Source organism: Calliphora vicina, chromosome 2 (genome assembly GCF_958450345.1).
Source record: "Calliphora vicina chromosome 2, idCalVici1.1, whole genome shotgun sequence".
Classification (NCBI taxonomy): Eukaryota; Metazoa; Arthropoda; class Insecta; order Diptera; family Calliphoridae; genus Calliphora; species Calliphora vicina.
Window position 1 is genome coordinate 103336010 of NC_088781.1, and position 72089 is coordinate 103408098.

General features: G+C 29.8%; 1 protein-coding gene across 1 annotated transcript; it reads right to left on the bottom strand.

Moving 5' to 3' along the window:
- Window positions 1-10417: 10417 nt before the first annotated feature.
- Window positions 10418-44217, bottom strand: LOC135950761 (beta-1,3-glucosyltransferase). The gene is made up of 8 exons (XM_065500292.1): window positions 44148-44217; window positions 21945-22312; window positions 21666-21802; window positions 15217-15742; window positions 14496-14628; window positions 12155-12359; window positions 10795-11059; window positions 10418-10705 (listed from the first exon to the last, which is right to left on the bottom strand). The coding sequence occupies exons 1-8, from the start codon at window positions 44215-44217 to the stop codon at window positions 10418-10420; spliced, it is 1992 nt and encodes a 663-aa protein (XP_065356364.1).
- Between the last annotated feature and the right edge of the window lie 27872 nt (window positions 44218-72089).

A 72089-nucleotide genomic window follows, 5' to 3' on the forward strand; every position in this document is an offset into this window, starting at 1 on the left:
GCTCACTCGGGTCCATATAATCTTTATTTCATGTTTTTAAATTCATTGGTGAAGAAATTACTAAAAGTACCATTCGAATAAAGAAATAGTACCAAAAAGTCTACCCCTAGAATCCCAACTCACTTAGGACCATATATGTTTAATTTCATGTTTCTAAGTCCATTGTTATAGAAATTTCAAAAAAGTACCATTAGATTAATGAAAAAGTATCATGAAGTATCCCCTTGAATTTTCACTCACTTAGGACCATAAATACTTGCAGTTTCCCACTCACTTGGTTCCATATAAGCTTTATTTCATGTCTCTAGGTTCATTGGTGAAGAAATTACAAAAAGTACTATTAGAATAAAGAAAAAGTACCAAAAAGTCATCCCCTAGAATTATCAATCACTTAGGACCATATATGCTTAATTTCATGTTTCTAAGTCCATTGTTATAGAAAATTCAAAAAAGTAACATTAGAATATAGAAAAAGTACCAGAAAGTCCACACTTGTGGTTTCCCACTCACTCGGTTCCATATAAGCTTTATTTCAGGTTTCTATGTTCACTGGTGAATAAATTACAAAAAGTACCATTAGAATAAATAAAAACTACCAAAAAATCTCCCCCATGTATGCTTAATTTCATGTTTCTAAGTCCATTGTAATAGAAAATTCAAAAAGTACCATTAGAAGAATGAAAAAGTACCTATAGTTCAGTTCTCACATTTTGGTAGTTAATTTTTGTATGAATCCAGGAACCAATGTTAAAAAAATTATAAAAATTGGCTTAATAATTTCAAATATAATGTATTTTCTCGATTTTATCCACTTTTTGGTACCTTTTTTATTCCCATTGCGGTGGTAAAATATTATTAAAATAATTTTCTGTATCGTGGTGGGAGCTCATAGTATAATATTCGAATGTCTATGTCATATTATAGAAAAACATATTTTATGAAAAAGTACCAAAAATAAACACCATTTTTATCCCTTAATGGTTCGAATTTCCAAAAAGTACCAAACTTATATTTTTTATTTTTTGATAAGTAAAGAATACGATTTAAATTTTGTTTCTACGTTTATTGGTTTAAAAGATACATTATAAGACAAAAAACAGTTTTTACCCGTTTTCTCCCCTAAAAGGTTCGAATTTCGAAAAAGTACGAAACAAAATGGTATTTTTTACAATTTTGCCTATAGGGTCCACATTTCCTTCGGGGCTAGGAAAATACTTTAAGGATAAATAGGGTCCACATCAGGGTTTCCAAAGCTGCTTTCCGTTTTCTGATCCCAGCTTTGGGATTTGAAATTTTGATAAAAAAATAGGTCAATTTCCAAAAAATAGGACATGTTTTTTATACCAAAATGTTCTCCGTAAAGAAACTTTATAGAAAAACATAAAATTGTTATATTTTCTTAAAGAAAGTTGTTTTTTAATAAAAAAAAGAGTTAAGTCACCTTTTTGCCCAAAAAACAGCAAAAATATAAAATTTTTGGAATTTTTAAATTGAAAATCGGTTATTTTTGGATTCGTAATTGATATTGCTCTGAAATCTTTTGTATGTAGTTGGTAATTTAGTTGTTAAACTAACAAAAAAAATTCGAGTCCATTCGGTCCAAAAGTGCGCCCTATATTTTTAAAAAAGCGGACCAAGGTATGGCAAAATTTTAAAATTTCAATTTTGAAATGCCTATAACTAGGAAATTATAAGAGATCTAGCAAGCAAGATCTAGCCGAGCGCTTTCCAAAAATATAAAATTCTTTAAAATCGAAAGGGAAACAATAAAATGTCATGTCTTTAAAAATTGTACATGTCGAAGGTACCCTACTTTGAGCCCTCATAGCGCCCCCTGGAGAATTTGTAGAGCCCATTTTAATATCTTTAACTCGAATACTCCTTGGCTAAGCCCAACTCAAATTTTATCCCGATCGGACCAGCCGTTTAGAAATTCCAGATTTATATCCAAAAACTTTCGATTCTGCCCCACTGTGAATTGGTAGAAGCACACATTTCTGTTTTTCAGACAATAAAATCCTGTGGTAGGTAAAATTGGTTCGAGAGTTTTACCCATTTATATATGAGTATAAAATTTAGGCACTAAATCAAATTGGAGCTCTTTCGAAATCTTACCATTTAACTTGGGTCTGAAACCCTATAACTATATTCCAAAAAAAAGAACTAAAGTTTTATTAAGACAATAGAAATGAAATAGGTATTGTTAAATTAAATTATTGCTACCAAAAAAAAATACTTCGAGTCTGACAATATTACAATTTATATGTTTAAATTTTCTTTAAAAATAATTGATTTTAGTGTAAAACTTTTACCTGTTTAATATTGAATCATTAGATCACACTTTAATGTTTCCATCATCATCAACATATTGACACTCTAACACCTCCAATAAAATCCATCATTAATCAGCAGTGAAAAGGAAACGAAAACAAGTCAAGCGTTTATTTAAAGCCAAAAGTTATACCAAATAAAAAATCAAACACATTTTAATTTTTCTCATTTCTTTTCAACAATTGTAAAATCCTCTAACGAATATAAAAATAAGAATCTATATTTCAAATGTCTTACACAGACCACATTGCGTTTCTCTGTGTAAGAATTAAACAAACTAGTTTCTAAAAGTTTTTTTCAAAAGTTTGCATCATTTGCATTTTATACTAACGTTTCTTTTTCTAGAATATAAAAATTAAATGTTGAAATGAAAACACGTACTCCCCAAGGATTTATTTAGTGTTTTTGTGTAACGAATACCGAAGGTTTTAAGCACTAAATGTTTTTGAAGTTAAAAAAAATATATTAAAAGCGTTTACATTTTTTGCGGTCTGAAAAATGCAAATTTTTTTAATTTTTTAAAGAAAGTTTTTTATCTTTTTTTACAGAAAATGTACACAGATTACACTAGTTTACAAATCAAACATTTTTGTTTGCTCATGGAATGAAACTTATATTTTTGAGAAGAGCTAGGCCCGCTAGTTAATTGACCATTTTTTGTTTCCCACCTATACGTCAAAATTTTGAGATATATGGGTTTTTATTTTTCACCTGCCCTGAGTATTATTAATGCATACTGTAGTGTACCGAATTGTAGGAATTAAGTATTTACATCGTTTTTGGGTACTCAACACTCTGGCGAAGCTACTAGATACTTTCAGAGTTGTATTCTTTTGACAAATTCCAAAAAAAAAAATTAACTGGACAAAATAAATACAGTTTAAAAGTACATATTTCCTGTAGATAAACGTTAATAAATCGGTATTATATATAAAACTCTAAAGCAAAAACTATTTTAAAATGTCTTCTAGATAGCGTAAAATAAACTCAGACCATTTTTGTTTTATTTGCACAAACACTGCAAAATGCTTATTTACATTAAAAAATTTCGTTAAAGATTTAGATAAGACAAAACCAGCATTTCAATATTTATGCAGCGTGTTCTCGAGTCTTTCTGAGGCTAAACTAAAAGAAGGGATATTTGAGGGTCCTCAAATAAGAAAAATTTTGGTTGATACCAAATTTGAGTGTCTATTAACCGATGTTTAAAATGCAGCATGGAATTATTTTAAACTTGTTGTTCAAGAATTTTTTGGGGAATAAGAAAAGTCAAAATTACAGAGATATTGTTGCGTATTTATTATATAATTTTGAACTGATGGGTGTAAGTATATCCCTCAAAATTCACTTTTTACATTCTCATGTGGATTTTTTCTCGGAAAACCTCGGACACATGAGTGACGAATATGGAGAGAGTTTCCATCAAGATTTGAAGTTTTTCGAGAGGAATTATCAAGGTTTTTGGGATCAGAATATGCTATCAGACTACTGTAGGAATGTCGTGAGGGAGACAAATGAAAATAATTATAAAAAGAGGACCAAACACTTCACTTTTATTTTTTTTTTGTCCTAATTTAATGTACATTTTTATATGTTTCGTTTTAAATAAATATATCAAAAGTTTGACGTCCAGGATTTTTTTTAATATTTTTTCTGAAGTTAAAAGACCTAAATACACAAATCCCCATATGTTTCAATTCATGAGCAAAAACCTTGTAAACTAGTGTTATCAGTGCTAGTTATTTGATATCATAAAATCAAAAGAAGTAACTAGAATACTAAAGTTGGCCGACATAAAACTGTCATTTTCTTAACTGAATGTGTTAAAGTAGAAATGACTCTATCTTTCCTCATTTGTTTCATTTTAAAGACAGACTTTCATGCCAAAATTATCAACATTATTTGTTTTATTTCTTAGTTAATAAAGTATAGTTTGTACGTTTTTTATTCAAATAATTTATAAGACAAGAAAAGGTAAGAAACAAAAAATGAGTTGAAACCTCCGTTAAACCTTATAATGCATTTGCACTACTCATCAATAACTCGCAATTTTGCAGAGTCTAGTTTGGACACCTCTTAGTGACATGAAAATCTTCCTTATACTTCTTATTAGGATTCATCCACACTTAATAAACGGAAAGCAGCTTTGGAAACCCTGATGTGTTCCCTATTTATCTCTAAAGTATTTTCCCAGCGCCGAAGGAAATGTGGACCATATGGGCAAAATTGTAAAAATAGCATTTTTGGGATTTTTGCTCCAATTTTTCGGAATTGCGGGATTTTCTTTGACCTTTTGACAAGTTTTTTTACATTTTGTTATTTAGAATGACAAACTTAAAAACCGTTGAAAATTTCATTGAGTTTCGTTAATAAATAATGTTTTTATTACATATTACATATTTATTGAGTTTCTAAAACTAAAATTTGTATCAAAATTTGAATAGGATTGCAAATATTTATAGATCAGTTAATTTTTGTCCCTCAAAAATATTGCACATTTTCAGATTTTTATACCCTTCAGCTTCGTGAGAAGGGTATATATAAGTTTGTCATTCCGTTTGTAATTTCTACATTTTTCATTTCCGACCCTATAAAGTATATATATTCTGGATCCTTATAGATAGCGGAGTCGATTAAGCCATGTCCGTCTGTCTGTCTGTCTGTCTGTCTGTCTGTCTGTCTGTCTGTCTGTCTGTCTGTCTGTCTGTCTGTCTGTCTGTCTGTCTGTCTGTCTGTCTGTCTGTCTGTCTGTCTGTCTGTCTGTCTGTCTGTCTGTCTGTCTGTCTGTCTGTCTGTCTGTCTGTCTGTCTGTCTGTCTGTCTGTCTGTCTGTCTGTCTGTCTGTCTGTCTGTCTGTCTGTCTGTCTGTCCGTCTGTCTGTCTGTCTGTTGAAATCAATTTTCTGAAGGCTCCAGATATCTCCGGGATCCAAATCTTCAACAATTCTGTCAGACATACTTTCGAGAATTTTGCTATTTAAAATCAGCAAAATCCGTCCATAAATAACGGAGATATGAGCAAAAATCCGAGACAACCTCTGAAAATTTCATCAAAAAACACAATGTATTGCATGCTTTGACAAAAAAACAACAAAACGTATGGTTGGATGTGCAAGCTTTGCGTATTTTGTTTTTTTTTTTGTGTTTTGTTTCTTTTGGCGTTGTTGTTGTTTTTTATACAACTAAACTTTTGTTTGGTTGTGTGTTGGTTTTTTTGACAAAAAATCAACAAATCGTATGTTTGAATGTACATGCTTTGCGTATTTTGTTTTTCTTTTGTGTTTTGTTTCTTTTGGCGTTGTTGTTGTTTTTTATACAATTAAACGTATGTTTGGATGTGTGTTGGTTTCATTGCCTTGCGTATTTTGTTTTTGTTTTTTCTTTTGGTGTTCTGTTTCGTTTGGCGTTGTTGTTGTTTTTTGTGTTCTTGATAAATTTAGGATGCTGTAAGCTGAAAGTGGGCAATGTACATACATACCTATATACTAATTATAAAAAATAATAATGCATCCACAACAAAGGTGAAGGGTATATAAGATTCGGCATAGCCGAATATAGCACTCTTACTTGTTTTTTTATAAATTTTTTTAATATTTTATTCAATGGTTCTGACTTAGTCATATTTTATACTAAAATATGAAAAGGTGAAATTTTTTTTGAAGGACTGAGTTTTAAAAGTGGCATATTTTTGAATCTAATTGAGATATTGACTTGAAATTTTTTTTAAGAACAAAAATTATCTTATCTATTTTTCGGAATGAATGTGGATCAAATTGTTCCTAATATTTGCAATCCTATTCAAATTTTAATACAAATTTTAGTTTTAGAAACTCAATAAATATGTAACATGTAATAAAATCATTATTTATTAACGAAACTCAATGAAATTTTTAAAGTTATTTATGTTTGCCATTCTAAACAACAAGGTGTAAAAAACTTGTCAAAAGGTCAAAGGCAATTCCTAAAAATTGGAGCGAAATTCCCAATAATGGTATTTTTTACAATTTTGCCTATATGGTCCACATTTGCTTTGGGGCTGGGAAAATACTTTGGCGATGAATAGGGAACACATCAAGGTTTCCAAAGCTGCTTTTTTCTGATCCCAGCTTTGGGATTTTATAACATGTGGCCCAAAGTTGAAATTTTGATAAAAAAAAACAAGGAAGAAAGTATGATCGGTCAAGCCCGACCATATACCCTACACTAAGTAAAAGAGCAAAAACATTTTTCTTTTAAAATTTCAATAATTTATATTTTTGAGTGCTTTTCGGAAGTGGGCCTTATATGGGGGCTATGACCAATTATGGACCGATCACCATGAAATTAGGTCATGTGATTTATGTCTATATTAAAGTTAACTATGTTGAATTTTGTGTGTATACCAACATTTTTAAGCGATTTATGCACGTTAAAGTGATTTTCGGAAGCGGGTTTATATGGGAGCTATGACTAATTATGGACCGATCGTAACAAAATTTGGTGACATGAATTTTGTGTTTATAAAACTTATTTGGAGCGGAATTTGTGGAGATATATATATAAATTAAACATTTATGACCGATAAAGTCCAATTTCAGGAGGACATTTGTATGGGGGCTAGGTGAAATAATGGAACGATTTCAACCAGTTTCAATAGGCTTGGTCCTTGAGAAAACTAATATGAACCAAACTTCATCGAAATATCTTCAAAATTGCGACCTGTACTCTGCGCACAAGGTTTACATGGACAGCCATGGTCAGTTTACATGGACAGCCAGCCGACCAGACGGACGGACGGACATCGTTTAATCGACTCAGAAAGTGATTCTAAGTCGATCGGTATACTTTAAGGTGGGTGCTAGACTAATATTTTTGGGCGTTACAAACATCTGCACAAACGCATTATACCCTCCCTACTATTGTGGTGTAGGGTATAAATAGGTCAATTTCCGAAGGGCGTAGGGCCGACAATAGGACGTGTTTTTTAAACAAAAATTTTCTACGTAAAGAAAGTCTGTAGAAGAACATAAAATTGTTATATGTTCTTAAAGAAAGTTGTTTTTTAATAAAAAAAAAAAAAGTTATGTCACCTTTTTGTCCAAAAAACAGCAAAAATCTACTATTTCAAAAATCGGTTATTTTTGGATTCGTAATTGATATTGCTCTGGAATTGTACGTTATTGGTAATTTAGTTGCCTAACTAACAAAAAAGTTGTTTAACTAACGAGTCCATTCGGTCCAAAAGTGCGACCTATATTTTTAAAAAAAGCAGACCAAGGTATAGTAAACTTTTGTAAATTTCAATTTTGAAATGTCTATAACTCGGAAATTATAAGAGATAAATAGCACACTTAAGCATGTTTTTTCAAGACCTAGACGAGCGCTAGGTTTTTTTGGAAACAAAAAAATGGCACGTGTTTAAATATTTTATTTGTCAAAGGTACCCTATTTTTAGCCCCCATAGCGCCGCCCCTTGGTATATTTGTAGGACCCATTTTAATAACTTAAATTCGAATTCTCCATGGCTACGCCCACGTCAAATTTTATCCCGATCGGACCAGCCGATTGCCAGATTTATTTCCAAAAAATTCGATTGTGCAATCTCGGAGACCAGTTCACATCACCTCCACGTTAGATTAACCCTCCGGAGGGTGAGAAGGTCCCTTGGGACCTTTTTCATTTTCAAACTGAAATTACTCTTTGATAGTCCATGGGAAGTATACCCGCCCCCAATATGTATTCCAAGGAAATTCTATCTAGAATCGTTTAAAAAAAATCAAAGCGATCCGAACAATAGTTTAGTTTCTATTGAGATTTAAATGTGTGTTAGTACGGGAACGTGTATAAAGGTACTTGTACTGAAATTTCAACAATAGTTTTTTAGGCCTTTTTTATATAAAACTCATAAAAACTTAATAATGTTATATATAAAAGAAAATTTTTTTTCTAACATTCATTAAACATGTATAATTAATAAATAATAATAAATCAAAACAAACAAAATGTTTAGAATTCCCTAAAGGTCCCAGTGGACCTTGTGCTTCGTATAAGAGCAACTTCTCCTCAACCGTCGGAGGGTTAACATGCCCTAATCGCCCATGCTGAATATCAAATGTGGCATGTAGCGGCTTCCTGTTGAAACCACTTGTTGTTGATGTCCATATCAGCAACTTCTCCTCAACCGTCGGAGGGTTAACATGCCCTAATCGCCCATGCTGAATATCAAATGTGGCATGTAGCGGCTTCCTGTTGAAACCACTTGTTGTTGATGTCCATATCATCTAATTCAGAAATGTGGGCCGATATGGACCACAAGAAACAGACAAATTTTCAGGATGCATTGAATGCTCCACAGTCTTATAAAAACTCTTAGTCCGATTTAAATGAAATTTGACATGAGCAAAGAGAAGTTTAATTTTTTAGTTTAGACGTCACGGGCCCACCAGGAGCGCGGCCAGGGGTCACCAAAGTAGGACACGTCTGGTATGTTACATTTTTAAAACCATTCTGTATCTTCGTTTGGGTTCAAATTTCCAAAAGTTACATATAAAGACTCCACTCATCGAGCACTATAAAAAACCTCGCGTAGCTATGAATTATCTTATAGCTTAGAAAATATTCGCATATTAAAATTAAATCTTACCCACCCTACTCCAGTTTTTTGATAATAGCGGGTCCAAATATTTCCCGATTTTCTCCATTTTATTTAATTGGACTGACAATAGGTATATAAGTTAAACAGGAAAAGAATTGTTTCATGATCATGACCGACTTTAAAGATATATGCATTTGAATTTTCGCAATTTTTTTAAAAAAAGTACTTTTATTCTTTTTAAGTTATCTAAAAAAGTTTATATTTAAATTTATATTTTCTAAAAAGTTAACTTTACACTTAATATTTTAAATGAAAACAAATTTGAAAATTTGTTATACCAAGGGGACCAGGTCCATCCAAAAAACATGTATTTTTTATATAAAATTCAACTTTTGGGCAAAAATTCTCAAATCGTCTAGTCGATATCACAATATAGTAACCCGCTTTAGATGAATAAATTTGTAGTGATTTACTAGTGACATTGTCAGTAGTACCACTACCATATGTACCCTAGCCAATGAAATCTTCTATTGATATTTAACATTAGGTTGTCATTGAAAATCCACCAGTAGACTGTATCACTATTAACTAGGTAGTTACTTTCTATACCTATTGACTACACAGCATAATAAAAAACCAAACTATTGACTCGATCGTTGACAACGTCACCAAAAATGCACTAGAACTGTTGTCTCTAATATATTTCTACTGACGCTTAAAGGAATGTGCAATTGTCTGTAGAAAAATAGTATTGACATAGAGACATATGGTCCTAGGCTGGCTACAGGGATGTTCTTAAATATTTTGTAATGGGTTAAGAAAGACCCTGGTATGGATATTATAGCCAAAAAAAAACTAAAAAATTCCATTTTTGGAATTTTTCAACACTTTATTGTATTTTTTATATTTTTTAATTTTCTATAGAAAAACCTATATAACTGTAAAATTTCATTAAAAAATATACATTAATAAAAATTTAATTTCAATTTGATAAATTTTTATCATTGAAAAAACTCAATAAAAAAATTTTTTGTCATATTTCTCAAAAAAGCATTCCATGAATATATTAATTGTCAAAAGTTATATATATTTTTGAAAAATAAACAAGATCCCCTATCCATTGATATATAACATGTCTACCTTATGTTTTTAACGTGGCAAATTAATTAGGGAATACTTAACAACTCGCAGAGAATATACCTAATATAGAAATCACTATAAAACCTCGTCGTAGCTATCAATTATCCCTTATAGCTGAGGAGATATTAGCATTTGAAAATTAAATTTTCAATATTTTTACCCAAACTACTTCAGTTTTTGTATATCATATGGATCGGTATCGTCCCAAATTCGACAATTTTGTTTGTTGACCCATTCATCCAGAAATGGGCGTCATCATAAAACTTGATCAGTGTTTATCAATGTATGTATTTAAATAAAACACTTTGAAACAATAATTTAATTTGCAAAAATATATCACTTTTTTTATTCAGATAAACAATAAAAATCATTGATTAAAGATCAACATGACGCTCCTTTGAATGATGCAGCGATGCCACCAGGGAGACAGGAATCTCATTTAAATTCAATGATTCCGTATTAGCTAAAAGTTTACGGGTCTTGGAACTAAAATCTAAATCGATGAGATTTTCGAGAACAAGATTTTCCTCAGCCACGAGTTGACGGTCTTGAGCAGCAAACAATTGATTATAAACATCAACAGGATCCAGTTGCCAAAATTTGTGAAATGAAACAGGTGGCTCTTGTTTCCATAACTCAAAGGGATAATCGTTGGGACGAGCCTTTAAATTTTGTAAATGATATTAATGGTTACAATATAAAATAAAGAAAATTCCAATTAAAACAAAAATAAATAAATACTGGTACTTACTTGATGGAACCGCGATGAATGAATAGCTTGCAATTGAATTGAGTGCAAACAGGAGCCCAAAATCATATCATCCGGCGCTGAAGGTGAAGGACATGAGCATTGCTGCAAAATAAGTCTAACCACTGGCAGAGAGAATGCAATGCCACCACCACCTGTTATATAGTTGAATCCATCCTGGGCATGCAAACGATACCCGTAACGTTCACCCAGATAAATATCATCCATTGAATTGTAACATCCAAGTACTTGGCAAACACCTGAAACGCTAACAAAAATAAAGTAAATAGGAAGAAAATTAAAAAGGAAATTACTTTTGATGAATACTAATGGGGAGATGATAGCAAATTCTCTAGAGAAGTAGTAATAAGAGGAGCTGGTAAATTTTATTTCATTGAATATTGTGATGAAAATAGTTTGACGGCTGAATTGTTTGGTATGGATATTTGGTTGATGAGGAAACTTGTTGCCTGCATAACCACAAACATTGCAATAAAAAAATACACAATTTAACAAATAAATCATGAATCTATGGCCTATAAAATTTAAATGAAAATGTTTTCCATTGCCAGTAAATTAAATGTTCAACTCAATACGGCCAATACAATTAATCCCCCTGTGAAACAAATTAAAATTTTAATTGATAATATATTTAACTTTTTTCAAAGCACAATACAAATTTAAAGATGTCTATCTTTCAGTTTTTGTGAAAAAATTAATTTGTTCGTTTAACATCCTTTTTTATACCATTCACCAAGAGTGTTAAGGCTACATATAAGTTTGTCATTCCTTTTGTAATTTGTATATGGTGCTTTTGCGATCCAGTAAATTATGTACTTATATTCTGGATCGTATAGATAGCGGAACCGACATATCCTGTCTGTGTGTATGTCTCGAGAAAATCGATCCACAAATGGACAACCTCGATTTTTAACCTATTTTTGACCTATATCTGGATTACTAAGTCATTAATATAGACAATATTGATATCTAATGTTAAATATTTCAAAGACCTTTGCAACGACGTATATAAGACCATAGTAAGTTAGACCTACAATGGGTCAAAATCGGGAAAAAGTATTTTTTAACTCGAATTTTTTTTTTACCAAAAGTTTTTTTTTCGAAAATTTTTTAATATTTCAAAAAAAGATTTTAAATATAAAAAAAAAATAAAAAAACAATTCGAACAATTTTTTTTTCCAAAAAATGTAAAAACAACTCCTGAAAAAAATTTTTGTTTACCTAAAAATATTTAAAATTTTTATTTTGAAATATAATTTGGGGAAGGGTATATAAGATTCGACACAACTGAATTAGCTCTCTTACTTGTTTTATATTAATTTCCTCTCCAATCAACACTCACCTTAATAAAGTATCATCGTCACTGAGAAATAACCATTGTATTTGATGATTCTCATGTTTTTTTGGATTAAAGTGATGGACACTTTGCTGTCTGGTGTTGTAGTTTTCAATATCCCTCAGAGCTAATTTCAAAATTTGTAATGTTTTGGCACAATGTCCCATCTCAACATTTGGTACACCAGTATTTATTGTTGGTATTGTGTCATCTTAAAATATCAAATAAAGTTTAATTTACAAACACACATATTATTTGTATACACATTAGAACACTTAACTAGACATGCACAATCATGTTTTTAGTACAAAATAAGATTATTTGATACAAATCCTATAATTATTTATTGATGGACTTAGACAATTGAATTGGAAGATACTAATACGAAGAGTTGTACATTGAAATGTGTCTAAAGTGGTCAAAGACTTCGTTATTCTCAATTAAAGATTTGCATGCATCAGAATATTTGAAAACAAAAATAGATTCATATCAGTTATTGTTTTAGTATCACAGGTGCAATGAAGATGACAAATTAGCCTGTTACAGTTATACTAATTAGCCTGCAAATTAAAAAAAAGCACAAAATATTTTTATCACACTTCATAAAAACATAACTTTCAAAACTGTAACAATTTGTTGAACCTACATCTGTCGAATTGTCTGTCATTTATTCAGTTTTGTTTGGCAAATTACCAAGGACGAATACAGCGTTCAAAAACACACGCAAATAATAAAATTATGGAATTGAAATGAAGTGGAAACTGAAACTTATTTTCATCAAAAAATCATATTCATCGATGAGGGCCATTTCTGGATGAATGAGTACGTCTACAAACAAAATTGTCGAATTTAGCACGATACCAATCTACATGAGAACCAAGAGCTTTCAATGCATACCGAAAAATTCACTGTTTGTTGCGGATTTTGGGCTGGTGACGTCAGCACCGTCAACGGCGAGCGCTATGGGTCGATGATTACCAACTTATTTTGGTCTGAACTGGATGATATGGACATCAACGACATGTAGTTTCAACAGGACGGCGCTCATGCCACATTGGGCATTCTGCACAAGTGATTTGAGAGCATGGTCATCTCACGTGTAGGTAATGTAAACTGGCCACTGCGATCCAGTGGGGTTTTTTTAAGTCGCAGGTCTATGCGAATAAGCCACAAACCACAAAAATGGACTTTTCCACTACGACATATCAAAAAAACATGTCAGAAAATGTCAAACTTACTTATAACTCATGCCAAACGCTTTTGAAAAATCGATGGCACAATATCGATTGCTAAATCGACCCACAATATTGAATAGGTTTTATTTAAATTTGCACAGTATTTTATGTAAATTTTGTCAAAAAATTATTTTTTTCAATGATTTTCCAACTTTAGTGCTACATATTAATTGAAAAATTGTGTAATTTCTGAAGTACCAAAAAATAAATTAATATGACTGAAAAATGCGGAATTTTTTAAAATTTTTAGCTTTTATTTTGGAACATTTGTACAATATAAATTTATTCAACCATCTTTCTGGCAACATATAGATTCCGAGAAAAAAGAACTGCTCATATTTTTAGGCCAAGAACAATTCAAGACAATTTCTGATAATCTGTTCCAAAGTGAAGCGTATCCAAGAACGAGCGATCTGTATCGATCGCTACAAATAGTAGTCGGACAGGGCAAGGTCTAGACTATAAGGCGGTTAAGGCAAAACTTCCCAACAATTTCTTTCTAAATAGTTTCTAACAGGTATTGGAACATGTGGCCGAGCGTTGTGATGATGGAATATTACCGTTTTTCGGTTCCCTGTTAAGGTAGGACACTTTTGGTCCCACCAAATACGGAGGATTATATTAGCACCATGGATATAGTTCCGGCTTTAATTTGGTCTCTCGGCTTCAATTCGTATGGTACCCAATTTCCCTGCTCCCAAACGTTCTTAAATATTAAACTAAAAAACTCTCAACCTCTGTAGATTTGAAAACCATAAACAGTTTTTTACTTTTTCAAATAGATTTCATGTTCCTGATAGAAAACTGTTAAAAAAACACGGCTTTTGTGAATTAATAAATGTGAAAGTGTCTCAAAAACTGCAAAATTGTATAAATAATGCTTTGCACGAGGATCCCTTTTTAGATAACGAGTAGTTGTAATCATTAAGGCCTTATATTTTGAGAAAAATTATCTATAGTTAACTTATAGCATTTAACAAATAAAACATGAATCATTTTAATTCAATTTGTGAAAAAAAATATTTGTTCATTTCCAGTTCAGTTCTAACCATATACTTAAGTATTTATGTGCCTTTAATGTCCTTCACTGTTCTATTAAATACATATCTTACCTTGAAAATCACTAAAATATTTGACATGTTTGGCGTAAGATGCCCATGTGTTTTGTATTATTGGCAAACGTTCATGGTGATATTTTGAACACGTTTTAACGGCAAAATATATTTCTTCTCGATTGACGGGAGCCTGCAAAAGAAGGATTTTAAATTTAACAAATTATTGAAATGTGTTCGTTTTGATTTACGAAATCGAAAGTATTTATTAAAACAAACTAACAGACAAAGATTTTAGATAATATTAGGTGACAAAAAAATTAAAGAATTGGTAAAATATTTTGCTTAAAATTCTGTTGAAAAGAAACAATATTATTTTTTTTAAATGTTCTTTGAAAATTTTTGCTCCGACACACCTTTGCGAAAGCTTTTGGCATATTTTTATTTTTTTGTATTTTACATTAGTGTGAAAGTCATATTTATTACTTCCTTTTTGGTGCGCTATAGATAAATTATTGGTAGTGTTAATACACGAAATAATTTGATAGGCAGTACTAAAAAATTAGGAGCTTTTGAAAGAAGTTTAGTTTTAATAATTTGGGGAGGATGACCGAAATTCCAAATTTAATTTTTATGGAGCATTTAAAATTTCGTTAGTTTATAATAAAATTTAATTTTGAAGACTCGAATCTGACGTGTTTTTGAAAACAATGTGTATCGGTTAAGCCGCATCAAATTTTTTGTTCATCTTTTTTTTGGAATTCCCTTCAGGAATACTTACACATGTCATAGATGATGCAGCATTTGCAGTTTGATCTGCATACATGGCACATGCGTCATCCTCATTGTTATTGTTGCTTGTTCGGATATAGTCACTTTTTATGTTGTTCATGCCTTGGGACTCCCATGTGGCCGTAGGGCAAATGTATGAAGCTTTCTTTAACATTACTTTCTGTTTTTTTGAGTTGATGTTACTCCTAGTCGTAGAAGAAAAATCAGAGTGCGACAAGTCAGAAACATTAGTAGTAGTAACTTCAGCATTGGAAGTGTCACCATGAGTCGGAGTTGTAGTATGTGTTGGTTTATTTGTGGTTGCAGTTTTCTCTTGATGACCAACAAATGTCTTTGTATTTTTTATATTAGTATTTTTATTATTTTTTAAAAATATTGTTGTTTTAGTCACTGTTGGAAGCTGTACATTATCATAAATAAAACGAGCCAGCTCATGAGCAGCATCAATACTAAATTCCGAACGATGTAATATTGTTGATTTCTTATTATTGTGGTTGGCATAAATGTCGGCAATACTATTTGAATATTTGGTGGAAGTTCAAATTGTAGTTGTTGTTTGAAATTAAAAATGAAAGAACAATGTGTTAGAGTTAAAGCAAAAATGTATTAACAATGAAAAATAAATACAAATAAGGAGTGAGATCGAAAAATTCTTAACACACGTTTTTCATTACATTTTTTAACCCAAGTATTATTTGAATTTTTTTTTGATCAAGTTACCTTTGAAAAACATGTCAGTTATTATGTGTAATGTCAATTATATTAATTTTTTTGTTAATCTGATTAAAATGAGTGACCAGAAAAAGTGCGTACTGAAATTATTAAATATTTTCAACAAAACCCAACTTGGTCTTACAAAAAGTTGGCCAAGCATACAAAGGTCTGCCGTCAAACTGTTTCCAATGTTATTAAACAGTACCGGGAGAACTTGTCAGTTGATAGAAAACCTGGTTCAGGTAGAAGGAATGGTCCACATGATGTTTCTAAAGCCAAAAAAATAGAACGCATTTTCAAAAGAGCTCCCAACACATCCGGTAGGAAAGCAGCCCGGTTAGCTCAGTGCTCGGACTATTTGGTACGAAAAGTTAAAGCTAATGCAGGTTTAAAAACATACAAGGCTCAAAAAGTTCCTGACAGGAACGCTACTAAAAATTTAGAGGCCAAAAACAGAGCACGGAAATTGAAGTCAAGTTTTATAAAAAAATATTCTTGCTGCATAATGGATGACGAAACGTATGTTCTGGCAGATTTTTCGCAACTTCCAGGTCAAAAATTTTATGTTGCTGATGCTCGAGGGAATGTTGAAGAAAAGTTTAGGACCCAAAAGCAGACAAAATTTCCCAGAAAGTTCTTGGTATGGCAAGCAATATGCAGTTGCGGCAAAAGAAGCCACTCATTTGTTACAACGGGCTCTATAAATACCGAAATTTACATCAAGGAATGTTTACAAAAAAGGCTGCTTCCATTCATAAGACTTCATAATGTGTCCACTTATTTTTGGCCTGACTTGGCATCCTGTCACTATGGCAAACAAGCCCTTGAGTGGTACAAGAACAATAATGTGGTATTTGTACCAAGAGAGGCAAATCCTCCAAACTGCCCGGAGCTAAGGCCAGTGGAGAGATATTGGGCTCTTGTTAAAAGAGAATTGAAGAGTACAAAAAAGGTGTCCAAAAGTGTGGTAGATTTTAAACGGAGATGGACTACATGTTCGAGCAAAGTGACAGAAAGCACTATAAAAACGTTAATGGAAGGGTTTCCGAAAAAGGTTCAAAATTTCATCACTAGTGATTAAAACTATAAAAATAATTTTTTTTGTAAATTGTAATAATAATTTCAATCAAATAAAAAAAAAATTAAAGCTGTAAGTTTAGTGGTTTCTTTTTTATAAACATATATGTATGTTAAGAATTTTTCGATCTCACTCCTTAAATCACTGCAGCTTTAAACAAGGCTATACTCCTAAAATATACAACTGCAGTATATATGGCCTTTCTGTTTTACAAATGCATACACTATCATCTACACATTCCTACTGTTATTCAAATTTCTACATATATCAAATAAATTGCAATGACTTACATTCTTTAAGTTGGCCTGTATCTATAACTTTAATGTTTTAAGCAGAAATTTGATTGAAATATATTGAATTGATTTCAAAATTCATTCAAAAAATATGTAAACAAATACTTATAAAGGGTGTTTTTTTAGAGGCGAACTTTAAATTAACAGACTGTTTTATTCTTGACAGTACTCGGTTGCTTTGAGATTAGTTTGGTTTGGCGATTTTTTATATATAGACTCTCGCCAGATCAATTTTAGCAAATTCCTCAAATTTAGTTTAAAAATCATGGTTTAATTCGACAAACTGATAGGGCATTACTACCCTACTCTATTCCAGGAAGACAAGTGCTGAACCTCGATCCAGTGGGATAGGAATCTTATTATACGCACCAACAGAAGCAGCCGAATTCTCTACAAAAAATCGTTTTATGACCTTCACAGCAGAGTATTAATATCACAACACTGAGGTGATATTGTGATAATGATGTGTGATTTAATACCATTGTAGAGAGCACAATGGGAAGGCATGGATTAGGGCTGCACATTACTATTAGCAGAAAATGGCGAGGTTTACTTCAAAATGTACAAGTGATCATCACTTCGTAATCGAAACAATTCACTCAAAAATATAACGTTGATAAACTCAAAGATTCAACAGTTGCAAATTCCTTCACGTTAGCATTGAGAACATCGCATCAGAATAATAATAATAATAGAGATCGTTGCTGGGAGGAAACAAAAAAAATATGAACACAAGCTGCAGACAATCACCTAGGATATAGGAACAACTCCCGTAAATAGTGAATTTGTGATGAAACCTGGAGACTGGTGTTGGAGAGAAAGAATGCTAAAGCCTCAATTAATAATAGCCATACGCCTAAACCAAAAGGTTAAGCGCAGTGACCGATGTGACAAACGAATCTGGGTTAAAACAACTAAAAAAGTATTGTCGGTCAAGCCCGACCATATAATACCCTACACTAAGTAAAAGAGCCAAAACATTTTTCTTTTAAAATTTCAATAATTTATATTTTTGAGTGATTTTCGGAAGTGGGCCTTATATGGGAGCTATGACCAATTATGGACCGATCACCATGAAATTGGGTCGTGTGATTTATGTCTATATGAGAGTTAACTATGTTGAATTTTGTGTGTACACCAACATTTTTAAGCGATTTATCGCGACAAAATTTGGTGACATGAATTTTGTATATATAAAACTTATTTGGAGCGGAATTTGTGGAGATACATATATAAATTAAACATTTATGACCGATAAAGTCCAATTTCGGAAGAACATTTGTATGGGAGCTAGGTGAAATAATAGACCGATTTTAGCCAGTTTCAATAGGCTTGGTCCTTGAGCCGAAAAAATACTATGTACTAAATTTCATCGAAATATCTTCAAAATTGCGACCTGTACTCTGCGCACAAGGTTTATATGGGCAGCCAGCCAGCCGACCAGACGGACGGACGGACATCGTTTAATCGACTCAGAAAGTGATTCTAAGTCTTTAAGGTGGGTGTTAGACTAATATTTTTGGGCGTTACAAACATCTGCACAAACCCATTATACCCTCCCCATTATGGTGGTGTAGGGTATAAATATCGCTAAAGAGAATAAAATAAAATAACTACATAATGGTTCAAAACCATTGAAAAGCGATGCTGGAGAACTCGTTACATCCAAACCACCGAAAGAAGAAGAATTCTATACAGTATATTGTCGTCATCCCTACGACAACATTACTGTCGTTTGTCGAATCACATTCGGCTAACGTAAATATCTCCATCGATTGTCCCAATATTACTGAAATTTGCGAAGCAATATCACTGAAAAACAAAAGAGCTATTAAAAATTTACGCAATAACGTTTTATTGTGGTTGGCATTTACTCACTCCAATTATAAACAAATTCTGGAGTACGGAACTTTTGCCAGAGAAAATTTCTGAAATAGAGATGTACGAGTATGATCAACAAGGTGATTGCACACATAATGAATAAAATAATTTCAACTTCTCTTCTTCCTGAGCTTAGAAAGGAATAAGCCGATTTTCATATTAACAGCCTAAGAGTGATCATAGAGCAGATTGTAAAATGGAGATCATCTTTGTACCTGACGTTTATAGAATTTGAGAAGGCTTTTGACACCCTTAATCACGCAGCTATATGGAAGGCATCAGAATGTAATGTTGTGTCTGTAGTAATGGATAAGGCAGAATCTTATAGAAGGGGAATCACTTGGGGAAGACTGGAGTCTACAAGGAAGACTGGAAGACCTGAATGAGTAAACATTAACCGTAGTGGATAAAAGTGGAGGTTCCAAAGCTGACATCTCCAGCCGCATGAACAAAGCCCGGCAAGAATTTGGCCAACTTTAATCAGTGAGGAACTCGTCATATATACAAAGAAGTTTTTTTTCAGTGATGAAGCACACTTTTGGTTAAATGGTGATAACGTTACAGTCAAAGGTGAGCAGTACAGAGATATGCTGTAACTTTTTCGTACTTCAATTGGCATTGCAGACATGTGGTTTCAGCAGGATGGTGCTACGGTACCGTGAAATAACTCCCTATGAAAAAATGAAATAACACCCAACAAATTTTTCATACAACTTGGGACTTATCATAGGGAGTTATTTCATAATTTTTTGTTGGGAGTTATTTCATAATGCAATAACTCCCATTGAAACAACTCCCAATCAAATTTTTGTTGGGTTTTATTTCATTTTATTTAGGGAATTAGGAATTATTTCATTGTATTGGGATTCATTTAATTTTTGTTGGGATCTACTTTGCAAAAGCATAGCCCATAAATATCAAAAACTGGCTTCGCCCACAAAATTTGTTTTGCATTGCCGGCCTTCTGCCGGGCGCTAAGATTTTCTCCTCTGGGGTATATGAAAAACCGGCTTCGCTCAGAAAAGATTCTTTTTACATGTTTCGTCAAATGTTTCCTCAGTAATTTGATAGTATCGCGCGCTGTGTGACATGTAACATCAGGTACCGTAAAATAGCTCCCAAATGAAATAACTCCCAATGAAATAATTCCCATCAAAAATGAAATAATTCCCAAACTTGAAAAATGAAATAACTACCAAAGGATAAAATGAAATTACTCCCAATAATCGGCGTTTTCATTATTTTAAAAATATTAGTCCCATAAAAGCGAAGTAACTCCCAATGAAATAAATCCCAATAGAAATGAAATAATTCCCAATCCGAAGCAATTTATTTATGTATGTAATCTAACACCCAATGAAATGAAGAACTACAAAAGTGAAATTATTCTTCGCTTATCAAACATTTTTTGGATTGCGGGCCTATGGCGTATCGCAGAGTTTTCGTCCTCTGGGGTGTATCAAAAACTGGCTTCGCTCAGAATTTTTTTTTGCATTTCCGGCCTTTGTCAGGTCGCAATGATTTCTTAATCAGGTGCGAAATGAAAATTGGCTTTCTGAAATATTATAAAAACCTTTCTGCAATGAAAGAAATCTTTTCTGAGCGAAACCAGATTTTGATACCCCCAGAGGAGAAAACCTTAGCGCACGGCCGAATACCGTCTATGCAAAAAACTTTTCTGAGAGAAGCCAGTTTTTGATACACCCCAGAGGAGAAACCATAGCGCCCGGCCATAGGCCGGAAATGCAAAAAAAAATTCTGAGCGAAGCCAGTTTTTGATACACCCCAGAGGACGAAAACTCTGCGATACGCCATAGGCCCGCAATCCAAAAAATGTTTGATAAGCGAAGAATAATTTCACTTTTGTAGTTCTTCATTTCATTGGGTGTTAGATTACATACATAAATAAATTGCTTCGGATTGGGAATTATTTCATTTCTATTGGGATTTATTTCATTGGGAGTTACTTCGCTTTTATGGGACTAATATTTTTAAAATAATGAAAACGCCGATTATTGGGAGTAATTTCATTTTATCCTTTGGTAGTTATTTCATTTTTCAAGTTTGGGAATTATTTCATTTTTGATGGGAATTATTTCATTGGGAGTTATTTCATTTGGGAGCTATTTTACGGTACCTGATGTTACATGTCACACAGCGCGCGATACTATCAAATTACTGAGGAAACATTTGACGAAAGAATAATTTAAAGAAATGGACAAGTTAACTGACCACCTTATTCATGTAATATGACGCCGTTTATTTTCTCTGAGGATATGTCAAATCCCAAGTCTATGCAGTTAAACCAGAAACTATCGAATACTTGGAAGCGAATATTCTTCAGGTTACACCATGTATGCACTAGGCCATAAAATAACCTAATTACAAAGTTTTGCTCTGATTTATTTCAAATGAAAGTTCTCCACCTCTATACAAAACACCATTTACATAAATATTACAAGAAAAACTTACCTTTTGAATAATCTCATACTAAATACGACACCAGCACTCAGCATTGGATATGGAAACCATTTGGGATTTTCAAAAAATGCAAAATGATGTATGATTGTAGGTTCACGATCATATAAAGGTTTTCCCAGATACAAATGCTGATAAAAGAAATGTATACACAATTTAATAATGATTTTTTTCTTTTTGCTCTAAATCATTATCCATAGTTATCAGCAAAAAATAACAAACAAAAAACAACAAATCAACAAGGTATCTACTTTTATGAAAACAAAAAAATACCTGTGTATGATTCTCATGCTTTAATTTATCCATTAGTAGTTTCACTTTAACTCTTGTCCTCTCCTCACAAAATACAATCCATCTTGTGTTATCATTGATTACTTCCATATATTTTTGTTCATTTGTGTTTTTCTCCATGGTGTTCACGTGACTTTTGCTTTGCAGCAGCATTAGTTGTGGTATTAAATTGTGTATTGTCCAGCCTCCTGGGTAATTTAATATTTCATGCAGTACATGTACTTGGATTCTGTACTTCGGTTGTAATTCCACTGATTGTTTGATAATATTCTCTTTTAGATTTCTACTTAATTCACTGTGATATTTTGTGCCTTGACTTTGTATGATAAAAACAACTTCGATTGCTGGTGCTGAAATTGTATTTGGGGAAAATTAGGAAAGAAATATTGGAAATTGTTTAATACAAAAGTAAGAGTACAAAGAAGTTATTTTTTTAAATGTAAAAGTCGGAAAATATAAAGAGTTTGTCATATGACCATGTGATACCAAAATTGCTATTGGTTCCGGAAAATGACGAAGCACTGTGTGGTCAATCGCAAAAAATTATGCATGAAGCAACTTAGTAAACTAAACTGGAATTTTTTATTACAAATTCCCTCTCGTTGAAATCTGTCCATATTTGCAGAATTTACAAAATGTACAAAGATTTTCTAATCCTAGATGGTCAACAATGACACCCTGTATCTGATCTTGTATTTAAGTAGGTGGTGCATTTTCTGTTAATGCCTATGTTCTCCTCTACAATTCACGATAGACCACACTGTACGATGTAAATCGAATTTCAAATTTATTTCAAATCGGATAACGAGAATACATGCCGGAAAAAAACAATATAAATTTGTCTGACTTCTTCAAAAATGTATTTAAATACCTACACACAAATACATAAAACAATAAAATCAATTTGGAACGGGGAATCCCTAGTTTTTGTTTATAAATAACAGAGGCGAAGGAAATCGGAGGACGACGGAAATCGAATTTAAACGGAACAAAATTTTTGACGATGTAAGTCGAGGGACTGCATTATTATTCTTGTAGACTTGATTGAATCAACTTAAATACGAGTGCGGCTCAACAAGTTCCAGAGTTATTGATTGCAGCACATGTTTTTTGATAAAAAAATCATTTTATTTTTAAATTGAGCTCAATAAAATTTGTCCAACGCTTCTCCAATTTTTTTTCATCCCTTTCAAAAGATAAGATTTGTAGAGGTCATTTCTTCAGGCTTGGAAACAAGAAATTGTTACTATGGTTTAAACCAAAGAATAGGTCTGTTAAGGGAACAATTCGTAGGCTAATTCATGGACTTTTGCTATGGAAACTGCAAATATATTCACCCTTGCATTATCCTGGTGAAAAAGAACTTTCTTCTTGACCAAATTAGGCCTTTTTTAAATTCTCATTAAATCGACACAATAAGTTGGCACAATATTCGCCATTGCACAGTGGTTTAGAAACTTTTTTTTGGAAATAATTCGGTATCTTGGGAACTATTGGAGATATTGTTACGAAATTTCACATGGTTTGGTGTTTTCGAGTTGATTTACTTTTGTTCAGCTTCCTAGCGGTAATGGGGGCAAGTACGTAGCCCCTTAAAGATGGTTACCTCGGGTCTCAAGTTTTTTAAAAAAATCGCTAAAAATCTAATTATAATCCGAATGAGCTGTAATTTTTAATATAAATAGTCCTTGAGAAGATCTACAAAAACTACGCTTAGTGTAGATTATCTCTTTTAGTTGAAGAGATAATCAGATTTATTGATTTATTCATTTTAATTTTGCTCGATCTTTTTATGGTGTTTTAGATATGGCGGGCCTACGGAGGGTCGAAATTTATTTTTAAATTATGAGATATATTGGCGATAAAATTCTTAATTTATTTGTTATGTTATTTCTCAAAAAAGCCCACATATTTTTTCTTTTGTAGAAAAAAATTTCTTGGGGACTATATAGAATTTTTATATGATCCGGAAAGATAACTTAATGCAAAGGTGTGTAAAACAAATTTGGCTCACTTAAGAGGACATACCACCCCCCAAGTCCTATCCAAAAAATTCTAAAAAGGCAAAGCACCGATCCACGAAAAAGCTCCATATGTTTCTTAAATACCTACTAAGTATTTTTACTATCACACGGTAAATAACATCACAGTAGGCACTTTTCTGAAAAAAAATCAGTTTTTGGAACACATTTTCCCCGTTTTAGGAATTTCGGTATTTGAAAATAAAAAATGTAAAAATTCTAATGCCATTGATTTAAGGACATTTGAGTCTATATTGGTTCCAAATTTTGTTATGATTTCTTTAACTTTTAAAATTTTACATTAATTCAAATTTTATATTTTTATTCGTGAAATATCACCATATGAAAATTTTTTTAGTTTTTAAGGTAAATGAAGTCCCAAAATTTTATAAATCAATCCTCAAGTCATAATGTTTTCAACAATATCAAAGACTTATATAAAAAGCCTTTATTTACTCCTCAGAAGTTAAACAAACCTTGCCTCATTTGATAAGTTTGTATGTTTTTTCATATAATGCGTGCAAAATCTGTTACACCACAAATTCTGTAAAAATTTACATTTGATATGTTAATAATATTTGCATGAAATATATGAAAAAACGTACAAATTTTTCAAAGGGGGTTTGTGGAACTTCTGAGGAGTAAATAAACGCTTTTTATATATGTAAGTATTTGATATTAATGAAAACCTTATGACTTGAGGATTGATATTGTAGTAAAATTAAATAATTTTATAAAATTTTTGGACTTCATTTACATTAAAAACTAAAAGAATTTTCATATGGTGATTTTCCACGAATAAAAATATAAAATTTTAATTAAAGTAAAATTTTAACAATTAAAGATATCATAACAAAATTTGTCCTTAAACCAATAGCTTAAACCAATAGCGTTCGAATTTTTGAAATTTTTTATTTTTAAATACCGAAATTCCATTCAGATTATAATTGGATTTTTAGCGATTTTTTCAAAAAAATTGAGACTCGAGGTGACCAACTTTGAGGGGCTACGTACTTTCCCCCATTAGGGAAAGGCAGCTGAGCAAAGGGAAGTCTACTCGAGAGCACCTCAGCTCAAACCATGTGAAATTTCGTAACAATATCTCCAATAGTTTCCAAGATACCGAATTATTTCCTAATGTTGTTGTGGAGCCACGTTTCATCACGGTTACGAAACTGAACAAAAACTTGGACATATTTCGGTTGAACAACCCCAAACTCTCCATCGAAGTTGTCAAACGGTTGCGTTTGTGGTCGATTGCGAGAAAACGCGGCAATCATCATGGGGTAAGCTTTCTCATACCCAAGTGATCATTCAAAATTGAAAGCACTGAGCCGTATCGTAAATTTGTTCAATTGTTTCGGATGTAGACAACCACTGGGCATCCAGAACGCTCGGTATCTTCCGTGCTTGTATTACCACTACGAAATTCAGTAATCCACTTTTTTATCATTAAAATATATGGTATGAAGTTCCTATAGTATTTATCAAGCTTGCCTTGGTTTGAATGTTGGTTTTTTCCGCAAAAAAACACATCCCGTGATCACACGAAATTAATTTTTTTCCATTTTTTCCTCAAGTCGCTCGGTATTCTGCTATCAATGGCTCTCAAACAGAAACTAAATGACACAGCTTTTAAAAATTGTGACAGAAGTCAGCTGATAGCTGTCTGTTGACAGAAGTAGTCTTAGTCCTTCAGTTGGGAGGCTGGAAATTCTAAATGTTACGGACTTATTGACCCGCCCTCATATGACTTTAATCAGAATGATATTTTAAAATCAACTGTTTACGCGTAATTTAACATACATTTTAAGTGTGTATATTTAAATGTCCCTTAGTGTAAACATCTACATTCGCCGTAAAGTTGTTTTGTACTCTCTCCCTGATCTCTTTGCTATAAACCTTCTTAATTGTAATTATAAAGAAAAGAATTGTAACACTTTACTTGCTGATCAAACCCCGAAAGAAAAGGTGTATATACCGCAAACTAAATCAAAATTAAACAACCCCCATTTTAATACCCATTTTTATTTTCTTATAAAAATATTTCGAAAAATCTTACGATTACTACCCCAACATAACCAAAACTTATTTTTAGCGGTAAACTGTTTTTATATGGTCAAATATTATTAACTTCTACATATAAATTTCTATAATTATAAAAATATGCAAATAGTGACAGTGGTTTCAATGTATTTGACTTACTTGTTCCCATTGTAAATGTTGTTAAAATTAACACAATTATGAAATTTATTAAAATCATTTTGTTTTCTTTGTTGCTGCTGTACTTGTTGTTGTTGTTGCTGATGATGGTATTGTTGTAGTTATTATTATTGTCAATTAGTTTAAAATGTCAACAAATTATCTCTCTTAAATTTAATTTAATTTTATTATAAAAATATTTTTTATATTGTATTAAGAACTATATTTGTGTATTTTATATCCTTTATTATTTTAGATAAATTACATAAAATATTCACAAGACATCACATTTGCATATTTACAATACATAATAATGTATAAATGAATGTTTATCTTTGTTAGTTTTCATATCTGAATGTGTGAAGAAAACAATGAAGTTAATCAAGAATGGATACACAATAACAATTGATCAATGCAATTGTGTATTTTAGAGAAATTTAATTGGGTCTATTGATAATTAACTATAACCTTACATATACATGGTCGACGTACTGAAAATATTCACATGAAATGCTTCCTATGTCAGCAAAAGACTCAATAACAGATATTCATTCGATTTCTCGTCTCTTATTACACCCATATAGGTATCGATACTTTACTAAATATACAGTAAATCGTTTCATCCCTCATTGTGGCGACCCTTTAGAGTAACATGGTGCAAACAAAATGGAAACGATTCACCGATATTAGAATCTACTTAGTTTTATCTTTATTATCTACATAAATCAATTTAAATCTTACGTTTTCTGAGGAGTTTTACAATTTCTTTCTAATGCACATTTCTTCCATTTCAACTGTGCTTTCTCATATTGCTTGCAAATTTATATTTTTGTTTACTTATCAATTACGCTCCTGATTTATTTTAGATGTGTACAATGAATACTGAAATGCATTGTAAGCAACAAATTACACATGAAACATACAAGAACACTTTTCATAGATAGCAAATTCAAAATAATGCTTCAGCTTCCTTGGCTTTTATGCAATTCAATTATCAATACAATAAATCGTCACAATACAAATAAATCAAGAAAATTAAACTAAATAAAATAAGAAATAAACAAACTTAATTGAAGATGAATAAAATATAAATATGCTGGATGGTAGATTTATTTAAAGATCAAGAACACCATACAAACAAACAAAATAATAATTTTATAGGGTTTCAAAATAAGAAAAATATCCCAGGAATATTTTTTTCAGAAATTTCTGGGAAATTTCGGGAATTCCTTTATAAATATTCTCTTTAAAGTTACTGTTATATATATTTAGATAAAACATTTTCGTTGTGATTTTTTTGCCAATCGAATGCTTCGATTATATCCATAGATTTTTTTTAATTCTCAAAATAGTAAATCAGTTGACAAATAAGAACTACGATTTATTGAATGTATGATTTAAAACTACGGGATTTAAAATATTTGGTGTATCTTTTGAAAGCGGTTTTTGTTTTTAATAACTTATATGTTGTTTTGAAGGGTACATATCTCTCATTTATTCTCAGTTATTTTTGAACATTATAGAGTAAACAACAAAGTTTTTTTTTTTGCTTCGAAACTCTCGAATTTTTTGCCAACAAAACTCAACAACTTCATATGCGGGAAATTTTGCCTTACTTCTTTAAACAAATAAAAGAGCTATATTGGGCTGTGCCGAATCTTATATATCCTTCACCAAATTATACTTTAAAATGCAAATTATAAATATTTTTAGGTAAACAATTTTTTTTTCCAAATTCTTTATGAAATTTATTTTAAAAAAGAAAAATTTTTTTTCGAAATTTTTTTCAAAATTTTTTTTAACTATTTTAAAAAAAAAATTTTATTTATTAGTAAAAAAAAATTTCTTTGATAAAAAAAAAATTCGGGTTAAAAAATATTTTTCCCGATTTTCACCCATTGTAGGTCCAAATTACTATAGCTTTATATAGATCGTTGCAATGGACTTTAAAATATGTATCATTAGATATCCATATTGTCTATATTAGTGACTTAATAATCCAGATATAAATAAAAAATAGGACAAAAATCGAGGTTGTCCCGGTTTTTTCCTTATACAGTATTGGCCATAACTAAAGTACCCCCTCAATGAATTTTTTTCATATGGTATTTTTTTGTATAAAATCAAAGTTTTAAATATCTATTATGTATTATTTTCATTTGTTAATATGTTTAGTATTGATAAACAAATACTTTCAAAGTTAACCTTTCTATAAGAGGTAACTTGAAATTAAAAAATATTTTAAGGTTGAAAATGAAATGGGCAAAACTAAAGCACCCCTTCAAGGATATACTATAAAAACAAATTATAATTAATTTTTTGTTGCAAATCCTTTGATTTGGATGGCACAAGAACATCTTTTGGCATAGAAGATATTATGTTTTTATTGCGTTTTTCGATATTCCTTCGCAGTCTATTTTAACGGCATGAAATAAATCGTGAAAATTTCCGATCCTTATTTCAGCAATTTTAACGATTTATTTTCAGATTAACAATGTGCCACAAGTTCTCAATAGGACTGAGAACGGGAGATTGACCAGGCCAATGAAGAACTTGAATCTTATTGCTCTGTAGCCAAGTCTTACAAACTTTGGAGGGGTGCTTAGGATCGTTATCCTGTTGGAAGCTCACTATAATTGGCATCTCTTCACTGGCATAAGGCAACATTACAGCTTTCAATATATCACGGTACATGACCGATCCATAATCCCATAAATTTTATGATTTGGCCCAAATCCTTGACCAGAAAAGCAACCCCAGACCATTACATTGCCACCTCCATGTTTAATTGTTCCTTTGCAATACTTAGGATTCAGTCTTTCTCCTTTTGGTCTGCGTACACGCCTTATTCCAGCGGAACTTTTTAAGTTGTATTTGGATTCGTCAGGAAACAGTACTGTCTTTAATTTTTGGACACTCCAGTCGATGTGGGCTTTTGCAAATTTCAGTCTAGCTTTCTTGTTCTTAACTGATAGCAATGTTTTTTTGTTGGTCGTCAGCTGAATAATCGGGCTTCTACTACTCTTCTACGGATTGTTCTTTCGCTAACGCATAATCTAAATATTGTTCGTACTTGAATAGCTGATGCTGTGGGATCTTTTTGTATTGCTCTTTTGATCAAGGAATCATAATATCGTGTCTTTTTTCGAAAAACGAAAGCTCCGGTGATATGCGACCAGTCTTAAAAAAATTTGAAACGAGCCTGGAAATAACTGATCTGTTAATTGAATATTTTTTACTCAATTCATGTAGTGATAACCCCATCTTCCAGTCTTCAATAACTTTAATTTTAAATTCACTGGAGTACTTGTTCCTTGTCATTGTTTTTTTTCACAATAAACTGTATAAAACTTAAATTTTGTACGTTACGTCTTCCTTTATTTTTATCTTTTGGAATTTTTAAGTCCATTCATTGTGATTCCCGATAACTCACATTGTAAATATACACTACCGAGTCAAATTTTTAAACATCTTATAAGAGGGTGCTTTTGTTTTGTCCGTTGCGTTTTGAGTTTTTATATGATTTATCATTTTAAATTAATTTTTAATAAAATTATCTTATACTAAATGAAAATTAAATGAACATTAACAATATTAGTTAATAAAATATATACAAAATACATCCCAAAAAAGCCGTTTTTATCAAAAAAATTATGATTTGAAAAAATGGGGTGCTTTAGTTGTGGCCAATACTGTATCTCAGCCATTTGTGGGATGATTTTCTCGATATACTGATGTATCAATCATGTTTGTAAATTATTTCGGGTCTACGGAAAGCTGATTTCAACATACAGACGGATAGACAGACAGACGGACAAGGCTATATCGACCTCGCTATCTATAACGATCCAGAATATACATACTTTGTGGGGTCGCAAATAAAAAATATATAAATTACAAGCGGAATGACAAACTCTTGCTTTTGCCGCTCATGGTGAAGGTTGAACAATATCCAGAATATGCGGCAATATATGAAACAGAAATATTCCATCATCACCCGCTTTATAGTGCAGATCATGCGCTGTCTAACTACTATTTGTGGGAATGCTCTCTGTGGGATACGCTTCATATTGGAATAGTGTATCCAATATTGGCTTGATTCTTTATTGTCCTCAAAAGATGAGGAATTCAAAATTACATAATTTTTGACTCCTCAACTACAATTTGTCAACCATAACGAAAAAATTTGTGTCATTTAGACTGAATAATTTGATTAAAAAAAAATTCGGTTATCACAACTAAAACAAATATTATTTAAAATAGAAAAATTAACATTTCAGGTAGGTTGACTTAACACAAATTGAAATTTTAAGTTCTTAAAAGAATTATTGAGTTGTTTAACATCAAACTGCCTGTTTCACGATGTCGAAAGAAAAATTTGTATGAAAAACACTCAGTTTTTAAAATTATTTCGAATAATTTTCATACAAGTTTGTTCGAATCATTTTTCTTTCGACATCGTGAAACAGGCCTTAAAACTTCTAAGAATATTCATAGTTAGAGAAAATAATTAGATTTTTAATTTTAGATTTGTTTAATCTAAATCTTTATATCTTTCGAAACGAATAACTCTTTTTATACAGATTTGACTAATCTTTTAATAAATTTGTATTAGGGTTAAACTAGGGGTGGATTTATATGAAAATGCATGTTTTTCTCGAATGTCCAAATACAATGTAGAATAATTATATGAATAACACACTTTTCTGTAAAATGGCATCGATTTGTTACGGCATATTTTGTTATATTATACCTTAAAACGCATATTTATATGCATATTATTCCAATTTTTAATAAACATATGTCGTCAATGGGCAATCATTGCCTCAACAAAAAGTGTCTTGTAGAATTTTTTTATAAAAACAGCATCAAATATTGTCGACTAAGTTATTTCGACATCGAGAAACTGGCAATAACTCTTCGACAATTCTCTATCAGCACAAAATGTTGCTTCGAAAAAGTTTAGAGATATTTTTGAAATATTATTGTAAAAAGTTAATTAATGGTATCTAAACCGTACATATTATTTTCATTGTATTTTCGATTTATAAGAAATTTACAACTTTTCTGCACGATCAACATTTTCACTTGGCGCATGATTCAGTCGTTAAACAAACAATTATTAATCTCCAGATATTAGAATTAATATATCCAATAATAAGTGCATCAAAATCCGCCCCTAGCTATAACTATTTAAATTTTTTGTAAATATGCTACCTCCAGTTTCAAATCGCGATTTCACTTTATCGCGATCGTAAAAAAAGTTGGTTCTTTGAAATTGGATACTGTCGGAAAAAAAATAATAATCCTAATTTATATACATTATTGAATTTAGACCGATTATTTGAAAAATTTTATTGGTTTTTGGCTTAATTTAGTTTTTAAAAATTCCCGGAAACTCCTGGGAATGAACAGATTATTTTTTAATATTTTCCGGGAATTAAAAATGTACGGGAAATTAGGAACCCTACTAAGTACAAGCACTTGTTGTTCTATATTTAGCACAATTATTTTTAATTTTTATTTAATTTTTTATTTTTTTGTAAATTATCACTGTGACAAGTTGCACACTCTTGTAAACATACGCTTTACTATCACATTACGGTTGCAATTGAAGTTGATAAATTTATTTATTACTAGATGATAATTCTGTACATCACAATAGATATTCTATAGCCAACAATTAACATTGAAATTGTACATCCAGTGTCATTGTAAAATATGTTTTTTTTTTGAATTATGATTTTTTATTTCGTACAATTTTTCGCATTTATATTGTCTAACCACGTGCTATTCGTATGATAATTTTGTTTGCTACAGAGCCACACGAACCGTTTTAATTGATGCACCGCTATCAACTGTTTGTAAATATTTCGTTTATTCGTTGACTAAACTCAGTATTTCACAAAGATTTTTATTTATTATGTATTTTTATCTCAAATTGTATATGATTTCACTCAGTGCTAGTTGAGATCTGTGTCCACTGCGCCGATGCAAACAATTTGTGTTTTTATGAATGAAAATGTAACTTTAGTTCGAGTGACTATTTCGAAGTGATGTTTTTCGTAGCAAGTGTTTGGTAGAAGAAGATTAATGCTAAAACATGCAAGATGTCACCATTAGTGTGTCCCAAAAATTTTTTTTTTCTTATTTTCATGGGTGCATAATTTGAAAGCTTATAGAGTAGAGTATTTTTGAGATTTTTTTCAGATTTTTCGGAAGTGGTTTAGAGGTCGCTCAAGTCGAGTTTTTGCTAAAAATCGGTTTTGTCGGCTTTTTTCATAACTTTGTCAAGACCCTCGATTTTCATTACTTTTGAGGACATTGTTTAAAAAAAAAATGTACATGCTTTATTTTTGTGTGCAAACATTTTTAGTTTTTACTAGCATAACCCGGTGCACTTCGCTACCCCTACCCAAGTAAAATTAAAAAAATATGAATGGAAATACGAAAATAACACATACAAAATTTGAAAATCTCTCAATTACAGTTCACCTGATATTCTAAAATAACTAACTAATTTTGTATGGGAGATACCACTCCACTACACTGCTCTGATCCCACCCATGTTTAAACCTTTTATGTAAATATCAAGCTTTACTTTAACTTTCCTTTATAAAGGAGGTGTCATGCTTAGCCAAACTTCGAACAGGAATAAATTCGTTTTTAGCTAACCTGCGTAGAATGGTAATAAATTGCTTGATACAGAGTTTAAATTCTTTTAGAACTTGCCTTTAAGTTCGTAATAGTAAAAGCTAACTTTAAGTAATAGAAAAAGGTACCCTTAAAGTTAACTTTTACTATTACGAACTTAAAGGCAAGTTGTAACAATGGCCCTTAGAATTATAGTTCTCCAGATATTCAAAATTAATTATTTACTTTGTGCCACAACCACTAATGCAATCCCGACCATTTTTAGCCAATCTGTGTAAAATGGTAAGAGAGCTCTGCGGACAAAGTTTGAAGAACCTTGCAATTGCTACTTTGTATGGGAGGTGACTCACCTCCTTATCCGACCCCTCACATTTTGGGTGCTATGCCCTCTAATCTAATTCCGTCTATATTCAGCTAAACTCCGCACAGTAATAATATAAAAGTTAGCTTTTTAGTAATAAGCTAAAAGTTTAAACACTTTTACAATTATGGTTCTGCAGAACTACAGAACTGCCACGCCCACTATTTCAATCCCTAACAATTTCAGTGAAACTATGCAAAAGAGCCATTTAGACTAAGTTTGAAGAATCTTGCAATTATAGTTCACAAAATATATAGAAATAACTATTTACTTTGTATGAGATACGACTCACCATTTTTAGGCTTTATAACTTTTAAAATTTGTATGAAAATGAAAAAACTAACAATGCAGTTTGAAAGATCAATTAATTCTTTATAATTTAAAGACAACAATTTTTGAATTTGCTTTTACCGTTCCTGAGTTATATAAAGCAAACGAAAGCTTTTATGTACACAAATGACACCATAGTGTAATCAAACTACAAGTCGCAATTTCGAAGATAAAATTTGGTACAAGCTTTTCTATTGCCACATAGAAGAAGCATATTGAATTTGGTTGGAATTGATCCATTATTTCTACTAGCCCCCATACGATTGCCATATCTAAAAATAGATAAGCCCTCATAAATATCTTAGTTATAAAGATATCTAAACCAAATTGGGCACAAATAAGTTTTATATAAGCTAAACTCGCGCCTACCAATAATTAGTCATAGCTCCCATATAAGGTCCACTTCCGAAAATCACTTTAACTAGCATAAATCTCTTAAAAATATTCGTATTCAAATAAAATTCTATCCAAATATGTTATATATATGGGGCATTTCATGTCAAGTGAACCAACTTTTGAAATCGATGTCTTCCGATCGGGATGAAATTTTTGCAAAAAAAAAGTCAAAAATTGTAAGTCTTGAGTTAAAAAATATTTATTTTGATAGATATCCCACTCGCATCCCACTAAGGGACTAAAATATCTTAAAGGAATGGACCTAAGCTTTCTTTTGACTACAAAAAAAATTTTAAAAAAAGGGCCCATTTGGAAAAAAAATCGTATTTGCAAAAAAAAAGTCAAAAATTGTAAGTCTTGAGTTAAAAAATATTTATTTTGATAGATATCCCACTCGCATCCCACTAAGCGACCAAAAGGGTCTTCAAGGATAATATCTAAGCTTTTGTTTGACCTAAAAAAAAAAGATTAAAAAAGGGTCCATTTTGAAAAAAAAAAGTCAACAAAGTTTTTGATTTTGCAAAAAAAGTCAAAAATTTTATGTTTTGAGTTACAAAATATTTATTTTGATAGATATCCCACTCGCATCCCACTAAGCGACCAAGTAGGTGTTCAAGGAAAATATCTAAACTTTATTTTAAGAAAAAAAAAAAAAAAAAAAAAAAAAGGACGTATTTTAAAAAAAATTCAAAAAAGTTTTTGATTTCGGAAAAAAATATTAAAAATTTTTTATTTTTTTTTTAAATATTTTTTTTCGAAAGATCGAAGAAATAGCTATCTATACTATTTGGGACACATTTTGCTAAGAACAATAGGTAATAAGTTACATGGATAAGAAAAAACCCCTGTTTGACCAAATTGTCAAAATTTTACCCCCTATAACTCAGAGAGTTCTCGACCGATGTTGTTGAAAAATTGTGTCTGAGTTACTATCCAATAGAGCTAACCTTGGTGCAAATTTCATCCCGATCGGAAGACATCGATTTCAAAAGTTGGTTCACTTGACATGAAATGCCCCATATACAAAAGTCATGACACCAAATTGTATAACGATCGGTCCATAATTAGTCATAGCACCCATACAAAGCCCACTTCCGAAAATCATTTTAACGAGCACAAATCTCTTAAAAATGTTGGTACATTTTAATAGAAAACTGTTAAAAGAAAATTGTTGTCAATAAATTATTAAGAATTAATTGATCTTTCAAACTGCATGAATGTTTTTGTGTTTTTCTTTCTTTCTCCTTGGTGTTGATTCGTTGAATCAAACATTCATAGCTGAATTGTTAACCAAAGGTTGACTACAGCAACACTAATAAAATTATAAATTTGTAATAATAAGAATACACATATATAATAAAAATATTTGAAATTTCGTCTAATTTACAAATAATATAAATATGAATTAGGCATCCCATATTCTAATTCCTGATAATAGTAAGTTAAATAGATGATATTTACAAATATACCTTGACAATGAAGATTGTTGATGACGCCCTTGGCAGGGTAGAAAATGCATTCCAATTTGCCAATTGTCTAAAATTTTAGTATTCAGTGATATTCTTTGAATTATTACAAATAAATTGTAATAAAAATAAACTTAAGCCTAATTAAAAATTTACTTTCAAATTATATATATAAAAAGTTCGAATAATTACCAAAAAATCTATAAATAAAATACTAAATTATAAATTACACATTTTTGTAAAAAATTTCTCTAAAATAAAAATCATTTTTAGGAATGATGAAAAAAAAAATTGATTGAAACTACCTTCTATATTTTTATCATGACTTAAACTCTAATACTCCTTGGTTACGCTCACGTCAAATTTTATCGCGATCGTACCAGCCGTTTAGAAATGCCAGATTTATTTCCAAAAAATGTTGATTCTGCCCCACAGTTTAATATAAATTTATTCTTAGTATTGGCCATTGTTAGCTATCAACTCTTCCTATCTTTCTGGCAACATATGCATTCGAGCCAAAGGTAAGTAATGATTCGATGCAAAAATGATTTTCTTTTATAGCGTTCAAGCATCATTTCGGACATGCAAAATCATATTTCAAGTTCTCTCGATGTATTGAAATTGCTGCTTGAGTAGCACCTAATGATTTTACAAGCTCTTGTTGAGTTTGGTAATAATATTCATGGAGTACTGCCTCCAATTCTTGGTCTTGAAACTCTTTTGGCTAGCCTAGGCGATTTTTGTCTTCCGTGTCAAAAACACCTCATCTGAACTACACAAACCATCTCTAGTACGTTGAAACCGATGAAACATATTCACTATAAGCTTCTGTGAGCAAGAAGTAAAGTACAAAATTCGACATTTCGAAGCAAAAAAATACATTATTGTTTGCAGTATAATGTTCAATAACTAAGTGAGAATAAATGAAAGATAAGTAACTTTCAAAATGAAATACAAGTTGTCGAAAGCAAAAACTGAGTGCAAAGAATATGCCGTCTATTGTAAATCCCATATTTGAAAAAAAATATCAAAAAATATAAAAGAAATATATTAATGAAAAAAATTGCGGAATTTTACTTCTAAATCATTCCAATACTACCAACAACTCTATGATTTTGTCGTAGTGAATCTTTTACAAAGTTGTGTTGGCTTTGAGTTGTGTTTTTTTCTTCAACAGTCGATATTTCGATATATAAAAAACCAAAATATTGTACTCTTCAGGATTTCAACTTATGAAAGATTTACATTTTAAATACTCTTTCACAATCATAGAACAGCAGCAACAAAAAACAAAACCAACAGAAGTGAAAAAATTAAAAAATAATTTGGATGTGTGTTATTTGTTTCACCCTTTTTTTAACAACCTTAAAAGTATTGCGTCCACTCTAGTTGTATTGAGAAAACTAATTTTTAAAATATTAGAAAATGAATACAATTTTAATAAACTTCATTTACACTTTATTAAAAAACACAAATATACTTCTTGCATTTAATTTAGGATATATTATATTAATTAATGGGATATATTGCCACAATTTTATAAAACGATTGTATTAGCTTAGATTTATTTAAACAAAATTATTTCTCCATTAGTTATTTAAGTAAAAACCGCATTGTTTTTCGATCTTATCTTGTTTTTGTTCGAACGCTTGTTATTTTTAAGTTGTATTATTAACGGTGATTAATGATTATTTCAATCGTAGAACTAATATCAACTTGTTCAATAACATGTATTAGAAATACACAAACAACTTATTTTACTTACGGAAAACCTTCATACAATATACTGTTAAAAGAAAATGTCCTTTTTGAAAATAAGGAAACTAATTCAAAGGGCACTTAACCTTATCAAATAGTAACATTTATTTTTATTGGAACAGAATCTGATAAGAATTACAAACAAGAGATATATGTAGACATAGTAATCTAAATGTAATTTGGACAATCTCACTAAAATTTTCTAAATGATACTTAAATCTAAAGCTTTTAAAGGTATTTTATGAAGAAAAGTTGGCCATATAAAAGCAATTGGGGTATTCACACGGCCTGCTATTAGTAATATTGTCCTAATATATTATAATATTTTTTGTTGTGTTTTAAACAAAAAAATGTATAATTTTATGACAAAACAATAAACATAGTTCAAATAGTCCTATTAGTTTAGAACTTTTTTGTGTGAAACACAACAAAAATTTGATTAAACTATCATAATATACTGAATACCCCAAATATGAAAAAAATTAAAAAACAAAAATTTTTTTTTTAAATTTAAAAAAAAAAGAATTAAAATAACAATTCGAAAAAAAATTTTCCCAAAAATTTCTCATTTTTTGGACAAAAAAAAATAAATTTTGTTTACCTAAAAATATTTAAAATTTGTATTTTGAAGTATAATTTGGTGAAGGGTATATAAGATTCGGCATAGCCGAATATAGCGGAAATCTACCCTCAAATGTCTAGGACGTGTAATAAATATATACGACAAACTTTAATAGTTATTGTAAATTTAAATAATACGAAATAATCTTTTAAAATAGAAGCAAAAATACAAAATAAACTAGACGCAAAAAGGCAACATTTCATTACAATATAATTCAACTAAATCATTGTGCACATGAAATCAGTGGGAATTAGGTGGACTTCTACACCAAAACCAAAGGCATATCAGTTTTTTATTAATACTGCCAGGAAGCTAAAACGTATCAAAAATTTGATAAAGAGTTGCTACGAATAATTAGAACAGTATTTTTTTAAATATGGTAATATACTAAAAGCCGAAATCACGTCATTTGATGTCTAATGTTTCCAACATAACGGAGTATTATTTAAAAAGCTGCACATTATGAACTGCAATATTAAGCGTATACGTAACGTATAATTATTGTTTAACACTTATACGATATGTGGTCATATGAAAGTAGTAAATTAAAAACAAGTTTAAAATAACACTGTCCGACCGCATTTTTGGAACTGAATAGAGACCCTATAATTCTGACACATCATTTTTGTAGAATAAACTTATAGTCCAGGTGGTCTCTTTTTACATCGAGGGAGCATTATACTAAATGAAAAAACAAGTAAGAGTACTATATTCGGCCGTGCCGAATCTTAAATACCCTCCACCTAAATATGATGGTATAACAACTGAAATAATATAACAATTGTTAGTAAGACTAGTTTACGCAGATCTAATTCAGCAATTTATAATTGAAATTCCTATTAGAACGTATGAAATTTAACAATTTATATACTTAATAATAAGTTAATACGTTTGGATCAAAATTTTTCTTTTTAACCTCAAGTGAAGATTCTTCACTGAAGAAACAGATTATAAAAAAGGCTATACATACAAATATATTTAGACAAATTTCAAGATATTGGGTTCTGGGACTTATATGGGAGATATGACCTATTATGAGTCGATTGTCATAAAATATTTTAACGTGATTTTTATGTATTTATATGGGAGCTATTGTCAAATATGGACCGATATTCACAAAATTCAGTAGTATGATTTTAAAAATTACTGATCTGTGTACTATTTTGGTTCAATATATGGAACCTATAACCTATTATGGGCCTAAGTATTTGAGTGCTATTTTTGTACAATTTCATATAAACAACGCTATTAACAAGAGTGGACCTTATGTGAGAGCTATGCCGAATTATGGACCAATATTTAAAAAATCGTGTAGTACGATTCTTGGATACAAATTACTGATCGGTGTAAAATTTTGGTTCAGTATAGATTTTTTTGGATATTTGTGCATGTTAATGTGTTTTCCTGAAGTGGTTCTTATATGGAGGCTATGACCAATTATGGGTCTATCATCATAAAATTTGGTACATCGATTTTTGTACATATTGAATAAATTTGTTTCGAATTTCAACCTGATAACTATATTTGTAAAAAATTTATGAGGATTTTAGTGATTTTCGGGAGTGGACCTTATATGGGAGCTATTGTCAAATATGGACCGATATTCACAAAATCCAGAAGTATGATTACTGGATACAAATTACTGATCTGTACGTAATTTCATTTTGATATCGATATGTTTTAAATATTTTTTAAGGTGAATATCTTTTTCGGATATGGGCCTTATGCTTCAAATTTGGTACAGTGATATATATGTATTATTTTTGTCGAATTTTGGCATGATAAAGGTATTTATAAGAGATTTATGAGTACTTAACTGATTTTTGGAAGTGGACCTTATATGGGAGCTATGGTCAAATATGGACCGGTATTCACAAAATCCTGTAGTATGATTTCTAAATATAAATTACGGATCTGTGTGAAATATTGTTTTGATATTGATATTTTTTAGATATTTATGTAGGTTATTGTGTTTTTCGGAAGTGGTTCTTATATGGGAACTATAACCAATTATCGGCCGATCTTCATAGAATTGAGTACAGCGATTTTGGTATACATGGGGATTATTTGTGTCGAATTTCAACTTAATAGCGACATTTATAAGACATTTATGCTTATTTAAGAGATTTTCGGAAGTGTACTTTATATGGGGGCTATGTTCAAATATGGGCCGATCCACGAAAAATTTTGTAATATAATTTTTTTTACCACGAAACTTATTTTTGCTGCATTTTTTTTGGATATTCCTATTCTGTAGGCATAGAATAGACCATATAACCATATTTCGGGAATAAATTTTTATGGGGGCTAGGAGAAAACATGGACCGATTCTTATAATTTTCACCAGAGTTAATCCTTTCATCATAAAAGCAACGAGTGCAAAATTTTATGATATTAGCTGCAATATATTTACAAAAATATTGAGGTTGTCCCACATTTTAATTCATAACTTTGGTTCCACTGTACCGATTTCGCTGATTTTCAATACCAAACTGCTTAGGACAATAATAAACATTTTTCTTGCAACTCTACTAAGTTTGTTTGCGTATTTTGCACGTGAACGTGTTTTACAGAGACGGACAGACAGACAGAATTTCATAAGGATCAATAATATATATATTTGTTAGTTCTCAAATGAATATTTCACAATGTTACACACGGAATGACAAACTTATATATACCCTCATACACCACTTATGGTGGTGGAGGGTATAACAAGTTTAAAATAACACTGTCCAACCGCATTTTTGGAACTGAATAGCGACCCTATAATTCTGTTGAGTAGATCATTTTTGTAGAATAAACTTATAGTACAGGTGGTCTCTTTTTACATCGAGGGAGCATTATACTAAATGAATCTTATTTGTGGAAGATCTTAACCCTCTAACTTCTCTCTTTAGGGTTCAATTTGACCCCTTTTTCGAGAAAATCAAAAAAAAAATTTCAAAAAGGACATTTAAGGATTAAAATATTCTACGAAAATTGTTTCCAAAAAATTTTTTACGCTTAATTAAGAAAATTACACGCCACCTTGGGTCTCACATTTTTTAAATATCATCTATAATTATGATAGAATTCCGATTAAACTTAAAATAAACTTCTATAAAAAGTAATATGTATCCAAAGTTGGAACATCTAAAAAAAATCGATCATATGTCCGCCATAAGTATAAAAAAAAACCTAAATATTTCTTGAACTATGTAGACCTTCCCAAGGATTATTCACATTTTAAATTTTAGCTCAATGGCGATTTTTTTAAAAAATGTGAGACCCAAGGTGGCTTGTAATTTTGGTAATTAAGAGAAATTACAATGAAATTTTCCGACAACAATTTTCTTGGTACATATATTTTAATCCTTAAATGTCCTTTTTGAAAGGATTTTGTTTGATTTTGTCGAAAGAGTCCACAAAAATGATCCCCATAAACTTCCACAATATAACTCCGACAATAAGAATTCCCTCAGACATTCACTTACAAAATTTTTTTCATTTAGTATAATTTAAACTTTGGCCCACTGTAAAAAAAACTCAGACCAGCTGGACTATATGTTTATTGTATAAAAATGTAATATAGCGGATGACTTATGATTTATCGATTCCGCTGTCTATAACTATTATGAAATATATTCCCACTTTATGAAAAATGTAGAAATTACAAACTTATATATGCCCTTGTCGCTCATGGTAAAGGCTACAAAAAACATAAATATTTAAACCAACAAAACGAAAAGTTTTTTTTTGTTATTAAACTATTGTTGTAGTTGCAACAACTGTTGTTTGGCCCAACAAAAAAACATTAAACAAATCTGTTTTATTGTGGTTAAACTCACAACAACTTGTTAATTGCAGCAACAGTAACAGCATCAACATTAAAAACCCTATTTTTCAAATGTTGACAAATTAAATGGAAAATAAAGTTTTTTGCTGTTAGTGATTGCTATTATAAGTTTTTGCGATTAAAATAAATAATAAATCAATATGTTTAGACACAGAAGTGCATTTAAAATTATAACTTCTGTTAAATATGTTTAAGAACCATAGCTGTAAATTGTGAATATTTTTATTCAAAATATTTCCAAAAACTTAATTATTTTTGAATTTTAGTTATATATGAAAAAATAAATTTATATTGAAATCATTCTATATTATTCAAAATAGGATACTAATTAAAATATATCTATTTAGAATATAAATCATTAAATATTATTTGATTTCATTAGAATACGATATTAAATTAATTATACTTAAAAGTTTTGAATAAAAATTTATAAAATTATAATAATATTATTAGTATTTTAGTAACAATAAGTTGTATTTTATTTGTTATGTAATGAATAGATTTTAAAATATTCTAATCAATATGATATCATATAATTATTTTCAAATTGTATTTTTATAGTAAAAATTAAATATTAATTTAGTTTATTCAACTAGATATGAATAAAATATTATTTTACTTATTCGAAAATTTGTTGATAGATTTTATTCAAAGCAATTTTCTTTGAATAAATTTATTTCTCCAAAAAAAGAAAAATATTTAAATAATCAACCAAAAATGTTGGAATACTTTTTTATTCATAGAAATTTTCTTTGAATAATTTTATTTGTGAAAATAAAGTCAAATATTTTAACAACAAATTTTTTAAAAATTTTATAAAAAAATATTTTTGTTTGTGAAAATGAGCTCGGACGATAAAGATTTTTCTTCCGAGGATTATGAAAAAGATCCTTAGTTTGCTATAAATAAACAAAAGCAATGCTCAAAAATAATTCAACGATATTTTGAACGTCTAATTTCGCTTGCAGGGTTATTAAATAGCCCTAGGAGGAATGCCATGTAAGACGATCATTTTGAACAACTAGTTACTTTAAAAGCAGTTTTTAAAAATAATTCATGAATTTTGTTCTTCACAATTGAAATTAATAATAAACCTCCAATTGAAACCATTAATCTGTGTCCATATTCTAGAGATAATCAATGATTTTTTTAAGTAGAAATTTATAACCGATTATGGCCAATAGGCTAGGTTGTTGAAAATAAATAATAATAATAAAAAAAAACTAGGGTTCCAATTTCCCGGAATTTTTCCATTCCCAAACTAAGAAAAAACAAGTTAAATCTGAAAAAAATTTGTAATTCGTTTCGAAAATAACTTTTTCAACTCAGAATGCAATCAGAAGACATTTTACATCAGTATTATTGTGAAATAAAAATATCCTTTAACATTTATTAGAATTATTTCTATTCAGTAATTTTTGGAAAAATTAATTTATTTGTTTCAAATTTGTGAGAAATAAAAATATTTCTAAAGTTTTATTAGAATTATTTCTATTCAATCATTTTTTGTTTGAATAATTTTATTTTTTTGTGTTTTGTTTGAATAAATATTCCAAAGAAATTAGTTGATTTTATTTGTATCTAAATGAAATAAATTTAAATTTTATTCAACTTTGTTTTATTTGAATATATAAAATTTTACTATTTTCTAAAAAAATATCAATATAATTTAATTAAACTACTATAAAATGATTTTATTTATAATTTATTTGGTTTTAAAAGATATAAATATGCATAAATTTAATTGTAAATATTATTAATAAATTAGACAAATACTATATTTAACTAATAAATAATTTGGAAAATAAATATTTGTAATTGGAAACAAAAACTAAAATAATATAAAAAATATTTATATTTTGTATTTTATTCACAAGTAACAGCTATGTTAAGAACCCTATGAAATTTATATTTTACTGAAAAAAACATTTTATTATCTGAGTTTTTATATTATATAATTTATGTGACTTGGCTTAAAAAAAATCGAAATTGCATTACTAATTTGAATATAACGACTGCTTTAAATGATAGACTTCCGAAAGTTGATGTACCCACAACCAGTAAGATTGCTATTTTTCTGCTGCATTACGGATATGGAGAGTTTTTTACAACTTTGGTATCTTTGGTGATCTCCACTAAAATTTTCCGGCAAACTTTTCGTAGAATATTTTAATCCTTAAATGTTCTTTTTTAAAGTACTTTTATTGATTTTCTCGAAAAATTTTTTCAAATTGACCCCTAAAGTGGTGATAGAGGATTAAGATCTTCAACAAAAATTATCCCAATAAAATTTCACGATATAACTCTGACAATAAGAACTCTCTCAGGCATTAACTTACAAAATTTTTTCATTCAAAAAATCAAAACCTTTCACCCACTGTAAAAAGTTGGACAGTAAAATTTCTTAAACGTGCATTTTGAAGTCTCTCAGTGGGAGATAGATTTTGATATTAAACCCATAGTTTCTTGGGGAAATTTTCTTAGAATTTTTCGTAGATAACGTTTTTGTTATACGCCTGTTGACCAAAAAAATTTACCCTCAATATTATACACATTAATTTCTAGATCATGCTGTATTTTATCGGCACCCTTCTCTAAATCTGACATCTTCTTGTCAATAGCATCCACTTGTGGCCCTAGAATATTATTGAAATTTCGATTCCATTTCAGCTAGGAGTTTATCGTTGTTGAACTGAAACAACAATTTTTCATTGTTTACTCTAGAAGTTTCTTGAAATAAAATTTCCATTCTTTTAGTTTCTTCTTTAACTTCAGCAAGGAGATGTTTCTTGAGCTTGTCTAATATGTTCATGAACTTTAGCTTTAACTACAGCTAACAGCTTCTCGTTGTTGGCTCTAGAAGTTTCGTTGACTTCTTTAAATTTTTCCATCATGCTTCATACTTCTTATTTATGCTCAAATTCGTAAGTTCCGATCATTTATATGTCAGCCTCTTTTTCAATTTAAATTTACACAACAATTTAAATAGTCACTCTCTTTTAATACACACACTTTCTTGATGTTAACTCTAACAGCGCTTAAAAAAGAATGACTTCTCTGCAGCTTGTTGTTACTATTTATATACACATTGTCATATGCTAGTAGTTTCATGAATTATCTAACGGACAAAACTGGAATGTTGTATTTCTACAATGATCACATAGAGCTTTTGGCAGCTTTATTGTTAATAGCTTAAACATGTTTATTAACATGATGAATGTTGCAATCCGCCGTTACAAATTTTTAAATTCAAATTTATAATGATCAAATATGTAATTCAATGAACAGTGGTCAATAAATTTTGGTTAAGATATTCTAAGTTTAGACTTTAAACTTTTATATTTAATATTATTGGTAGATCTAGATCTCTCGGCAAACGTTCATCAGAAATGGAACTATATTAGATCAACTCCATGTCATGTTTTTAATCTCTAGATTTTTATTGAAAATATATTCGGTTTCGAGTTGCTCTAACACCGTTGTAAAACCAGCATACGCACAATTTTTTAATTATTCAGGCAAATTGTGAGAAAGTGAAAAGTAATTAAGAAAACTCTTAAAAAATATTCTATAAGATTTTCAGGATCATATTCACCCCTATCGGCAATAACATGTGAAATTTTGATTCCCGGGAATCGGGAAATTTTTTTATACATTTGGGCTATTCCCAAAATATATAATGATACTGTAAATTAGGAATATTATAGCCAAATTTCATATAAAAACTTAGTGTTATAAATACTAAATATCAGAGCTTCAAATTAATTAATACAATTTCAGCTTAATCCACTAAAATCTTAATCCGGAATTAAAAAATGTCAGCCTTTCATTCCATAAATCCATTCGTAATATTTAATTTTTTAGTTTCATTCCAATGCCATTGTTTAAACTGAATTAATTTTAAAGTTGATTAATAACAGAATTTATTCCAACTTTGAATGATTAAATTCTTGTTAAATCAAAGCATTTACAAAATTAATTGAAAAAATTGTCTTAAGCCTTTTTGTACTAGATTTGAATTGAAGAAAAATTTAATCATTTAATACATTTTTGAAGCTACATATTTGGTTATAAATTTGAAGAAGAAATTTAAAGAAATTAGAATGATTCAATAAGAAATAAATTCTATAAATATTAAACTCTCTTTTTAAATTTTCATATGAAAAACCCCAAATAAATAATAATAATAAGCGGGATTTGCCGAGATATAGGCAAAAAAACTGTAAAAAACATTTCACTGTTTTTTGGTGAACAAAATATAGCTATAACTTGTTTTCTATGTCAGTTTTTAATTCCCGGGATTCCCGTCTAAAAATCCCGGGAATCGGGTAGTGAAAAATTGGCAAAATTCCCCGGGAAATTTGTACCGGGAATTCCCGGGATAAAAACCCAACTTGCAATTGTTAACTTAATAGAAAGAAAGCAAGCCATTTCTAAATATAAATCATAAATAAATCACGTACGGAAGTGTTTTTTGTCAGATAAGAGACTTATATTATATTTTCTTTAGGTGGATGTACGAACATGGCCTGAAACTATTTACTACAGATTATCGTTTTTATGTTTTTCGTTCTACAACCTTTGCTTTTAAATGTATTTATAACATTTTAAATGTAAACCTGAAGTCACAGATGACAACTAGATAGGTAACCGAGTGACAAAAACCAAAGTCTGTTGTCAAAAACCTAAGTAATGAGAAGGTATTGCCGCGTATTTTGTTGTAGTATCAAACCCGCTATATTATGAAACATAAATTTTATTTAATTTTTTTCACTGAAATTTCTCTCTCCTTCCATTCTATGTATTTATTCTATGCCTGAAGTTTTAAAATCCTTTATTTCTACTGTTTTTATATTTCTGGGAAAATTTATGTGGCCAAAACTATACTTGTTCGAGTGCGTGTATGAATGTACTTTAGAAAGAGATTTCGCATTTTGTGTGGAAGATAACTTCATTTGAACACAGTAACTATCTATTTAGTATGCGCTTACAGTTATCGAATGTTCTAAATCTCAAACTTCTCTGTTATTTTAAGCCATTTTAAACGTATTAAAATAAAATAAAAAGTCAACAGTTGGTTGTTTTTTTTTGTAATATTGCAGTTGTAACTTTTGCTTTGCAGAAGTAGTTGTTATGCAGATCTGGACAAACTAAATTGTTTGGCAAAATATTGTAGAATGTTGCTCAGGCTGAATTATAACGTTTTAATTTCCATAAATTTTATAAGAGCATTTCTATATTACTGCGTACAAAAGTGTTTTTCCAGTAATCTAGGATTTTTAGAAGATTCGTAAATGTATATGTAAAAGATAATGAGTTAGTTCGATTGGAATCGAAGCTTAGTCAATGTTAATCTTTGAAAATTAAACTCTTAATAAATAGAAATATTGAATGTTCCAACCACTCTAAACTAAATTGCGATAATGTGGCAATATTTGTTACTAAATGATTGATAGAGAACGAAGTGCAGTTGTATCAACTGCCTAAAGGTAGGATCACACGATTGCCGCAATGCACCAATTATTGGTCTATTTTATACGTCAATCGTGTGATTTCACAACTCATTGGCTCATATGTCAAACCACAACAATATTGTGCTTATTTGGCCCAATCAAATGCAACACTGGTGCGGCAATCATGTGAATGCTTGATAGGCAACATGCACCAATAAAAAAGTTAAAAATACAACAATATTTATTGTGTTCTAGTGCGGCAATCAAAGAGGACAATTAGCGCCAATATTCATTTTTGTAAAAGAAATATTCTTTTTGTGAGCCACTCTTTGACCCACATACATCTTTTAACATTTCTTTATTAATTTTTTTATACGATAATTAAGGCCGACGCAATTTTCTTTTTTTATTTAACAAATAATTTTTTCACAATTAGATTTTTTTACATTTATGTAAACAAAACAAAATTTAACATCTAGACAACAGCTGTTTCTCTGAGTTGCCGCAAACTAGAACAATCGTGTGACTGGAATGCGACAATTATTGCCACTATATCGCTTTGCGCCAATTAACGACAATCAAATTTATATAAAATGAGGCAATCATGTGACTGCAGAGAATTTGATTGGGACAATTTCTTTATTGGGCCCCAATTCAGCACAATAAAAATTGTATTAAATTGGTGCATTGCGGCAATCGTGTGATCCTACCTTAAGAGTGGGCCATTGTATTCATTGTATGTATTTTCACTCTTGTTGGTTTTTGCTAGTTATGGGTACAAACACTGTTATCGGATGAAGGAAAACAAACTAAACAAAACGGAAATAAAGACAAAAAATGCCAGTATCCTGCAACCTTAATAGTTCGCAGTGCATTGCACGTGATATTGCAAATATGTTTGCTATTCCTGTTTTTCGGTTTTGTATTTATTTCAGCTTTTTTTTTTGTTTTCTTTACTTGCTTCTGAACTCCTTTTGTTCCCTTTTAGACGATCTTCTTATGATTTTCAAAAAACCAAAACTTTCCCAAAAGTAAATCGTAAAATGTGATTGTGTAAAGGGGCTTGAAGAACATGTTAACAACTTATTATAAACTTTGAAATGTGAATACACATACTATGTGTGTGGGTTCTCATGTACTCGATTTAATTCCTACATGTGGAAATTGTTTTGAATACTCGAACATGCTGCGAAGTAAAACAAAAAAAATCCTTTCATAACGAGTCAGCTGATACATATATTGTAAAAGGGATAAAAACGATAAAATATATTGTTGAATTTGTTGTGGTTTCAAATAATTTATTCGACTAAGTATTCGATTAATATGTAGGCTTTATTTTTACTTATTTCAATCTTGTCTATCTCTTTTTAATATACATTTTTTAAACAGTGACAAAAAATGGAGATACCGCGCCATCAATGGGGTACAACAATGAGACAATGGAATGGGGCACAATTGTCAGAAGTAAAATAAAACAAACATTTACGAATACAAGGAGTGAGATAAAAATAACCTTAACACTTGGTTTTCCTTAAAACTTTTAACCTAAATATTATTTGATTTTTCTATCAAGTTACCTTTGAAAATTATGTCAGTTATTATTTTTAATGTCAATTATGTTCATTTGTTGTTAATCTTATTAAAATGAGCGACGAGAAGTAAGTACGTACTAAATTGTTAAATATTTTCAACAAAACCCAAGTTGGTCCTACAAAAAGTTGGCCTAGCAATCAAAAGTCTGCCTTCAAGCTGGTTCCAATGTTATTAAACAGTATCGGGAGAACTTGTCAGTTGATAGAAAACCTGATTCAGGTAGAATGGCCCACACGATGTTTCTAAAACCAATAAATAGAGCACACATCCGGTAGAAAAGCAGTCCGGTTAGCTCAGTACTCGCATTATTTGGTACGAAAAGCCAATGCAGTCTTAAAAATATTCAAGGCTCAAAAAGTTCCTTTAGAGGCCAAAGAAAAAGCACGGAAATTGAAGTCATATTTTATAAAAAATATACCTGCGGTATGTTCTGGAAAATTTTTCGCAGCTTGTTTTTATGTTGCTGATGCTCGAGGGAATTTTGTAGAAAAGTTTAAAAAGCAGAAAATTTTCCCAAAAAGTTCTTTGTGTGGCAAGCAATATACAGAAGCCAAACATTTGTTACAAAGGGCTCTATAAATACCGAAATTTTAATCCAGGAATGTTTACAAAAGAGAATGCTTACATTTATAAGACTTTTTAATGTGTCCATTTATTTTATGCCTGATTTGGCATCCTGTCGCTATGGTAAGAAAGATCATGAGTGGTACAAGAACAATAATGTGGAGAGAGGCAAATCCTCCAAACTGCCTGTAGCTAAAGCCGGTGGAGAGATTTTGTTAAAAGAGAATTGAAGAGAACAAAAAAGGTGTTCAAAAGTGTGGTAGATTTTAAACGGAGATGAACTCCCTGTTCAAACAAAGTGACAGAAAGCACTATAAAACCTTAATGGAAAGGGTTTCCGGAAAAGGTTCATGAATTCATCACTATTGATTGAACTATAAAAATAATATTTTTGGTAAGAAGTAATAATAATTGCAATCAAAATCACAAGTGTAGGTTTAGTGGTTTCTTTGTCATTAACATTTCTGTATGTTAAGATTTTATCGAATTTATCGTTGAATTTTACATATGATCGAATATGTAAAATTCAACGATAAACGAAAACAAACTTTTGTAGTGTAACAAAATCGATTTCTCTGTTTTCAAATTAATCGGTGTTGGCAGATTTTAAAGTTGATCAGGAATTGTTATTTTACCTTTCTTATCTAAGAACGGAATTGGATTATTACATCTAGGGTTGTCATTCGAATAAAAATTATTCAAATAATTATAATATTTTCAAATTAAAATAAAAAATTATTCGATCAAATATTGTCGATTAATCGAATTAAAAAGTAAATTAATTTTTGAGTTAAAATTTAAAGAAATAAGCAAATATGTGGCCGAAACAAGACCAATAGTTTACAATATGATTTTATTTCAAGTTAATTACATTGAAAATTTTATTAAAACATTGAAAATTTTGTTATGACACAATATATTAGATGCAAGAACTTTTTAGTCTGCCCTCACAAATGCTGTATAAGCATATAAATTGTGGTTTTATATAATTTTAAACTGTTGAACTTCGAACAACATGAATAGAATGAAGAAGGAAATGTGAGAAATACAAAATATTCCGGTTAAAGGAGAAATTTTATGTCATTTATAATTCCTTCAAAGCAGCCTTCTTATCATTGTTATTTTTGTAATGTAACAATTTTTGGTTTTTGAGCAAAAATGTAATGTAATGTTGGAGAACATAATATGGTAATAGGAATTATTTTACATAATTTAAGATAAATTATTTTTTTTGTATTTAACTTTTTATTATTCATTGTCAAATTAATGGCTGCACTATGTTTAAAACAATGTAATAGAGTTTTGAATAAAAAATTCGTAAAAGAAATTTCTTAAAACTGCGTAGAAAACTCAACACATAAATATCTTTAAAAAAACCAACCAACTTTCAGAAATGACGATCATCTAGCTAAGATTGATCGTTAATTCAAATTTGATAATTTGGATTGGTTTGTTGGCTGGTTGGATGACAAGACAATGAATTTCATGATACAGTTTCGAATCCGATTTTCTAGTATTCTTCCTAACATCGGGGAACGCTAATAAACTGAAAGACTAGATATGAACAGTTAATCAGTGACTGTATGAATAGTAGGATCAAAGAATTTGAGAAGGTTACAATGAAAGGTTTGTTTTAATGATTAAAATTTAGGTATACACTATTTTAAAATTCAACTTAAATTCAAATTTACTAGCCTTAGTTTACTTATAGTTTTTGACAACATTAATATGAATAATAATTAAAATTTGATTCTTATTTTAGTACAATTGGTGAAAAAATATACATACATAAATATTTAGCGAATTTAGTATAATATTGATAATTCCATATATCTTATAAAAAATCTATCTCTTTGTGTTGTTTTTTTTGCTATGTTTTGCTTTATTAATTTTGAGTTCAGTTCTAATCATATATTTAAGTAGTAAATACTTAAATATGCCGTTAATGTCCTTCACTTTTCCTTTAAATTCATATCTTACCTTGAATATCACTAAAATATTTGAAATGTTTTACGTAAGATGTTACTAATTTTCAGTTCTAACTATAAACGTATTTTCATACCCTAAGTGCCCTTAAATATTTTACAAAATTACCTTGAAAATCACTAATATATTTGACATGTTTGGCGTGTGGTGCCCAGGTGGTTTGTATTATTGACAAACTTTCATTGTAATATTTCATACATGTTTAAACGGCGAAATATATTAATGCTCCTCTGAGAAGAATCTACAAAATAAGAATTAAATTTAAGTTGACCAAATGAATGAAAACTGTTCACGTTGATTTACGTTATCGAAAATATTCTTATATTATTAAAACTGACAGAAAAAGTTTAAGCGTATATAAGATGTGTGAGAAAATTAAAAAGTGTAAAAAGATTTATTTTAAGATGCTGTGAAAATTTATCCATCGTACAAGAAAGTATATTAATTAAATTTCTTGTTCAACGTCTTTTAAAAATCCTTTCGCCGAAATGGCTTTATGAAAGCTGTTGGTATATTTTTATTTTTTCTCTGATGTGCGAGTAATATTTAATATTCTTTTTTGGTGCGCTATATAAAGTTTGGTAGCATTAATACAGGAAATAATATGGTATGACGTTTTATACAGCTCTAAATTATGTATACAAAATTCTTTAGTTTAGATTCCAGAAGACAATTTTTGAAGAGAATCATTTTCTGTGTCGACTAAACGATGTCCGCCAGTCCGTCCGTCTGAATAGCTGACCATGTAAACCTTCTGCGCAAAGTACAGGTCGCAATTTCGAAGATATTTCGATCAAAATTGTCACATTAATTCTTTTCGACCGAATGATGAAGCCTATTGAAACTGGCTGAAATCAGTCCATTATTTCACCTAGTCCCCATTGAAATGTCCTCCCAAAATAGGACCTTGTCGATCATAAATATTTAATTTATAAAGATATCAACACAAATAATTAGTCATAGCTCCCATATAAGGTCCACTTCCGAAAATCAATATAACAACATAAATATCTTAAAAATTTTGATATCGCACTACATAATTTCATGTCGATCGGTCCATAATTAATCATAGCTCCCATATAAGCCCCCTTCCGAAAATCACCAACAAAAATATAATTTAAAAGAAATAAGTTTTTGATAATTTACTCAGTGTAGGGTCCTTGACCAACCATAATTTCTCACTTGTTTTTATTTTGAAAAATTGTATTCAACCCTTTTTAGAATTCCCCTCACGAATTCTTACACATGTCACTGATGATGCTGCATTTGCAGTTTGTTCAGCATACATGGCACATGCATCATCCTCATAGTTATTGTTGGCGTTACTTGTTCTGATATTGTTGTTCATGCTTTTGGTCTCCCATGTGGCCTGAGGACAAATGTAGGAAGCTTTCTTTAACATTACCTTACGTCTTTTTGTGCTGGTGTTGGTCGTAGTGGTGGTACTACTACCAGGGTTGATTTTTGGCTACGATTTCAGTAGTAGTGTGGAAGTCGGAGTGTGACATGTCAGAAATATTAGTAGTAACTTCAGCGATATATGTGTCACGTTTATTCGAAGTTGTAGTACGTGTTGGTTTATTTTGGGTTTGAGGTTTTTCTTTTGGACTAGTTGTGTACTCGTGTTATGATAAATGTTGGCAGGAGGATTTTTAATATTATTATTTAGATTATTTTGTAATAATGTTCTTATTTTAGTAATTTTTGGAATTTGGACATTATCATAAATGAAACAATATAGCTCATGAGCGAAATTAATACTAAATTCGGAATGTTGTAGACTGCACATAGTTGCAGCTATATGGTGACTTGTGGCGATAAATGAAAAATGAAAAATGCGTTTTACAAAACAAATGATATGTCATTGGAAAGAGGTCACCTTTCGACATATAGTTTGTTCAGAAAATTTTTTCAAAAAAAGCTTTGGTTTAAGAGTAGCAGCCGGCCAAAAGTAATAAAAAAATACTACATTTAATATCTATTAAAAATGGAATATTAAGGTGTATATTTCATTATTAAAATATCTTATTCGTTATTGAATATAATAGTTTTTTGTATTAATAATATTGATATATGTTGTTGGAACTGATTTGTAATCTTTTTTTTAAAGAAATTATGAATTTTGGTAAATTCCGAACAAACTATTATTATAATTTTTTTTACATGAAAAAGTTCTATGGAAGTAAAAAAGAAGCATAAATTGCGCAAAAATGCCAATAACTTAGTGTTTATAAAAAACCGACTTTTTACAAAACCGGTTTGTCGGTTAACCGAAAATTGGCCTTTTTTAGAAAACCGGTTTTTCGGTTAACCGACATGGAAAAAACCGGTTAAAACGGTTAACCGTCATATATGTGTAGAAAACATAAAATGTCCAAAATGTTTAGTAGTCAGAAATGGTTAATATTAAATAACTATGAATATACTAAAGTGCTAAGTCCATTTTATTTTGTAAAAATTTCAAAATTATTATCTCAGTCAAATGGAATTGAGTAGAAATATGTTACCAACTATATAATAGTTGCTTTAATTATTGATTTATTCATTAAATTTCAACCAAAAAATGTAAATTAATTTTTTAATTAAATATTTGACAATTTTGAAATTTATTATCACCTCGACTTTCTGATATGAAACAGAAAATATTACAAATCCCAAAAAAGGACCTATAAGATGCAGACGCACTTCTTCTTAGCTGTGCTTATTTGTCATTATAAATCATATCAAATATGTAAATAATAAAACTAGAACGTTTTTTGTCTCTTCTGTAATATTTCTGAAAAGGACTTCGTACACTAAGCTAACGAATTGATTGAAAGAAGGTATGCACATCAAATTCAAATTAACGTTTGGTAAAATCATCACTAAGTTTATAATGATTCATTATTATGCGGAATTTAATTTTTAATAGTTTCATTATGTGCAATTTATTCTGAAAAAGTTTTTAATAAACTCATCATCCTCTACTATTTTGAATCATTGTAATTTTTAAAAATATCAATCTAAATAGGTTTGTATTGGAAAGTGGTTTATGTTTCAAATCAGACCAATAATGTGTGTACAATGAATATAAAAAATGCACAAAACCATGAGATTTCCTAATTTTAGACCTTAATTTTAAAAACCGGTTAACCGAGTGATAAAAACCGGATAAACCGGTTAACCGAAAATCAACATTTTAAATTAACCGGTTCGCAAAAAACCGAGATTTCGAAGAAAAACCGGTTTTTCGGTTAACCGGTTAACCGATTTATAAACACTACAATAACTATTTTATGTTGATAAAAGAAGGGAATATATAGTATTATATTCTATTTTAACATTTTGCGGATTTTTGCGGTTTTCGATTTTATTAAATTTTTAAAATTTTAGGCCTTTATTCAAAAACGTTTATCAAAAGTCTTAAGTACAAATTTTGTTTGAAATTTTTTTTTATAAATCTTTGATAAAAGGTTTTAAATAAATATAGCAATACATTTTTTATTAGCAAATAAAGTTTTGAAAGTTTTTAGCATTAGTTTAACTTTTAAACTAACTCTAAAAACAGTTACCAACTTTTATATTCGGCAAAATTTGAAAAACGTAACTTACTTCTCATAAATTCTGATCCTGTTACAACACGACTCCGAAAAAGTCCAAAAAAAATATAAACGAGCTTCCACAGGAGGCATCGGAATTTTTCGTGCCAACCTGCGATACATCAGTTTCAGATGAAAGCGATATAGACGATAGTAGTGATGAAAATTATGGTTTTATATTAGAATAATTGTAGTATTTTATGTATGTATTTTTAATTTTTTATATTACTTTTTATTCTTAAAATCACAGTGTTTATAAACCGGATAACCCGTTAACCGTAAAACCGGGTTTTGTTCAAAATCTCGGTTTTTTTCGAACCGGTTAATTTAAAATGTTGATTTTCGGTTAACCGGTTTATCCGGTCTATATCACTCGGTTAACCGGTTTTTAAAATTTGGGACTAAAATCAATAAATCTCATGTTTTGGTGCATTTTTTATATTCATTTTTATTTTATTAATCATTTCGTTAGCTTAGTGAACAAAGTTCCTTTTCAGAAATAAACAGTCTAAAACCATGTTTTGAAATATTTTTGAAACCTGATAATGGAGTTTTATTAATTATTTGGTAAGATTTATAATGACAAATAATCACAGTTAAGAAGAAGTGCGTTTGCATCTTATATGTCCTATTTTGGGACTTGGAACATTTTCTATTTCATATCAGAAAGTCGAAGTGATAATAAATTTTTAAAATTATTAAATATTTAATTAAAAAAATTGTGATTTACATATTTTGGTTGACATTTAATGAAGAAACCAATAATTAAAACCAGTAACATATTTATACTCAATTCCATTTGAATGAGATAATAATTTTGAAATTTTTACAAAATAAAATGGAGTTAGCACTTTTGCATATTTATAGTTATTAACCATTAATGACTACTAAAAACCAAAAATTGGAAAGCTATGTATACTTTAACCGGTTTTTTCGAAGTCGGTTAACCGAAAACCCGGTTTTCTAAAAAAGGACAATTTTCGGTTAACCGACATACCGGATTTTTAAAAAGTCGATTTTTTATAAACACTACATATAATGTAATTTAATGTATTTTAAATGACTGATAAAGTAATTAGAAAAATTTAAAAAAATTCCTTTGTTTTTATTTTTTAATTCAGTATTTTTCACTTTATTTTGTTCGGTGGGTTATAATATTTTTCCTTATTTTATAATATTACCTTTTTAATAATACCAATAACTTACATCAAAACCCAGTGGTTGATTTATCGCCCCTTTTAACATATCTTTGCCCCTATGTGCACTGTCACAATTGGCCAATCTGGATAAAAATCCAATTTTTAAGATAAAGAGTTAAACATTTATTATGATCTTATTTTTTTAATATAAAAAGTAGGCTGAGCTAAGTGCCAGCCGTCTCACAATTCATTTTGTGTTGTTATTGATTTCTTCTTTATATATTCGTTTATTTGTATCTTTGTTATTATCTATATTTGTGATCAGTTTGAGGTTCGTATTCACAAGTTGTGGTATTAAATTGTGTATTGTCCAAACTCCTGGGTAATTTAATTTGATTCTATACATTGGTTGTAATTCCAAAGATTGTCACATTACCAAAAACCGAAGTTCATGCCATCTCCTCATTATTATTCAGCAAGAGTAATTTTCTTGTTCGTTTTTTAGCATTTCGGGTGTTTGCCAAATACTTGAATGTTACAATTCAATTAATGAAATTTATCAGGGCGAACGTTTCAGTAAGGTTTTAATTATATTACAGGTGGTGGCATTGCATTCCCTGTGCCAGTGTTAAACCTATTTTGTAGCATTGCTCGTGTCCATCACCTTTGGCTTCGAATGATATGATTTTGGGCTCTTGTTTGCACTCATTTCAATTGGAAACTCTTCATTCAATGCGGTTTCATCAAATAGTTTTCATTTTCTGTATATTTAAAATTTCAAATATCGCTTACAGGTATGATTATAGTCAAGAGATTAACATTTACGATTACCCATATATTAGTATTTTCCTCTATTTAAGACCCTGTACCAGTGTTGCCACCAAGAAAATTATAAACTACACATTCCTCATGCCTAAATTACACATACGAGAAAAAATTACACATGTAAATAAATTTTCGTGATTTCAATAGAGAAATTGTCTAAAATTGCCATGAATATAAAAGGTTTGCCACAGTGACTCTGGGATGTTTGGACCAAATACGATCACTTTATTGTCAATGGACAATTTTCACTTGCAGTGATTTTAATTTATCCAGGAATTGGATATATGAGGGGTATTTAGCCAAAATCAGTCAAATATGTCAATCCCAAATACGCTTTTAACAAATATTAATCAATGTCCATTCGGAGATTGTTCCATTGGAAATTGTTACATTTATATTAAAAATTTAACAATATTTAAAAAATAGCACACTGTTTGCTTTCGAATTTTAATTTATTCCTAATTTATATTAAGTGCTTTGAAATCAGTTTTGTTTTCAGTTTCAAAGATAAATATTTTTTACTATTTGTTTAAAAATTATAGCTCTGATCATTTTCCTTCCCAGTAAATACTTTACCAGTAAAATCTTGTAACGTTTATATTTTTAAAATTTGTAGTTAGAAATTTGAAATAAAGCTTCCAAAATAGTAAGTCAATTTTATTGTTTATTATTTAAAACACAAACCAGAAACCAGACAGACAATAGCATAATCACAAAACAGTTATTATGGGTATAAAAAATAATTAGTAACAATTAGTAAATAAATTTTTCTCACACAAATTCCTACGTTCTTGTTTTTTTCTCTTAAGATTGGGTAACGTTACCCCGAAATAACTGCAAATATCGTTACCGATATAATAGTTTATACCGTTATCTGTAAATACCGTTACCCTTATTCTATAAACAATTTAAAATTATAAAAATACAAATTTTAGATTTTGGGTTATCTTGAAAATTAGCGTTTTTCCAATAACAATTTGTAATAACTTGTAAAAATGTATAGTTATTGAATAGTATTTGTTGTTTTATATTTTTTCATGTTGGAATTAAAAGTCTTATATATAAACTAAAATTTAGTTTCTATTACCAATATTACGCAAACAAAACTATCACAAACGGCGAAATGTCCACTTGGAAAACCAAACATAGCCATCTCCAAATTACTTATCGTATTTTTCTGCAAACCTTAATGTTAATTTATTTCAAACTTGATTCATATCTTCATCTTATATATAAATAGGCCACACGTTTTTTTGTGGTACACTTTTAAGTATATTATTGTCCACCAATATTATAATACATATAATTCCATTATACTTAGTAACAAACGAGTACAATATAATAAATATAAATACATTTAGATATACTGGATTTTTATTTATCAACTAAAATAGAGGATATTGCTACTTTCCCTCATATAAATGTACATATTTATTTCAGTCGGTTTTGAAATCTGAACAATCCATAATTCATTCATTCAATTAAAATCCAAAATATAGATAAAAGACATATACTACGTTTATACGTAGCATATTCGCAAATAAAAATTATTTGCAATTAACTAACTCACTGTTTATATGTCACATTGGTTACGGAAAATTCTTGTTTTTATGTGATGCCGGATGGTAAAATTTAATTATTTGGTAGCACTTTTATTGAATAAATTATTATACATTTTTTATTTTTTTAAATGTAAAAATTATAGAATCAAAAATTCTTGTCCGTCTTGCAATCCAATTAATTCAAAAACGCTATGAAATATTTAAAAAACGTCTTAATAAACTAAAAGTGTTAAAACATATGGCAATGCTTAATACCTTATTTGCAAATAGTGTCGTTAATCAGGAATTGTTTTCGTGAGTTAGCTATTCGCAAATAAAAAAATAATTCACTGTTTATGTGGCATTTTTTTCTAATTGCAATATTTTTATTTGCGAATAAGCAGTGCGTATAAACGTAGTAATACATTGACAATATATTTTGGATATAATTGGAATTTAAAATTACACATGAATTACACATTCACTTAATTACACATGGGCTACACATCCAAGTTAAAATTACACGCAATATGTGTAATTACACATGAAGTGGCAACACTGCCATGTACTCAGTTTTGCGATTAAGGTGACCAACTTTTTATATGGGCCTCCAAATATTCTGAAAACCAGTGGGCTCTCAAATTTTACATTACATACTTTTGCATTAAGTTCTCTTTCCAAATCATATAGGTATCATTTTCTTGCTTACTTTTTTTGGTAAAAACTTAAAAAATACACGCATCCAAAGTTGGAACATGTAAAAAGATGTTTCAACTTTGGTTGCGTAGAAATTCCTATAGGGACGAGATAGCTATTATCAAGTTTGTTTTATTGTCTTTTTTATCGCCATATAAAAAACATAAGGTTTTGAAACGATTTCCTGACATACCGAATGATTTCAATAATATTTTAAATTTATTTTAATTGCCGCCTATAAATACCTTTATTGAGCTTTTCCTAAGTCTGCATTTACACATAGCAAGTTTACTTGAAGCAAGTCTCTTCGATTTCCTTTTAAACTTGCTCGACTGTTTACACACAGCAAGTCTGTGTTCAATTTTGTATGTCAAAACCTAATAGATGCCATAGTGAAAATGATAAAACAAAAGAGAATTGAAGAGACTTGCCAGTACAAGCATGTGTGTACCCCTCTTCTTTCTTCTTGCCTTTCTCTCCTATAAACTCTAGACTTGCGCAAGAAAACTTGCTCTGTGTAAAAGTAGACTAAGGGCACTGCTACACGTTCAATATATATTGTGATATTTGGATTGCGATCCATTGTAATGGATCACGCAAAATTAGGTTATTCTGCGATTTGGATTGCGATCCATCAATACTGTATTACACGTTCAATAAATATCGCGATACGGGATCGCGTTCAATATATATTGAACGTGTAGCAGTGCCCTAAGATACAAATTTTTCAAATTGAAATTTTCATTTATAAACATTTTTTAAGAAAATTCTACAGTTATATTTTCTATTAAATATGGAAAACGGAAAAAAAAATTTCGAAATTTGTATTCAGGAAACCGTCAATTTCCAAAAAAGTGTTGAAAAATCCAATAAATGGGATTTTTTAGTTTTTTGTCTCGGAAGCCTTTACATATTTGGTCATCTAATATATTATGATATCGACTACTCGATTTGAGAATTATTCCCTAAATTTGAATTTTACCTAAAAAATAATCGTTTTGTTGGATGGACCTCGGTATAAAAAATTTTAAAATTTGTTTTAATTTAAAATAGTTAGTGTAAAGTTAGCTTTTCAAAAAGTATAAAGTTTTAATACAGCTTCTTAGACATTTTTCAGATAACTTACAAAAACTTTTTCCCAAAAAATTGCGAAAAATCGCTTTTTTAAAAATGTTTAAATTGAAATGCATATAATTTTGGACTTGGTGTCGATTTTTTAACAAATCTTTTTTTGTTTCACATTACATTTATTTTTAGTCCAAAAAAGATGGAGAAAATGCAGAAAAACGGGAAATATTTGTAAACGCAGTTATCAAAATACGAATATATCCTAAGTTATAAGAGATAATTTATAGCGAATTTATAGCGACGAGGAGATTCCATATCGGAACACATGCGGTCAAAATTTAAAACTTAAAATCAATACATCTTCTTTGCGCATGTAAAATTTCATTAAGGGTTTAGATGTTACAGATTCCTTTCCCTCTTGATGATTTCATAAGGTCAATATTATTTTATATAATTTATTGGATCACAGATGAATATTTCTCAATCTTACACATGGAATGAAAACCTTATATGTATATTCCCTCATTCTCCACTTTTGGTAATAGAGGGTATACAAATAATCCTTTTTTCACACATTTATTTGAGAAAACAACAGTTTTGTGTCGGTCAACTTTGGTATTCTAGTGTATAATACCAGTAGTTGCTTCATTCTTATGATATTATGGTATCAAAAAGCACTGGAAAAATGTACCAATTTTAAAAAAATAAAAAATAAGAAAAATTTGTATTTTCAAACCGCAAAAAAATTAAATGCTTTAAAATGTTTTCTTTAACTTCTAATATCAACCACAAGTAATATAACGCTTAAAACCTTTGAGATTCGTTACACTAAAACACTAAATAAATCCTTGGGGAGTACGTGATTTCAAAAAAATTGTTAGTATAAAATGCAAATGATTCCAACTTTTCAAAAAACTTTTTTATTTCTTTCATACTTATGCAAAGAAACGTATTGTGGTCTGTATACGATTTTTTAAATACAGATTCTTATTGTTGCAGCCGTTAGAGCATTATTTAACAACTGTTGAAAAGAAATGAGAAAAGTTCAAATATTTAAGATTTTTCCTTTTGTAAATCTTTTCGCTTGAAATAAACGCTTGAGCTGTTTCCGTTTCCTTTTCTTTTCAGTGCTGATTAATGATGGATTCTATTGGAGGTGTTAAGGTGTCAAGATATTGATGATGATGGCGACACAAAAAGTTCTATTTAATGATTTAATGATTCGTCATTAAACAGGTAAACATTTTATACTAAAATTAATTTATTGTAGTTGATATAATGAAATTTAGACTCATAAATAAATAGTAAAAAATAATTCCAAATATTAATGCATTCAGGACAAATAATGTAAACTTTGTTTTTCGGATTGGAAATTCTATTTCGTTTTTCAGATTTGAAATTCTTTTTTCATTTTTAACATAATATCCTTAAATAAAAATGTCACTCGTTATTAATATGATAAAAGGACAAACCATAGAATAAACGCATAGAACGGAAGGAGAGAGTAAAATATTACTCTCTTTTCACACATACGGGTAGGGTTGCCAGCATGGCTGGACTTGGCTGGATTGTCCAGCTTTTATGATGCCTGTCCAGTTTCAAGCTAAAATTTCATTTGTCCAGCTAAATTGAAATTTTCGACAATAATATCTATATTATTTATTACTTCCATTTTAATTACTACTAATTAGTAGACAGTAATAACTTATGTAAAAAAGTGTATGTATTTTTTTTAGAAAGGAAAAAATAAATACCAAAATGTTTTATGGGAATACGTGTCGTGTGGAATTTCTGTTAATGATGTCAATGAAGAAGAATGTAAAAGTTAAGGATTATCAGAAGCATATTTATATTTTATGCAAAACATAATGCAGGAATTTACAGCTTTTGAGAATAACTCGTGTAAAGTTTTAGAGTTGCTCGATATAATGACCGTACTTTTCTACTGGCTATTTATAAGCCGCAAAAGTAGAATAAATGACAAATTTTTTGGCTCCAAAGTTAACAGCATTTTGAAAAAAATTTCGCTTAATGAACAAAACTTTTAAGACTGACGTAGAAGACTTTTTAAAAACAGCGATCAGCTATTTAGAATATCGTTTTTTTAAAAAATAGCATTTTTAAATTTAACCTTGAAATATCTGAAGAAATAGATAATGATAAACTATACATAATTGATTACTGCAGCATTCGTGAAGTTTATAAATAAATACCAAGAGATTTGTCAAATGATATGGTCCTATTTTTTTACCAAAGGTGAAACGAATGAATTCGAGAATTTAAGAAAAGCTGCATGTTTCGTATTTTCAATACCAATAAGCAAAGCTTTTTGTGAAAGATTTTTTCTATTTTAAACAATCTTTATACTAAAGAAAGAAACCGAATGTCATTCGACCTGAAATATTAATACGAACAAATTTATAGGAAGTTTGTAAAAATTTTCAAAATGGTTTACAAACCTCTAGGTTTGGAATTGGCCAAAATGCGTAAGCTAAAAAATAATTTATAATAAAAATATGTATATGACGGACTTAACAGAACAAATTTAAGTTTAGTTAAATAAATTTTAAGGAATGAAATGAAAATATTTAATTGTTATTCTAAATTTCTAAATATTAACACACTGCTAAAAAAACACTTTTTGTAAGAACTTGAAAAGCGACCAAGTGGGGGTTGCAAACCCAAAGATTTTGAAACACCCTCAAAATTTTTAGTTAATTTGAAAAAACTGTTTTACGATAGGTCGTACTACTTTAGTTCCTCTAACTCACACATTTTTAGCCCGAAAAATTGTAAACAGTTATGGAAGGGCAAATAATTAAGCTTTCATAAAATGTATTTTCTATAAAAAACTATTTTTCTGTACAATGTTATAAACAAATTTGTATATAGAAAAAAACGAGACATTACTTGTTAAAATCGGTTTAAATTTGCTAAAGTTTGTAAACTTTTTCGAAAAAGTTCGAAAAAATTTACATGTAAATTAAAAACTACAATTATTTTACTAAAAAACGTATTAATGAAAAGTTGAATAAAACCATGTTTTGTTAAGAACTAAATTTTCTTTATACATTGCTATAAATTTGCATAAGCTTTCATAGCAAAATAAGCAATGAAAAGCCACCTAAAATAAAAAAGTTGATGAATTTTGTTTACAAATATATCAAAAAATGCACGACATTTTAAAGCGTAATCAATTTTCTATCTAAACCCGTTAAAAATTAAAATCAGACAAAAACTGACTGGTCGATAAGTTGACGAACATATCACTTAAAACGGTTTTTTAGAATAACTTCTGAAATTGAGAGTGTTCTGAAATAGTTTGACACAATTTGCAATGTACCTATAACCCACGCTTTGTCGTTTTCCAAGTTTTTTTCTCACTGTAGCACCATGTAATACATTTGATTACACAACACCAAAATTAACATTTTCTCAGTAATTTTTGTAATGTCCAGTTTTTTTTTTGAGTTGTCCAGCTTTTTAGACACCAATGTCCAGCTTTTTGCAAATCTGAATCTGGCAACCCTACATACGGGTGATACAAAAACAAAATACATGCAATACATTCTCATGAATTAGGTTTCTGACAACAGACTTAGGTTTTTGGCTCTCAATTATCTATCTAGTTGTTGTCTATGGGACAAACTCTGTTGAAAACGGTAAGAATCGGTCCATGATTTCTCTTAGCCCCCTGTAGATTACTTAGGGACACTTAAGTGACAACAGTATACATGCTAGATTACCAGGGATGTATAATGTAACCAATTGTTTTCTCTCTGCACTACAAAGAGCACATAAGTGAACCCAAAATATATAAATTAGAGTCAGCAAAGTGATAAGACATTAGTGACAATTACTGTCTATAAGGTATACATTGACTACTTGCTTAACTGCTGGGTTCATTCATACCTTTTTATGTTTGAGTATTTATTGGACAAGTTAATACTAGTGCTACAGCTAGAATTGCCATTAATTATATTTAATAATACGAGTTAAAATTTTAAGTGTTCTAACAATGATGTCAGCCAAAATATATTAAATACAAGAAATTATTTTTATGAACGGATCATTATTTACAATATTTTCCCAAATTAAATTTATATATAGACGCTCACATATCTATACTGAAATTTAAACAAGTAAGAGAGCTATATTCGGCTGTGTCGAATCTTATATACCCTTCACCAAATTATACTTCAAAATACAAATTTTAAATATTTTTAGGTAAACAAAATTTATTTTTTTTTCCAAAGTTGTTTTACTTCATTTTTTGGAAAAAATTTTTTTTCGAATTATATTAAAAGTTTTTAAATTTAAAATTTTTTTTTGGAAATTTTAAAATTTTTTTAAAAAAATTCGGGTTAAAAAATATTTTTTCCGATTTTGACCCATTGTAGGTCCAACTTACTATGGTCTTATATACGTCGTTGCAAATGTCTTAGATATCTATATTGTCTATATTAATGAATCAGTAATCCAGATATATGTAAAAAATAGGTCAATAATTGAGGTTGTCCTGGTCTTTTCCTTATATCTCAGCCATTTGTGGACCGATTTTGCTGATTTTAAATAGGAAACTTCTGGAAAGCAGTCTAACAGAATTATTGAAATTTGGATCCCGTCTTCCGATCTGGGGTCTTCCGAAAATTAATTTAAACAGACAGACAGACGGACATGGCTTAATCGACTCCGCTTTCTATAAATATCCAGAATATATATAATTTATAGGGTCGGAAAATTATATTGTGGAAATTACAAACGGAATGACAAACTTATACATATATACCCTTCTCACGAAGATGAAGGGTATAAAAATATAAAACTCAAAGTTAAAAGTATTATCTATGACTTAAATGAACTATTACTTACAGGAAGTTTAATTAAATACATTTTCAAGTAAAGAAATATAAGTTGTATTCTTCAGTTTCCCCAAAAATTCTGTAAAATCACCTCAGCCAAATAAAATAAAAGTTGTTTTTGGTTAATTAAAACACAGAATTTAATTAGAAAAATCCTTTTTCTTATTAAAAATAGAGTAGACAGGAAACTTTTGTCTGTTAAACAAACAAATAGAAACCAACTTAAATACACATGTAAACAACAAAACTTGTTCAAGTTGCTAAAGTTTTCTACTTATTTCAACTTTCCAGGATTTTTTTTTTGCTGCTTTAGTATGATTATAAAAGGGTATTTCACATGTAAATCAATCCAATATTGAGAATTTAATAATATAATGCGTAGAACTTGTGTAAAAGAGACATGACAAATAAACATTTACTGCAAATTGTTCATAAAACCTAAAAGAGTTTACAAACTTTATCACATTGTTTTCCAACAATTAACCCTATTTCAGCCAACAATTAACCCTATTTCATTTATCTTGAATTTTTATCAGCCTAAATAACATCTATATCCATTTTTTTGTCCTGCAAATATTACATTATTTCCCGGTATAAATGTTGCGAGTGTCATGTGTTAAACAAATTAAATGTCCCTCAAACATAAAAAATATGTACATTAAAATATTACAATGATAAGAAGATTTGAGCAGGTTTGAAGGAATGATAAATGACATCAAATGTCTACTTCAACAGGAATACGATAATGGGAAAAATCGCATTTTTCCCATTTTCCACACAGTATCTTGATTCACTAGTTTGAACCTACATGATTATACGACATATGAGAGGGCAGACTAAAAAGTCCTTGTTTTATTTCAACGTAAAACTCTGCAACTTTTCAAAACATGTTAAGTTTGTCTAGTTCTGCATAAGAACTCCTTCTGCAAATCAAGCACTACAACTCCAGTAACACAAACAAGTAAGAAAGTATGGTCGGTCAAGCCCGACCATATAATACCCTACACTAAGTAAAAGAGCAAAAACATTTTTCTTTTAAAATTTCAATAATTTATATTTTTGAGTGATTTTCGGAAGTGGGCCTTATATGGGAGCTATGACCAATTATGGACCGATCACCATGAAATTAGGTCGTGTGATTTACGTCTATATTAAAGTTAACTATGTTGAAATTTGTGTGTATACCAACATTTTTAAGCGATTTATGCACGTTAAAGTGATTTTCGGAAGCAGGTCTATATGGGAGCTATGAACCGATCGTAACAAAATTTGGTGACATGAATTTTGTATATATAAAACTTATTTGGAGCGGAATTTGTGGAGATGCATATATAAATTAAACATTTATGACCGATAAAGTCCAATTCGGAAGGACATTTGTATGAGGGCTAGGTGAAATAAAGGACCGATTTCAGCCAGTTTCAATAGGCTTCGTCCTTGGGCCGAAAAACTAATATGTACCAAATTTGATCGAAATATCTTCAAAATTGCGACCTGTACTCTGCGCAAAATGTTTACATGGACAGCCAGCCGACCAGCCAGCCAGACGGACGGACGGACATCGTTTAATCGACTCAGAAAGTGATTTTAAGTCGATCGGTATACTTTAAGGTGTAAGGTGTAAGACTAATATTTTTGGGCGTTATACACATCTGCACAAACGCATAATACCCTCCCCACTATGGTGGTGTAGGGTATAAAAAACAACTAACTGTTGATTTTTTGGTTTTATTTTGAAATATGTGTAGCATGGGTTGCAAGAACAAAGTAGTTGTAGATTGTAGATAATAGTATCCGCATAAATAAATGTTAAATGGATTTAAATGAAATTATTTTCCACATTAAACGAGAAATCTTTATATAAAGCAAATACATACACGCAATTTATATTTGAAAAAATATATATACTTTTGGTCACATAAATTGTCATACAAATAAAATACCGTAAGGGATTTTAATGCTTCAAGTCTCCATTTAAATTGTTACAAATACATTTAAAGTTAGCAGTTGCACAGTTGTATAAAAAAAGAAAGAAATTTTTAACTTCAAAACGGTTAGCGATTTGAATGAAATTTGACAGCCGCAAAAAAGAAATAATGTCGAGTTTGAGTTTTGAACTTTAACCGCATGAACCCACCAGGGGTGTGGCCACGAGTCCCCAAAGTAAGACACCTCGGGTATGTTTTATTTTTAAAACGATCGTATTTCTTCGTCTGTGTTCCGATTTCAAAATAAAGAGACATTCGCACTTGAAAATTAAATTTTCAACATTTTGACCAACTCTACTCTAGTATTTTGATAACAGCGGATCAAAATATATATGGGAAACAAAAAACTAATTGTTTAAAAATCGTTACTGACTCCAAAATTATATGCATTTGAATTTAAAAATTTAAAAAAATGCGACTTTTCGCTAGTTTTTGGAGAAAAAGTACTTTTTTTAAATTGTCTAAAAAATGTTTAACAAGATGTATTACACAGTACAACATTTTTCAGTTCATTGCTTTGGGACTCAATTCTGACAATTGCACGTGAAAGTAGCCCCAAAAATAAGAACTTCTGCATCATTAGTTTTGTCAAGTTGGCTGCCGTATTAATTTAATGGCCATACGAATTTTTTTTCCTCAAGGTGGATTTTTATCACTTTTTCTATATTTTAGCACGGTTATATCTCGTATACTGTACGGAATATCTCTTCTGTGGCTGAAGCAAAGTTGTAGATATTGAATAGTAGAAAAAAAGTACGGAACATACCTACCCGAAAAAGGTGCATCCAGTGCCTTAAAAATCGCAAAAATGCCCATTTTTTTAAATTTTTTACCAATTTTTCACCTTTTTTGCTCATTACAAATCCAATTATGGACTGATCACCATAAAATTAGGTCATGTGATTTGTGTCTATATGAAAGTTATTTATCATGAATTTTGTATGTATACCATCATTTTTAACAGATTTATTCACTTTAAAGTGATTTTCGGAAGCGGGTCTTATATGGGAGCTATGAATAATTATTTGACATGAATTTTGTATATATAAAACTTATTTGGAGCGAAATTTGTGTATATACATATATAAATTAAACATTTATGAACGATAAAGTCCAATTTCGGGAGGACATTTGTATGGGGGCTAGGTGAAATAATGAACCGATTTCAGCCAATTTCAACAGTCTTCGTCCTTGGGCCGAACAAATTATATGTACCGAATTTGTTTATGATCGGTCCATAATTAGTCATAGCTCACATATAAGACCCGCTTCCGAAAATCACTTTAAAGTGCATAAATCTGTAAAAAATTATGGTATACATACAAAATTCATGATAAATAACCTTCATATAGACACAAATCACAAGACCTAATTTTATGGTGATCGGTCCATAATTGGTCATAGCCCGCATATAAGGCAAACTTCCGAAAATCACTCAAAAATATAAATTATTGAAATTTTAAAAGAAAAATATTTTTGCTTTATTACTTAGTGTAGGGTATTATATGGTCGGGCTTGACCGACCATACTTTCTTACTTGTTTATATAATATTCAAATTTAAAGCAAAAATTCTCAAATCGCATAGTCGATATCAAAATATAGTAACCCATTTTAGATGGCCAAATATGTTCTTAATTATTATGTAAAGGGGTTCCGATAGAAAAACCTATATATGTATCTGTAAAATTGTATTAAACATTTTCATAAATAAAGACTTAATTTTAATTTTTTGTCATATTTTGTTTGTCATATTTTTCAAAAAAGTATTCCATGAATTTTTTAATTGTCAAAAGTTATATATATTATTGAAATATAAACAAGATCCTGATAATTTTATTCGTATTTAAAGTGTCTTTATTTATTTATTAAATTCAATGTTGAGATTAATATTAAAGAATAAAAATGTCTTAACTAAATGAATGCTAAAATGAGAGTGATTGACTCTTACACAATACGCAATTGCAAAGTGCCAAAAGCAAAAACAGAACAACGCACACATTGTATGGGGTTGCCATATCCTCAATAGATCCCCTATCCATTGATATATAACATGTCTACCCTTTGGTTTATACGTGGCAAATTAATTAGGGAACATCTCCCAGAGAATTTGCTTAACATAGAAATTCATAAAATAACAGTTCTTTCACAAGTGATTTATAATTTCGTACACAAAATTAAAACTATAGTTTTCTTTATATTCTTAGTTAACAATTGCTAGTTTAAATATGATTTAATTCCTCCCATTACACAAGCATTTACTCCTGGAAATCTTTTAATATACTGTAATGACATATTTTGGTGTATGAAACTTTTTGAATATACTAAATATCAAAAAAGTAGTACATTAATATTCTCACTTTGTTACATCTAACTTTCATTATTTTTTTCTAATTTTGGTTTAACTACGATTTTAGCCATAATTCGAAACCAAATACATAGACACATATTTCTATAAAATTTGGTATATACAACTTTTTGGCCTAAGGACAAAGCCTATTGAAACTGGTTGAAATCAGTCCAATATTTCACCTAGCCCCCATACAAATGTCCTCCCGAAATTGGACTTTATCCGTCATAAATGTTTAATTTATAAAGATATCGAAACAAATTTCACTCGAAATAAGTTTTATTTAATTTTATGATGATCGGTCCATAATTATTCATAGCTCCCATATAAGGCCTGCTTCCGAAAATCACTTTAACGTGTATAAATCTCTTAAAAATATTGGTATACACATAAAATTCAATAGAAATAACTTTCATGTAAACATAAATTGCACGACCTAGTTTCATGGCGATTGGTCCATATTTAGTCATAGCTTCAACATAAAGCACTCTTCCGAAAATCAGTCGCGAAAATAAATTATTGAAATTTTAAAAGAAAAATATTTTTGCTCATTTACTTAGTGTAGGGTACTATATGGTCGGGCTTGGCCGACCATACTTTCTTGTTTTATTGATAGCTATGTCCAAAAGGGCTCACAATAAACAATATATGTATGTTGCCTTCATTACTAAAATAGGACAATTAAATTAAAATATAAAAAATACAATGAATTGTAATAATGACAACTCTTATTTTTAACTTAAATCACCTTTTATATATATTGAACCCAAACATAATGCCAAAACAACAAGCAAAACTTTTTTGTTATCAGATCACGTTCTTGGAAAATGAAGACAAAAAAACTTTTAAATCTCATTTCGCTGTTTTTCTTTTTAAACAAAAAAGAAACTCGTAACGGAAAAACTCTGCTAAAAAAAAAATAAATATGAGAAGCGTTTGAACTTTATTCCCAAAGATTATAATAAATTCTAAACGTTACACCAATTGCTGTAAATGTTGCTTGTGTTTTTCCAACAAGCAGCAGGAGCTGACTGGGAATCTGTACATTGTGCACTGTGAGAGTACAGGCGATTGGGCAATTGATTTATTTTTTTAACAATTCGCTCAAACCATGTCCTTTTTTGTTGTATGCACCCTGAACATGGTGCAAATACAAGTTTACATGGTGTAGAAAAGCTTATTATTGTGGTTGTATACAAATAAAATAAAATGCTAGTTAGAACACTGTAAATGAGGAGTAAAACTGTTAGTTGCGACAAATAAATTGTCCACGTACAACTTGTATTGAACGTGATTTATAGAAGTTTTAGAAAATTTTACCAAACTTGTGTTAATGACAAGACAATTTGTCAACCAACTGCAATATCGTTAAAATTATTGTAGATCGATTGGGTTTTTAGTAGAATATAATTATACCCTACACCACCATAGTTGGGAGGGTATTATGCGTTTGTGCAGATGTTTGTAACGCCCAAAAATATTAGTCTAACACCCACCTTAAAGTATACCGATCGACTTAGAATCACTTTCTGATTAAACGATATCCGTCCGTCCGTCCGTCTGGTTGGCTGGCTGTCCATGTAAACCTTGTGCGCAGAGTACAGGTCGCAATTTTGAAGATATTTCTATCAAATTTGGTACATATTACTTTTTCGGCCCAAGGACCAAGCCTATTGGAACTGGCTGAAATCGGTCCATTATTTCACCTAGCCCCCATACAAATGTCCCCTCGAAATTGGACTTTATCGGTCATAAATGTTTGATTTATCTATGTATCTACACAAATTTCGCTCCAAATAAGTTTTATATATGCAAAATTCATATCACCAAATTTTGTTACGATCGGTCCATAATTAGTCATAGCTCCCATATAGACCCGCTTCCGAAAATCACTTTAACGTGCATAAATCGCTTAAAAATGTTGGTATACACACAAAATTCAACATAGTTAACTTTAATATAGACATAAATCACAGGACCTAATTTTATGGTGATCGGTCCATAATTGGTCATAGCTCCCATATAAGGCCCACTTCCGAAAATCACTCAAAAATATAAATTATTGAAATTTTAAAAGAAAAATATTTTTACTCATTTACTTGGTGTAGGGTATTATATGGTCGGTCTTGACCGACCATACTTTCTTACTTGTTTTATTTAAATTTTGAAATTAATACAAATTTTACTATAATTATTTTAAAAACAAAATTTATTAGTGAAAATACTAATAATAATAATATTAGTTAACACATAACCAGACTTCGTGTTACTGGGGGTAAATAATATGAAAATTGGACCGCTTTAGAAATTTAGAGTTTTTATTGAAACAATTAGTTTTAAATATTTTACTATTTTCCTATTATTTTATATGACCACTTGGCTTAATAATACCTCTAAAAACTTTAGTTTAAGCATCTGTTAGAAAGTGGTGAGTTTGTTGAAATTAAAATTTCAGTTCATATCCATACAATCTTCTTCTTTATAAATCTTATCAGATTTTGTTGTATTTTGTACCAATACAAATAAATTGATTCTATATTAAATACAGGACATTTTACTTTATCAGTAGTATTTGTGTATGTTTGTGCATGATATCCTTAAGTATTAGTAATTCTGTGTTTGTTTCTCTAATAAATCCCAGCAGTTCTAGGAGATCTAGTGTTTTCACTAGTGATAACTAGTTTCATAACTAGCTATTTTTAGATTACAATGAGACTGTCTGATAGCTGGTCCAGAGTAGTCAACGCATTGAATATACAGTGGTGGCCAGCTATTTAAGACATATACTTGAATTTTTTTCATAAACTGAATTTTATGTTCGATAGAGCCAAAACAAAA

Excerpts from the sequence above, each read along its gene's own strand:
- LOC135950761 (XM_065500292.1), bottom strand. The coding sequence starts at position 44,217 with ATGTCAGATTTAGAGAAGGGTGCCGATAAAATACAGCATGATCTAGAA. Across the intron at positions 15,743-21,665 it reads AGTATGAGATTATTCAAAAG|TATTGCCGACATTTATGCCA; the intron begins GTAAGTTTTTCT and ends ATATTCAAATAG. Across the intron at positions 11,060-12,154 it reads GACGATGATACTTTATTAAG|CGTTTCAGGTGTTTGCCAAG; the intron begins GTGAGTGTTGAT and ends TATTTTTGTTAG.